The 64,957-nt window shown below is 38.4% G+C and overlaps 4 protein-coding genes across 5 annotated transcripts; 1 reads left to right on the top strand and 3 right to left on the bottom strand.

The window, feature by feature from the left end:
- Window positions 1-19,118: 19,118 nt before the first annotated feature.
- Window positions 19,119-24,800, bottom strand: LOC143883928 (G-type lectin S-receptor-like serine/threonine-protein kinase B120). The gene is made up of 7 exons (XM_077387252.1): window positions 23,485-24,800; window positions 23,034-23,144; window positions 22,502-22,707; window positions 22,203-22,413; window positions 21,719-21,956; window positions 19,851-20,001; window positions 19,119-19,737 (listed from the first exon to the last, which is right to left on the bottom strand). Exons 1-7 carry the CDS (start codon window positions 24,773-24,775, stop codon window positions 19,432-19,434), a joined length of 2,514 nt encoding a protein of 837 aa, XP_077243367.1. The 5' UTR covers window positions 24,776-24,800; the 3' UTR covers window positions 19,119-19,431.
- A 3,320-nt stretch (window positions 24,801-28,120) lies between these two features.
- LOC143883927 (G-type lectin S-receptor-like serine/threonine-protein kinase B120) lies at window positions 28,121-32,736 on the bottom strand. Its single transcript, XM_077387251.1, has 7 exons — window positions 31,334-32,736; window positions 30,121-30,231; window positions 29,702-29,925; window positions 29,378-29,588; window positions 29,015-29,252; window positions 28,599-28,749; window positions 28,121-28,506 (listed from the first exon to the last, which is right to left on the bottom strand). Exons 1-7 carry the CDS (start codon window positions 32,607-32,609, stop codon window positions 28,195-28,197), a joined length of 2,523 nt encoding a protein of 840 aa, XP_077243366.1. The 5' UTR covers window positions 32,610-32,736; the 3' UTR covers window positions 28,121-28,194.
- A 4,504-nt stretch (window positions 32,737-37,240) lies between these two features.
- TSK (tetratricopeptide repeat (TPR)-containing protein) lies at window positions 37,241-49,317 on the top strand. The gene is made up of 20 exons (XM_077386022.1): window positions 37,241-37,647; window positions 38,272-39,072; window positions 39,384-39,560; window positions 39,982-40,073; window positions 40,240-40,338; window positions 40,415-40,878; window positions 40,996-41,039; window positions 41,205-41,474; window positions 42,294-42,441; window positions 42,868-42,987; window positions 44,002-44,102; window positions 45,378-45,501; window positions 45,698-45,810; window positions 46,163-46,274; window positions 46,483-46,587; window positions 46,688-46,754; window positions 46,883-47,003; window positions 47,095-47,268; window positions 48,404-48,521; window positions 48,603-49,317. The coding sequence occupies exons 1-20, from the start codon at window positions 37,375-37,377 to the stop codon at window positions 49,115-49,117; spliced, it is 4,038 nt and encodes a 1,345-aa protein (XP_077242137.1). The 5' UTR covers window positions 37,241-37,374; the 3' UTR covers window positions 49,118-49,317.
- Window positions 49,318-49,761: 444 nt separating this feature from the next.
- LOC143883924 (G-type lectin S-receptor-like serine/threonine-protein kinase At1g11300) lies at window positions 49,762-53,610 on the bottom strand. Of its 2 annotated transcripts, XM_077387242.1 has the most exons (7): window positions 52,261-53,609; window positions 52,000-52,113; window positions 51,697-51,908; window positions 51,404-51,614; window positions 50,976-51,213; window positions 50,561-50,711; window positions 49,762-50,451 (listed from the first exon to the last, which is right to left on the bottom strand). In XM_077387242.1, the coding sequence occupies exons 1-7, from the start codon at window positions 53,606-53,608 to the stop codon at window positions 50,146-50,148; spliced, it is 2,580 nt and encodes an 859-aa protein (XP_077243357.1). In that variant the 5' UTR covers window position 53,609; the 3' UTR covers window positions 49,762-50,145. The 2 variants fall into 2 exon arrangements, with proteins under 2 accessions (XP_077243357.1, XP_077243358.1); XM_077387243.1 differs by lacking the exon at window positions 52,000-52,113 and having other exon boundaries at window positions 52,261-53,610.
- Window positions 53,611-64,957: the final 11,347 nt, after the last annotated feature.

The following is a 64,957-nucleotide window of genomic DNA, read 5'->3' as shown; positions in this document are numbered from 1 at the left end:
CTCTCTCGCTCTCTCTCTCTCTTCCAGTGGTGCGCAATGCACTACTTGGGTTCAACGGGCCGAGCCCACAGGCTATTGGTTTAAGCCAGGTAGAACGGACCGGGTTAGATCGATTTCACTTTTTAGCTAAAGCTGTAATTTAATCTGACTTTTGAGAATTACTAATGGCTGTGCAACCTTGGCTCAAAAACTCGGAAACTCGACTCCATTCATAAGTTGGTCGATGTGAGTCAACTCGAGCGCATTTCCTCTTAATATATTATGATTTTACGGTCCTATCTGTACTTCCTCCATTTGAATACATGAGAGAGGCAATACGCTGATTTGGTTCGTAGATTGAAAATTTAGGCAGAGATTTTTTGGGTTCTTGACAAGTCAACTCGTTTTACTAGTGAGTCGAGTCAACTCTTTCAAGTTTTTAGTCACGACGAGTTTAGCAGTCTGAGTTCAACAAGTGGATGTTATAGTAAGAAAAGACCCATTATCGATAAAAATAGGGAAATGATTTATGCGCTCAAGTGATTTGATAAACATGCGCTCCACTTGTTTGCCGTGTAGTATTTAAAAGGATGTCAGAGGGTATTACGGTTATCAAAAAGCTCTTAAAACCCTTTAAATACTACCCGGCAAACAAGTAAGCGCATGTTTATCAAAACATTGGAGCACTGAAATCATTTCCCAAAAAATATTTGATTCGTAGTTTTTCCAAGGTTTAGTAACCAAAGGGAGAGATATGAATATATAGTTAGTGAAGGGCGACACTTTAAATGTGATAAAATTCTTAGAGGGTAGTTCATCACCTCCTTGGCATTTTGCTCAACGGATTGATGAAATATCTGGAGTGTAGTGGGGTACTCTATATCTTATATATCATGTAAGAGGTCGGCAAAATCTATGGCCAATAGGTTGGCGAGGGTAGGTTGCACTAGGTCGGATTTGGAAGACTTCGATTTCCTCCCCCGTTGACGTGTAATTTTGTTTTGGTTTTAATCTTGGCCTTGGTATTGCTAAGATCATCTCGATTGCCAGGGTTTTCCCATATTTTTTCTGTTTTTTCACCAATATAATTCTTTGCCATTAAAAAATGAGTCGGTAGTGGATGATGTATAAAATTAGGGATTTGGTAGGCAATTTCATGGAAAGTCATTTTGGGGCTGACTTTTGCACGAGAGAGCAGCCACCTCAGATGAATGAAACGAATGAGACAAAATCTGCTGTTCTCTCGTGCAAAAGTCAGCCTTGAAATGGCTTTCCTCGAAATTCCCTAGCAAATCAAATAAAATTAACAAGCTAATAACTAAAAGATTGACCTTGTTATGTTAATTAAAACACCTTGGTCACCGTTGGTCACGCATGAATATTAGGTCACAGTCATCCAAACCTTGGATTTTTCTCCCTGTATTCATGTGCGTATGGAATCTCTCTCTCTCTCTCTCTCTCTCTCTCTCTCTCTCTCCATCAACTAATTAAAGGAGGGGTAGATGTGGTCATTTATCAAGTGTAATGCAATATTATAAATGTAGAACACAAGTTTAAATATTTCATAATATTTCTTGAATGGCATGGGGTCGTATTTCACAACCATGGATCTCATAATTGCAATGCCCTACCCGGAGCAAAGCTAAAAAGGAACTCTCTCATTATCCAGCATTAGTTCTACAACAATATGTAACTATTCTATAAACATTTATTCATACTAATGCATGTTTTGAAAGTGTGAAACTTGACTAGATACTCCAATGGGTGGACTTCAAACTTGGTCGAGTACTTAGTTAGAAAGCTTGGGGACACTCCAATTTCCCAAGTTTCATGACTATTGAAATGATGTTTGTTGAGTTATGAAGAATTAAGTCGCATTACTAATCAAGCTTAGTCAACTCAGCAGACATTTCAAGTATTAGGTCACATACAAATACTTAAATATATATATACAGAGTCACACACAGACACATATGTACAGACACACAAATATCTCTAGTAGGTTTTGAGTCCTTGGGTTGATCACAACCATCCATTTCAAATGCATTGGTTTCAATCATATCATGGCCTAAAAATCAGGCCAGTTATCCAATACTAATGTCCAGTAATGGGTATTTTTGTCTTTGAAAATGGACGGTGAAAAACTAACTATAGCATATCCAATGCTAATAAAAAACACAGTATTGAACTTTAGGATTACATGAATGGCATAGTTTTTGGGTCGTGCCTAAAAAATGAAGGGTTCAAATCAATCTAGGTAGGGCCCACTATGTTGCAGTGAGGGTGCCTCAGAGGGTGATGTCATTGAAACGTAGGGTTGAAGTGGGAGAAGAGGACAAATTACAATAGAGGACGCGTACTTTGAGATTGAGAGGGCGGGACAGGGATTATGGTAGCCCCCCTAAAGAAGTAGGAGAGGTTCACATGGGAGGGGAATAGAGTGATAGACCCACAAAAAAGGCAAGACACGAGGGAATGGCACTGAGTTGACCATGTGAGTGAAAAATGGCACTCCATACATTTCCTGTGGTCCATTTATATTGTCAATCCCACGTGCCAATTCCTTAGTCAAACAAATCTCACACTCAGTGCCGCCCATTATATTCACTTTACAGTATAAATAAAACCATTGGTGAAATAGAAGAATTAAATAAATAACAACAATCACATCTGGCCTAGCTTTCCAGTCATCGGCACTACCAATTCAGGTGCTTCTCACCAGTTTACATAAATTAAATAAATAACAACAATCACATCTGGCCTAGCTTTCCAGTCATCGGCACTACCAATTCAGGTGCTTCTCACCAGTTTACATGGCAACTAATCTTCAGTGTTTAAGTATAAATGATTAAATAACACCAACTATTACAGCTTAAGCTTTTGAAGTCATTGGTTGTTTCACATGGTGCCGTGATGCCTCACGGCAGGTCTTGAATTCAAAACCCAACAACGGGCAAGCCCAAAAGAGAGGTCGTGCCACATGTATGGCGAAACTAAAAAAGAGGGGCCACATGTGAGGGGAACTGTTGAAGTATACTTGATTAAATAACACCAACCTCAACAGCTTAAGCTTTTGGACTAATTGGTTGTTTCACAATTAGGCAGCGCTTTGGATTAGTCAGTCTCCCAAAGATCTTGTTGATCGCAATAATATCCGTACACTAAATGAATTTAAACAGATTTTGTGATGGAACAATAATGATGTTTAATTTTCCATCGCTATAAGAGGTTTTTCTTGTAGTGTGCCAATGTAATATTGGTAGAGTGAGAAATTATATGGTGCCCGAGCGCTAAGTGAATTTAAACATGCCAATGTAATATTGGTAGAGTGAGTAATTATACGGTGCCCGAGCGTGAAGTCCAGTACTGCAGTGGGCGCCACCCTTGATATTTGATCCAACAACAGCCCACTTTTTAAGAGATTGCCGTTGGATCAAATATCAAGGGCGGTATTTCTATTTTACCATCTACAGTACCGGACTTCAGGCTTGGGCACCATATAAAAACTCAAGTAACATATCAGTGCTCGGCCCCACCACGATAACTGATTAGTATAATCATGCATATCCCACATGTACGTTGGAGATTAGCGTGGATAATCCATTTCACGTGGTTAGAGGACTACTGGGTAAAGTAATGTGAATTAGATTAGATAGAGAGACAACCGTCGTTGATAGTGACCTTCTAAGAGGTCAAGCACCTCCATTGATTTTAACAAAAATCTAAACGGGTATGGAAATCTAAACACCGACCCATACCGCCTTATTTTACTGGCTTGAGAAGCCTTCGCTTTATATAGCAAATGAATGGAAGATTATGGTTGTGTGGTTTGGTCAATTAAGAACAGCGTTTCTGCAATATTATAAAATGAAGATAGACCTATGTGGATTGCTATTTTAAGAAGTTGGACAAATCGTGTTGTAACAGCACATGACATCAAGTCTCTGATTTTGTACTTTGGATATAGTCATAGTGAATGTGGGCTGACGATAAAAAGAAAGAAAGAGTCTACACATGATTTTTCACAAGAGATCAATTCATTCCTGGCTCTTTTTTCCACCGTTCGCCTACTCTTTCTAATTTCCCTTGCTCCAAGTTACAACCCTTCATATTTGATTATGTAAAAGAAAGATTTTCATTAATTTTAGATGATTACATAAGAGGTTAATCAGTGCTTATATAGAACACTTTAGGCCATGTTTGGAAGTTTAAAGGAAAAATATTTTTAAATTTTCTTACTTTCTTACACAATAAAGATTGACTTGAACCAACCCTATTCAATTTCTTCTCGAGGGAACTTCAATTTATGAACCATAATCATTTCATTTTCCTCTAAATTGTAGAAAGAAAAATTTTCCCGAGAATTTTTTTTTTCTATGTGAAATGTTCTTACTGCAATTGAAATAGGACATTAAGGATAAACTAAGAAAGACATTAAGATAAGAGTAGTCTAATATAACTTACCTACCTCATCTTGCATCTAATCCAAGGGTGAGATCTCACATATTCTAACAATTTATTAGGGTTTGCTTTTTTTGTGATCCTCCTCTTTAGATTGAATCAATTGAAGTCATTGCAGTTGAAACTTGTGTTACATTTTCCACCATAAAGAAGCCTTTGTCCATTTATTAGAATGACAAGCCTATAATCATTGGATTTTAGTAGGCTTCAAACTTGCTCTCCATGAGTGGGTTTGACATGGAAAATTGACCCATGTTGACACAACATTCATTTAGGTCATGAGGTGGACCTCACATATATATTTTCATCCCCTCTAAAATCTTACAACCTTTGAGGACACGGATTGAAAGATATGTCACTCCTTGTCTTCTTATGGTTTCACCAATCCCCTTTATTATTTCTCCATTCTCTGTTAATTTTCTTCTTACTGTAGATGTCAAAGGAAAGATCTCACCTGGTTTTGACACGTGGGTCATGATTTCGTTAGGTTTCGACATGTGTATCGCCGATTACATTGCATGACGTCTGTGTTGCATCATAAATAAAGAATTCTAAGATGGGTGCAATTTCTTTTCTTTTTTTTTATTGTCTAAAGGGCTTAGAAAAAAACATTGACTCCTTGAATAATGTTGTTGGTTTCATGATGGTAAGATAGAGACGAGATGCGTTGGACCTACTCCGTGCAATTCCTTTCTCTTCAGTCATCATTGCTATTGTAAGAAGAAAATCTTATTCAAAACTGTTTGTCCACACGCAATTCTAACTCATTTGGGCCCCCAAAGCAAAGCTAGGATTTTTTTTCTCCCCAAAGCTTACACTGATGAAAATGAACTTTGTATGTATCTTTCATTAATAGAGCACATTTAGAACTCTCTAAGGTTGCCCGCTTTTGCTTAAATGACATAAGAAATTATTAAATCAAGGGGTGGGTACATCCCAAGAAATCATAAGAACAGTTTGCTGCTATCAATTGATTCTGAAGGCTAGTTTTTTTTAGTTGTAAGTTTAGCCGAGATAAAGCCCGTAGGACCCCTTGCATGCCTACTTAGCTATAGGAAAATGATATTTCTGCCTCCTCTTCTTCCCTGGGCCACCATGTTGTAATTGAAAACGAGTCATAAATAGGCTGCACACGGTTCGGTCCGGTTTGGTTTAGGGAGGTTTTTTGAACAGAACCGATCACAACGTTTTGGAGAAAATCCAAATCATAACCGAACCGATGGGGGCCATAACTGAACCGAACTGAATAGATTTTGACCGGTTTGGTTTGGTTCGGTTCACGGTTTATCCAGTTTTTGGTTCAACTGAGGCTTTTTATGTTGCATTTATATCTAGGGTTGATACTAAGGGTGGCAAAATCAATCGAACCGAACCGAACCGAAACCGAACCAAAAATTTGGTTTTCGTTTGGTTAAACCAGACCTATTCAAATTTCAGTTCGGTTTCGGTTCAGTAGAACCAAACCGTTGATTGATTCTGTTCGGTCGGTTTCGGTTCTGTTTGGTCCAGTTTGGACAATGATAAATGCGCCCATTTTCATAGGAAAATGATAAATGTGCCCCTTTTCATCGGTTCGGTTTGGTGTGTTTCGGTTTCAATTTCGATTTCGGTTCAGTTCAGTTTCGGTTTGGAGGTAAGCATGTTCCGGTTTGGTTTCGGTTTGGGGGTCAAACCGAACCGAAACCGAACAGTTGCTACCCCTAGTTGATACCCTTAGGGTGACTACAATGACAGAATTACCTCTAGGCCATACTCAGCAAAACTCCATCCTTTTGAAGAAAAAAAATGTGTTTTATTAGTGTGCTGCTTAACACTCCGTTTAAAAGTTTTTGCAACGAATAAAACTCTGTTTTTTTAGGCAAACATTTTTTTTGGCCAACTTTCCAATTTTACCCCCACCATATTTTGTAAATAACAAAATTCTAAACTCATTTTGTCATGTTTCCGTTTTTTTTTACTACGTTTTTTTTTAACCAGTACCGTATTAAACTTGAATTTTTGCCGTCACGTTTTTTTGCCGAATCATGTTTTGCTAACTATGCTCTAGACTACCCAAAATGGCAAAAATGCCCTCTAATAAGAAGACAAAAGAAAGGAGGTGCAAGTTTGAGTTAAGGGGGGCGGGCAAAAATGGGTGTCTACAAGAGGTGGCCAAAATGGGATGTCTATAGTTTCCCATTGGTTCTGCTAGGTTCATTTTCGGATTAAAACTCAAAATCCGTCATATCGGTTAGGTACAAGTCTTAACTGTGACCGAACCAATGCCTTCAAAAAACCAAACTGAACCAAACCGTTTGGTTCGGTCCGGTTTATCGGTTTGGCCTGTTTTCTGTGCAGCCCTAGTCATAATAAATACACTAGAGTGGTGACTCGGGAAAGACAAGGGGGTGAATATATTACTTCGCTAGATAAATCAAGGGTTTAATGGGCCCTTGTAAAATGATGTATTGGGTTTTATCAGCCGAGAAAATCTCTCTCTTTCTCTCAGCAGAGAAAATCTTTTTTTTTTAATAAAAAATGTATTATAAAATTTTGTCAAAGAAACTAGGCTAATTAAGTAACTTGCCATATATATTAAGGCAGAGGAAAGCATGATATAAATCATATTAACAACCGTATCTTGACTATCTTCTATAAATAATGTGACCTAAGAATGTTTGGGTATTAGAGTACACCTGAATTTTTTTTTTGATATGTTATCAATTTAAGAAAGAACAAACATGACCAAACTCCCATCAGACCCTTTGTGAGTCAATATTAGCTTACCTCCAAGAACCAGAACCCAATAAAAAAATCCTTAGGTTCCAACCGCTCTAGCTAACATACTATCACAATTTAAGAAAGATCCCACCTGCTTTTGCAAACTTATAGGCATAGCAGTTTATAAACACAAAATACACAATCCCTACAGTACATGAGGCACATGTACGTGTAATTGAGATTGATCTGGTGACAGTACATGAGGCACATGTGCGTGTAATTGAGATTTTTTTTCTTTTTTTGAAATAGCGATTTGTATTGATTTGCATTAAATGACAAGAGAGCACCCGAGAAGGGGCAACATAGAGAACAAAAACAAAGAAAGAAGAAACAGGGAAGAAGAAGAAAAGATACAACAAAAATAACAAAATTATATTACGGGAGAAGATGATCGAACCAGAGAATACTCTCCCTCCTAACTGCCTGCTTGGCTAACACATCCGCCTTTTCGTTTGCCGACCTCCAAACGTGATTAAAGACAATAGCCAACCTACAACAAAATCCTCAATTTCATCAAATAATGCCAAAAATCTCCAAAAAGGAGCTACACCACCCTTCAATCACCGAATGACATTCAATTAACCCCCTTCAACAATAATATGGTCTAAAACTTCCATACTCAACTTCTTGATCCCAAAATAGGCTGCTTTGAATTCCGCCTCAGAAGAATCACACACACCAATAGGACCAGAAAAAGCCCAAAGTATCTCACCAAACTCATCACGACAAAGACCCCCCCACCCCCGCTGGACCCGGGTTTTCAAAACAAGCACCATCAAAGTTGAGAATGATCTGATGTGTCACCACATTGATGGTTTCAGCCAAAAAAAATCATGGATATCAAACGGTTGTAGTCGTCCAATCGATGGCCCAACAGATGGATATGGTTAAGGCAGAGGGAAAATTAAATGATGTATGGTCCTATTTACCACCATAAAAGAGGTGTCCATTGGTTTGGTGGTCCATTCAACTTCTAATTCCGATAGCGGATGGACCATAGACCAAATATATCCAACGTCAGATAATTCTAAATCATTTGAGATTTAATTCTAAACCATTAAGTTTACCTAGAAATTTCTTCGTTTTTGGGTTATTTCATATGAAAATCCAAGTGATGCCAAGTCATGACCAGACATGCAATTATTACACTTGCATGCAATTATTACACTTGTTTCTTTTTTTTTTGAAAAGGGCAACAGAATATATATATATATATATATATATATATATATATATATATATATATGTAAAAACAGAACCGAGGTGGTCCTGAAGGAACAAAGATAATACAAAGATAGCAGTACAATAATTCAAGGAGGTAGATAGTCAAAGCACTCAAACGCGGCCCGAAAGACTCCTTTCTTGGCAAGGGTGTCTGCTTCCGCATTGGCTGATCTTCTGACATGGCGAAAAACTATTGAGGAGCCCTTAGCTCTGTCCTCTATTTCCTCTAAAAGAGGCAAAAATCGCCAAGGGGGAGAAGCGTTATCCGAAAGCCAGCGAATAACATTTAAGAAATCCCCTTCGATGATAATTTTGTCGCACTCTAGACGAGGCATCGAGAGAAGCCCGCTATGAACGGCTCGGACCTCTGCCTCATTTGAGTCTGCCACTCCGATAGGCCCCGAGTAGGCTCAGAGGACTTCCCCTTTGTGGTTTCTACATAACCCCCCTACTCCTGCCATTCCTGGATTGCCGATAGACGATCCGTCAAAGTTAAGTTTCAGGGACCCCGGAGGAGGAGGAATCCAGGAGGGGAGGATTTTCACTTTGGTAGCCGATTCCAAGCATATGATTGACCATCCTTCCCAGAGGTCGAAAGCTGAAACAAAACGAAACAGAGGAAGGCTTCGAGCCCAGGATATGACCGCAGCTATCAACTGAATATAAATCCAATAGGGAGATCTAGCCTTCCCTTCAAAGATACGAGCATTCCTCTCTTTCCACAAGAACCACCATGAGGCCAGGAGACACATCTTCCACAGCGTTCTGCCTTTCCTTTTCCAAGGAGTCCAGGCCCAACTCTGAATGAATTCAGCCATAGAGTTGGAGGGGACCCAACTGATTCCAAAACGAGAAAAAAAAAGACCCCAAATATGGCGAGCAACCTTACAGTGTATGAAAAGGTGGTCAATGGATTCCCCAGCGGATAAACATAGAGGACAGTGATCTACCAACCACATTCCTCGTTTCCTCAAAAAATCCATAGTTTGAATGCGGCCCCAGCTAACCGACCACCCAAAGAAAGCAACTCTCGGAGGGCAAGATTGTCTCCAAACCGAGGAGGACACATGCTCCACTGAAGAAGGGATCAGATGGTTATAAAAAGATTTGACTGAAAATATCCTCGAAGGATTCCAAATCCAAATCCGACGATCTACGCCCGAAGACTTGATGAAGCAAGAATCCAATAAGGAGAGGAGGGAGCTGTAAGAGTTTAACTCCCTAACAAAGAAGTCTCTGCGAAACTTAGGAGACCAAGCCACCTTCCCATGTTCCCTTACAAAACATTCCGATACCCAGGCCTCTTTCTGAGATGAAACGATGAATAAGTCAGGAAACATCACTTGAAGAGGATCGTCCGAACACCAAGGATCCTGCCAGAACCGAATCCGATCCCCCCTATATACTCTGAATCGGACGCCATGAGCAAATAACGACTTCAACTTCAAGATGTTCCTCCAAGCCGTGAGACCTTTGAGTTTAAAATTATCAACAGAGTCCCAATGCCCATGATCTGAACCATACTTACTTCCAATGACCCGGACCCACAAAGAGGATTGTTCTTCGCCAAATCTCCACAGCCACTTGCCCATAAGGGCCTGGTTAAAACTCTGAACCCTCCTGATACCCAAACCTCCATTTTTAGTAGGCAAGCAGACCATACTCCATTTAATCAGGGAGACCCCCTTGGAAGACCCTGATCCGCCCCACAGGAAGCGTCTCTGAATTTGTTCGATGCGTTTAGCAACCGAGGCGGGACATTGAAAAAGAGATAGAAAATATATCGGCATATTGGATAGAACGGCCTTTATAAGCACTAATCTACCTCCTTTGGAAACCAACCGGCGCTTCCAGGTGGCCAAACGTCGCTCAATCCTTTGAATAATAGGAGCCCATAGGTTGTGTTTCGGTCGACCCACACCAAGAGGAAGACCCAGATAGGTTGCTGGAAAGACATCTAAACCACACCCCATAATTCCGGCGAAAAAGGATGCATCGCTCTCAGAAACGTTAATCGCGAACAACCGAGATTTTGCGAAATTAGATCTTTGACCCGAAACCATCTCATAACAACGAAGCATAGCTTTAAGGTTAAGAATCTGGGATATGACCGGAGAACAGAACAGAAGAGTGTCATCCGCAAACTGAAGAAGCGATACTTCCACCTTACTCTCGCCAATAAGGAACCCTTGATATAGCCCCAACTCACTTCCTTTTTTCAGCAGTCTGCACAGTGATTCGGCCACAATCAGGAAAAGAAAAGGAGAGAGAGGATCGCCCTGCCGCAATCCTCTAGAAGATTTGAAGAATCCTTTTGCTGATCCTCTAGAATTATTACACTTGTTTCTTGTCTGGTAATCTCTAGAGATTTTGATGCTACATTGGCAACCGAGCAACCAAGCACCATAAAGGTGCATTTTTTGCTTAGGGGGTGCTTGAGGATGCCTTGCATGTGCCATCCAAACATAGCAGTGAATGGTTTGGATTACTACAACAAATGTAGTCCCTGCCTGTACTTTTAGAATCATCCTCAACAAAATCAAGGGTTAGAATCATCTGATGAGGTAGATATTGCTACATGGCCCATCCGAAGCAAATCTTATACAATTAATGGTTTGGATATTGAGCAAGGAGCCCCCATTTGCACTTTTGCCTGCTCATGTTCCCCCCTTCATCCTGCACGCACTCCATGTATACTGTGGACATTGCGGGCCACGATATAATCGATCTTGTCTGAGCCATAGTATTGTTTCATGTGGGGAATTTCAATTCCTCATTCTTAATTTTTCTGCCGTATCGTTTGCAGCATAATTCCATTAGATTAAGACATGTTTGTTAAAATATGGAAATGCTAATTTTAATATATGATTTGGTCCGCTTAATACGCATTAAAATCCAAAATTTTGTTTTAGGTTAGTTGGAAATTTTGTCCCCTTGGCTTAACTAACCATCAATAGAAGTTGAAGTTTCATTGACGTATAGGTTTTTGCAGATTAAGTTGAAGTCAAAGATGATAGCTTTCTCTGAAGTAATAGTCACCTAACCTTGTAAGTACTCTCCATCTTAGACTTTAATATGAAAGGTCAATGGATGAGTTCAAGCCCTTATTACTGTAATTCATCTACTTTCAACAAGCGTGACATGTATCGACTGTGACATATTCCCGAAATGAAGGGGCTTATATATTTTTAGAGGCCTCAAAACCGGGAATAGCAGGACAAAGGTCTTTTTTTCTTGCAGGAAATCTTCTAGGGGCGGTGCCAGGAATTGACACTTTGGGGGGGGGGTGGACTAATTTACACTTTGCCTGCATTGGTCATAGGGGGGCCGTGGCCACAAAATTCCTTTACCTGCATTGGTCATTGGGATATGGACTAGGGAGTAGGGATGACAAAGGGATTTTGCAAGTCATTGGGGGCCGTGGCCACCCCCACGCTATATGTGCCTCTGCCCTGGTCTCACACCTTAATTTGTAGGATTATTAGAAGTCTGTTTGCTTGAAATTATGAAACTAAACTCCCATCTATGTTTCTAATTAAAAAACCATAGTACTGAAATCAGATAATTCGACTGGAAACTGAGCCGAATCAACTCGTCTTGACTAACAATCGAGTTGAATTGATGATGGGTAATTTTCTAATGAAAATACGAAGTAAATACTGTAAGTGCAATTAAATAGTGCAATTCAACCTGAAAAACCACTAGTACTTCTATAGAAAGACTACAATCTAGTATTTTTAACAGCCTTTCTACGTAGTTCTTATTCTCTTTATTTTTTTCCACAAACAGAAACCAATGTCTTCAGAGACTTACAAAATCTGAAGGTGTTTGGATTTGTTTCCATTTGTGCATAAAGCCAACAAACATTACTACACATACTGGACTTTCACTGTACCTTGGAGGCATATTCACGGAAACATTGTTCACGGCAATTCATCAATTGATGGGGCGAATATTGTCTTAAGGAAAGTGACTGGTATTGAAACTTTGGTCAAGGTAGCTTTTAGTAGTTTTCCAAGTAGTCTTAAGGAAAGTGACTGTATAGATAGTGGCATGGTTTTTAACCAACTCCAACAATCTTATGTTCAAATGCTCTAATGGCATGTTGAACCTGGTTTTTACCTTGTGACCAACAAAAAAATGTATTTTCTTTCTTTCTCACAGGATCTACAACTTGTCAATAGATCTAGATGTATGCAATACAATGAAGTTTGAATTGAATCTTCTTCCATAGCCCTCCTAGAAGGGGAAAGTGGAATCTGTCCACACTCATAACTTTCCTAATTCAGTTCTATGGTCTAAGACGACAAGCGTCCTTGTCATGAAAATCAAAAGCATAATATAGAAGCTAAGAGCACGCCTCCTTCAGATGTTACTTTCTACAAGGAATATAGTTTGGTGTTCCTTTTCCACCCTTGTGTGTTTTGATTCTCAAGTTTATTTTTTTAGTCTAAACTTTTGAAGACGATTCTCAACCGTTACTCTTAGTCCATGCCATCTTATGAAAGTGTGATTTTAAGGGGGCTGCTTAATATGGAGAATGAAGGGCTCCTCACGCCTGATTGCATCAGAGTACAAAACAAAATAAAACTCAAATTGGTAAATGGGCAAGAACAAAGCTATTATAATTTAGGAAATTTTCTATGCAGTGTGACCGTGAAGTCCAGTATTTTTCAAAAAGTACAGTGGGGCCTACTTCATAGAATTATCGAAACCATCCATTTGTTGGGCCACAACGTAAACAGGATATATGTACCCCATAAATCATCTCCATAGGATGATCCCAACCCTCCAATGTAGAGTGGTTTCTTTAATGTGCAATCCCTATACGGATAGGAGGGTAAGGATCGTCCTATGAGAAAATGATTCTGGGGAATTCGTCAGTGGAAAGACCTTTCAAATGCCCTTTTTAGACGAATAGGAACAGAATCCACTGCACATGAGTAGGTTGTTCAAGAAGGGCTTCACTTTCAACCCGATTCACCGCCTACGTGCCCTTTACGCCCAGTCATTCCCAAGAACACTTGCCCCCGTCTTACCGCGGCTGCTGGCACGGAGTTAGCTGGGGCTCACACACCATATAAAATCTCTATGATTTCGTAGTAATGACAACTTTATTCTTTCAATTTGTTTTGCTCGCTTATCTAGACAAAAAAAACACATTAAATTATTGCATTAGATTTTGACTAGGGCGTGGGGCTGGGGGTGCAAGAATTGGTGGCTTTAGTTAATGGGGTTCTTGCAAAAGAAGGCTTCTGCTATGCTTTATTTGCAAAAACAGTATTCTAGTTTGACAATTTGCAAATAGATACATCCAAGTCTGAGTGAATTTTGCAAATCAGGTCATGCCATCAATTTGTAACCAAAAAACCCTTGTCTGACTCATTGAAAAGACCAAAGTGTCCTTATTAGTGCAAAGAGAAAGATTACCTTCTAAAAAGACCAAAATACTCATGAGATTCAATGATAAGTTTTGAATCAAGGGTGTGGGAATATCATTTCTATATTTATAATAGCATTCTTACCCATAGGGGTGTGGGAATATCATTTCTATATGCATACTAGCATTCATTCTTATGCATAGGCGTAAAAAAAGGGGCCCACCCCATCAAAACAAAACATGACGTGTACAACTGTGTGCCCCACATATACATGAGCTCAGGTGGAGATTGTATGATCCTGCCCCATCAAAAAATGCGGCAAAATGGAAGGCCCCACCTGATGCATAGGTTGAATTTGTGGGACCCACCTTATCAAAACATGCTACTAAACATTACGGGTATTTCAGTCTTTTTTACCAGCTAGTTTTCATCTTATCACATATAAGGACATTTTGGTAAAAAAAACAAAAAAAAAGGTCACAAATTGATGGCATGATCTGATTTGCAAAATTCACTCAAAGGTGACTACTCGATTTAAAGCTATCAAGTATTAATAATCAATTTAAGAAGGGAGATGATATTTTCACCCCTCTTCAGTACGCATTCGCCCCCTTATAACGTGAACAGTGGGAAACTTTAACACTTTTTGACGTCAAATCAGTTTTAACAGGGGGTGATATCTGTTTCTCTTTTTTTATATTAGTTGGGTTTAATTGTAAACTCAATAAGCTATGCATCATTGCACAATTTTTTCTGAAAGAATTCTGATATCTGAATGCAAAATGGAATAGTAGTATTGTTATATCTGTTTCTCTTTTCCTTTTTTTTTAATTAGTTGGGTTTAATTGTAAACCCAATAAGCTATGAATCATTGCACAATTTTTTCTGAAAGAATTCTGATATCTGAATCCAAAATGGAATAGTTTGTTCATTTCATTTCTTAATGGGTCTACAATAATTATTCATTTAATCATCCTCACTTTCATGCTCGTTTAACCCTCAATTTGTATCTTTCACAATCATTTCTGATTTGGGGATCAATTTGGAAGTGTAACTCACTTGTATATTGGGTGCAATTTGTGTGTAAGCTTCAATTTTAAGAAGCTTTTTTTGTATTGCAATTTAAACACAAACTGTACCAGAGATGATGTTGGGTTACACACCCAAACTGACCCTTTCAACGGGATTTTCTCATCTCACTGCAATGCTTCATCGCTTCTTGGGCCATTGTATGCTTTTTTATAGATTTGCTTCATCAAAATGATTTTGCCAATGATAAGCTCATTTTCCTTTAGGATGATCCATACACGCCAAATATTTACTAAGAAAAAAATAAATCCATTTCACACACCAACTACTTACAAAGGAAAAAAAAAGATCCATATTACTCCATAAATCTAAATAGGATCTTCAAGTGGTTTGAAATGGCAGCAGGATTAAAATTCTATTTCTCCAAAAGCCTTCTAGCATGAATCAATATGAAGGATGAAGAGGTGTTGGATCATGCCCGATACTTAGTTGCAAGAGATTGGCCCATCACTTATTTGGGATTACTGTTGTGTTATAGGCTTGTACTTTAACAGGATCTGCTCTATAGGCTCGTACTTCTGTATCCTTAAGCTCCAAGGAGACAGGCATATAGACCCCAACTAGTTTGGGACAAAAGCTTAGTTGAGTTGAGTACTGCTGGGTTATTGTATTCCCAAAGCAGCACTGTGGGATCCTATGATTGAGTATGCGGAAAGAAAGTTGGCTGCTTGGAAGAAGAACTATCTATCCTCTGTCTGTGTGTGTAACTTTTTTTTTGGCTGGCGGGCGGAGGGGATCACCCTCATCAAGGCAGGCATTGGAAATTTTACGATATATTATATCTCAGTGTACAAGATACCGGCCAAGGTGGTAAAGAGAATTGAAAGCTCCAAAGGGATTTCCTATGGGAAGGTGGAGAAACAGGGCGTAAGTTAAAACATCTGGAGGGGATCACCCTCATCAAGGCAGCCCTTGCAAATTTGCCAGTATATTATTTCCCATTGTACAAAATAGCGGCCAAGGTTGCAAAGAGAATTGAAAAGCTCCAAAGTGATTTCTTATGGGAAGGTGGAGAAACAAGGCGTAAGTTAAAGCCTCTTATGAGTTTGTAGAAGGTATGCAGATCAAAAGAAGCGGGGAGGAAATCATTGAGGATAAGTATGAGCAGGGTTGGGGACATTGGGAATATAAGAACCTGATTTTAGGCAGAGGTTCGAATACATGGAAGTCTATATGGGTGACCTAACCCTTGTCTGTTTTAATGGCAAGTATACTTTATTAGAGAACCAAATGAGAATATACAAAGAACAAGACCGAAATGATCCTGAAGTAACAACCAAACAAAAAAGCAAAGGGTGTTTTCTTTCCTACATTCCAAAACAGCTAGGTACGTGCGAGTAAAATTCTAAGTAGATTCAGCATACCATAGGTATTCCCATCCAAGCCATCAGAGCTCATAGAAGGATGGTCCTCGGTCTCATGGCGCGATAAAGAAAAAATCTTATGGAAGGTGATCCTCTTAACTGCAATATGAGTGCTATGGAAAGAAAGGAATGCAAGAGTGTTTCAAAGTGTAAGTAAAGACCCCTCACATCCTTTTCATAAAGATATTAGCGCTAACCATTGCGTGGGTTAGAGCTCTGCCTAGCTTCTAGTTTGTATTAGCTAATGATTTATGGCATGGATGATCAGCAATATCTAATAGCAGGGAGATAAGGCCAGTCTTTATGCAGGATTGGGAACCTCCTAGGGGTGGATATCTGGAGTTGAACTTTGATGGTTCAAGCTTGGGTAATCCTGGGCCGGCAGGAGTAGGCGGTCTCCTAAGAGACTAGAGCGGGGCTACGTTATGGGCATATTCGAGACCCATTGGGTTTGTCGATTCCAATGATGTGGCGATTAGAGCGGTGCACCAAGGAATCAAGTTGATAGACCCAAGCTTGTTAGACAAGGTCATAGTGGAGGGCGACTCATTGAATGTGCTAAAGTGGTTGAAGGGAAGTGAATCCCATCCTTGGCGGTTTGCTCCTTGGATTGATGAAATCCTAGATCGAGTGGCAGGAACCTCCATATCATTTCATCATGTAAGAAGATCGGCTAATAGGAGACTGATAGTCTAGCTAGGGAAGGTTGCTCAAGGGCAGCATTGGAAGTATTTGATTTTCTTCCCCCTCGAGGAGTGTTGGCACGGATTGTCATGTTTTCTCTCTTGTTTTTTGTATTCCTTTGATCATCTCGATTGCCGGGGTTCTCCCTGTGTTTCTTTCTTTGCTTAATATAATTCTTTGCCATTTAAAAAATCAACAAAAAGCCACAAAGATGATAAACCCAGCCTAAGTACAACTATAAAAAAGAAAACTCAGCTTTAGGAAGGAAATCAAAAAGCCCCAAACACAGCCTAGACACTCTTGAACAGGCTAGCCGATCAACATTCCTATTGGCCGATCTCCACACATGCTGACATTGCACCATGTGACGTGCATTTCAGAGCTTCCTGTATTAGATTTAGAGTGGGAAGGGGGGGGGGGGGGGGGGGGGGGGGGGGGGGGACTCATTTTTAAGTAGATCTTTGGTTAAGTGAGTCCATATTTTGGTTTTTCCTCTGTATCAACCATCTCCCAACCATCTCCGTCCTCTTTGTTTGCAATAAAATTGGCTATCATTAAAAAATAGTGAATCCATATTATGCCACAGTTTTCTGGACCTATACTTATTACTGTCCAATAGAGAGTTCAGAGTGTCTGATAACATGGAGAGAAGGGGGGATGGTGACGTGGTATGGGATATTAGGCTTAGGGGGAAACTTAGGCTAGTGAGTTTGCCCGATTTTCGTCATTGTTAGGTCCCTTTTCATCCCATTATTATTTACCCTCTTGTTTATACCATAGAGTTTTGACCCCTGATGTTTCTGGTTGTTTTATGTTCTCTCTTTTTTTAACATGTTCTTTAGTGGCCGGCTAAGTTATGAATTCTGTTTCGTTCGTCATTTCGTTTTGGCCACTGAAACATAACGGTTTAGTATTTTTGGTGTTTCATTTTGGTGTGCTACAACGACTGATTTTTTTATTAGTTAAAAGTATGAAAAATCCAAAAAAAATTTAGAAAGTATCAAAAATTGGAATAACAGGGTCATCCTTTATAACCCAATCCATCATAACATGAAGGTTGTAAAGACTAAAGATCCAACCTTTACTTAAAGGAAAAGTACTATCGGCTGAAATGCCTGTGTTGACCAGTCCCTGGCTAGATAAAAAAAATTTAGAGACCAAATTATGATATTTTTTACTTGTTTTTTGGGATTTAATAATGTTCGGAAATAATAGAATTTATGAATTTTTAAAATTGGAAAAATACGAGGGTCTTCAAAGGTGATATGGAAGGAGAGGAATGTGAGGGTCTTCAAAGGTTACTCAAAGAGGCCCTGTTTTCTTTATAACAAAGTGATAGCTATCATAATATCTTGGTTGAAGACCCTTCCTTGTTTTAATTTTGTGTCGGCTTATGACTTAGGGTCTACGAATAAGGTATTTCCTTATTTACCTGTAAATCTTACATGTAAATAAGGTCACATTTAAATCTAAAGTAAATGGACATTGACTTTAATGACTTTACATGTAAATACTAAGAAGGGGAGACAAGAATAGGAGAGAAGTAAGAAGAGACAAGAAGAAAAGAAGAAAAACAACTCATTTCTTATGCAAGAAAAAATACCCCCTCCCCTCGCCCACCCCCAATTATACGGGAGAAATTTTGAGGAATTGGAGGATAGTGGACTTTTAAAAAGTAACCGAAAAGATAATAGCTCCAAGGTGGAACCCTCCTTCAATAAAAAAAGGGTGGCCCAGTGCACGAGGCTCCTGCCATTGCGGGGTATAGGGAGGGCTAGATGCACGCAACCTTACCCCTGCTTTGCATTGAGGCTGTTTCCGTGACTCGAACCCATGACCACTAGGTCACAATGGAGCAACCTTACCGTTGTGCCAAGGTTCGAGGGCTGAGCAAGAATTAGAGGCCTTTTAAGAGGTCACAATGGTGTCTTCGTTCAATCCTTTTCTAGTCCAGTTGGAGTTAGTGTCTCCAACGAAGCAGAGGCGCGAGCTTTATTGTGGGGTTTGAGATAGTATGCACACTCCCGGGCGAGTCTTCTAATCGTGGAAGGTGATTCTTTTAATGCTCTAGTGTGTGCCATGGACAAATCTCCAGGGCCTTGGAAGTTAGCCGATGTCGAATCTCCGATTCGTGATTAGTGTGCGATTATCCACTCATCTTTTAATCATATGAAAATATCATTGAATTTTTATTTTTTTTCAAAAAAAAAAATCATATGAAAAGATCAGAAAACACTTCTGTTGACAGATTGGCAAAAGAGTAGTTGAAAAGGAGAATGCCACTTTTTCAGGTCCAATAGCAGACTTGGATTGTAGTGTGGCAGGTTGGAGTAGCCCCTGTTTTTTAGGCTTGGAATATAGCCGTTGTTTACATCTGGTGGTATATCTTGCCCCCTTGCTGTAATCTGGTTGCTGCAATTAATAAAAAGATTATCTTTCAGAAAGTATTATTAAGCAAAAAGTTATATTGATTTGGGATACCAAAGCTTCTATCGACCTACAACCGTAGTAACTGTTACATCATTTGTGCAAAAGCTTTCAGTACCATGCAGACTAACTGTTTCTCTAGGAGTTCTCCCACTAGAGAATGAGGGTTGTTTGGGCGTAGGATTAGTTGCATTTTCACTTTGCAACATTAAAACAACAGAGTCCATGGTTGGTCTATCCAATGCGCAGTCTTGTACACACAAGAGCCCCACGTGTATGCATCTCAACACTTCACATGTTGAACAAGAGTCTCCTAGGGATGGATCCATCAACTCCATCGCCTTCCCCTCATCCCATAGTTTCCATGCCTGAAACAAGTCCAAGTTAAACTCATTTTATGGTTAGAATGTCCTATTTCTATCCATGCAGAATATGAAAAGCTCAATATCATTGAAAGAAAAAAGAGATTTTATATACTAACATATCCTAGAAGGCTCAGAGAATGTTCTGTGTCATGAAAACTGTTGTTTTTCTTGCAACTCACGATCTCTATAAGTAGCACCCCAAAGCTGTAGACATCGGACTTCACAGAAAAAAGCCCTTCCATGGCATATTCAGGAGACATATATCCACTGTATTTCATCATTTAGAAAAAGTCAATGTGAGAAGTAGAGTGCATTTGTACTTGTGCATTTGACAATTATTTATATGTATGTCCTTTATTAATAGAGCCCAAGCATTTCAATATATATATATATATATATATATATAGAGAGAGAGAGAGAGAGAGAGAGAGAACATTTCCTACACACTTGTGTAGGTAAGTTACCTACACACTACCTTAAAATACAATGGGGGCCCACATTGTTTGGGTGATCCAAACAATTCATTTGAATGGTCCTCACATAGATAGGGTGTCCACAAAAAATCAGATCCATAGGATCATCCTAACCATTCAAACTATGGAGGCAAAAAATGGACTAATTTGTGAAGGTTTATACACGTCCATTTTACCTCCACAAATCGTAGGGTTGGGATGATCCTATGGATCTGATTTTTTGTGGACACCTTATCTATGTGAGGACCATTCAAATGAATTGTTTGGATCACCCAAACAATGTGGGCCCCCACTATATTTTAAGGTAGTGTGTAGGTAACTTACCTACACAAGTGTGTAGGAAATGTTCTCTCATATATATATATATATATATATATATATATATATATATACACTAGTAAAAAACCCCGTTGGATGCACAGGCCGACAAAGAACTGTACGAACCACATCATAGGTTGATACAAACCGTCCATGTGATGGAACACAACATCAATACGTTGTGCCCATAAAATCATTTCCATAGGCTGATCCTAGCCCTCCAATCTATAGAGGTTTCCATAATATGTTGTTCCTCTTAAATCGGATGGTTAAGATCAGCCTATGGAAATGATTTTATGTGCACAACGTATTGATGTTGTGTTCCATCACATGGACGGTTTGGATCAACCTATGATGTGGTCCGTACAGTTCTTTGTTGGCCTGTGCATCCAACGGGGTTTTTTACTAGTATATATATATATGAGAGAACATTTCCTACACACTTGTGTAGGTAAATTACCTACACACTACCTTAAAATATAGTGGGGGCCCACATTGTTTGGGTGATCCAAACAATTCATTTGAATGGTCCTCACATAGATAGGGTGTCCACAAAAAATCAGATCCATAGGATCATCCTAACCATTTAAACTATGGAGGCAAAAAATGGACTAATTTGTGAAGGTTTATACACGTCCATTTTACCTCCACAAATATATATATATATATATATATATATATGAGAGAGAGAACATTTCCTACACACTTGTGTAGGTAAGTTACCTACACACTACCTTAAAATACAGTGGGGGCCCACATTGTTTGGGTGATCCAAACAATTCATTTGAATGATCCTTACATACATAGGGTGTCCACAAAAAATCAGATCCATAGGATCATCCTAACCATTCAAACTATGGAGGCAAAAAATGGACTAATTTGTGAAGGTTTATACACATCCATTTTACCTCCACAAATCGTAGGGTTGGGATGATCCTATGGATCTGATTTTTTGTACACACCCTATCTATGTGAGGACCATTCAAATGAATTATTTGGATCACCCAAACAATGTGGGCCCCCACTGTATTTTAAGGTAGTGTGTAGGTAACTTACCTACACAAGTGTGTAGGAAATGCTCTCTCTCTCTCTCTCTCTCTCTCTCTCTCTCTCTCTCTATATATATATATATATATATATATGTATATATATATATATATATGGGTTTGTGCTTGTCCACATGTAATACTTACTATGTTCCAACCACTCGCTTTGTATTTTCTTGATTCTGATCCCCTCCAAAGATCCTTGCCATGCCAAAGTCTGAAATTTTGGGGTTCATATCTTCATCCAACAAAATGTTACTAGCTTTCAGATCTCGATGAATTATTCTTAACCTTGAATCTCGGTGAAGATAAAGCAGCCCTCGAGCAATCCCTTCAATAATGTTGAAGCGTTTTGTCCAATCTAGTAGTGCTTGCTTTGTTGGATCTGCCAAGGATGTCCATTATATAATGCAAACAGTATGTTTTTTTTTTATTCAAGTTCTTGGACGATAGGTAATAATGCTTATTAAAATGAGAAATAAAGTTTACCATTCAAAAAAATGAGAAATAAAAATTACTGCATGCTTTCTAGTGCAAGTTCTTGATTCAGAATTAAAAGAATATTAGGACTGTAAATAGGATAATGAAACAATCATTTCAAAAAAAAAAAAAAGAGGATAATGAAACAAACCAAAAAGAAAGGCATCTAAGCTCCGGTTGGGCATGTGTTCATAGAGCAATATCTTTTCTTCCCCCTGTATGCAACAACCCAAAAGCCTGACAAGGTTCCTATGTTGCAATTTCGCAATTAGTATAACCTCATTCTTAAATTCCTCTAAGCCTTGTCCAGAACTCCTTGACAGTCTTTTGACTGCTATTTCTTGTCCCCCTGGTAGTATGCCCTACAGAAATAGTTTAGTTTTAGTAACTTTCTAGAGCACTTCTCTGTTCAAATTTCTTGATTCTATTTATACCCAAAATGTACCTTACCTTGTAGACAGGACCAAAGCCTCCTTCCCCAAGCCTATTTGCATCAGAGAAGTTATTTGTAGCAGCTGCTACACTACTGAAACTAAACAGTTGCAACTCCGACTTTGCTTGCTGTCCTCCTCCAAGCTCTTTAATACTTGAACCTTCTCCACTGTTGCTCAAATCAAATGTTAATAGTTCATTTTCTTTTTCTTTCTTCCACGAACCTGAGTAACACAGGATAATAAACTTAGTTACAAATAATATGAAAAGTAAATGTGAGAGAACTGGTCCAGTGCAACTCGTCTCCACATCAAATCTATAGTGATATCTCAGGTTCCAGGTCCACCATTGACTGGTCTAAATCACTCCAAATTAACAGACAAGGCTGTGTTTTAACCTTCCATTAATCAAGCCATAGTTTGAATGGTTAGGGCTGTTTTATTGTTGTGGATTTGGTGTGGTACCCAACCTGAAGGAGGGTTGATACGTGGGAGTTCCATCATAATATGGTGTGCTTGCACCCTGACATACTTCTACATGTTACATTTACCTTTTAGTTTTCTCATGCACCTCCGCAAGAAGTAGGCTCCTATGCTCAAGAAGACTGTCCCAAAAAGTACTATTACTATCATTATAATCTTCGATATCTTCCTCTGATCACCTGCATATATGGGATTCAATCAGTATGTATAGTGTGAAATTGCTAAAATAATAACATGAATGGTATTGGCAGTGATTTTGAGGACTGAAAATATCATTCCTCGAAAAGAAAAGAAAAGAAAATGCGAAAAGTGAGCCTTATGCTGCGAAAAGTGAGCCCTAGGCTGTAGTTGTGTGTGTGTGTGTGTGTGTGTGTGTGTGTGTGTGTGTGTGTTTTCCATTGATTGGAGTGATGTTGCCAAATTAACATGAAATGGGGCACCACTTGTATTGTTACAGGATCCACCCTTGCCATGGATGGGAACCAGAAGAGGACCCGGATTGAAGAGCCATACTTATACCTAGTTCAGAACCTGCAAGGCGGATGTACAACGTGTTCCCTCCTTCCGGAAATCGGTGGATATCGACCAAATCCCTGCCCCATATCAAGCACCCAATCCCATTAACATATGCATGTGCCCTACAAGAGCAGTTCATGGAGCACTTCCCTTCACATTCCTTCTCATCCTGAACGGCCAACCAATCTGCCAAATCAGGTAATTTCAGCCTATCCAACTTCAGAAACCCATCTCTGTTCCCCTCACTGCTACTATTGATCTCACACTCGAGCTGGTTTCTCCTCACACACCCACTGCTCCAATTACCCTTACTCCATTCCTCAACAGCCTTGGGTTTGAATCCTCTCAAACAGCTACATATCGGCGAATCAAGCTCATTACAACTCCCAAAATTCCCACACTTCCCATAAATCTGGCATCTGGTAATGGGTTCAGACCAAGGAGTAATCCATTGTTGCTTCCCCTCTTCACAACGTTGCGGCTCTTCTCTTCCATCCCATTTCGTCACAATCCTCAAAATCAGAGAGCTGTTTAACATGGAGTATGTGAAAAACATCCTACCATCTTGATTATCATTGGCAAGACGAAAGCCATAAAGATAGAGAGGCAACATGTTGGCAACACCCGTAAACGTCTGCCCGTTCCAGTACCCGCTCCTCCAATGCTTAGTCAAATTCTCCCATATGACCAGCTGAGCAACTCCATGGGGGTCGACACCGAGAGTGTAATTCCCTGGTGAGGGATCAACGGGACTTTTCCACGATGTGTAGAACCATTTTTGGCCAGTTCTTAGATCCAAGCCTACTTTCATACTGGGTAAGAGTGAGTCAGTCGGATGATCAAAGCTCTGCCAGAGGACTCTTTCATAATCGCCGCTTGTTCGGAGAATTAGATTTCCCGAATCCAAGAGCTGTGCAATTGAAGTGTTTGATATAAATGAAGCCTTTGTAGACCAGAGAGTGTTCTGTTTTCCATCTAATATTATCAAATTTCCACCATTTCCGATAGTAAGAACTCCAGAGGAATCTGTAACTGGGTTCTCTCTGTTGGCGATCCATACGACTGTTTGTATTGAGATCTTGTAGTACCATATTCCGACGTAGTGATTCTTCGAATTATTAGGACTGAAGAATCCCAATACAAAATTCTTGCCAGCAGAAATCAAAGTTTGCCCATCTCTGATTGTGTGGTTACCTGTTATGGTGTCTGCTGCATGAGAAAATAGACAGAGAAAGTAGGGGAAGAGATAGAATGAAAGAAGAAAAACACCTATATTTCTGCAGCTACTTCCCATGCCCAGACCCAGAAGAGTTGTTGTGCAATGCTCAAAAAAACTGGACTCCATTAGAGAAACTGAGTATCATATTTTATGTCGGGTGTTATACTTTTTTCTACTATTTTTTTTTTCTGGGGACGATTTGAAAAGTGCATCCAGACAAAAGAGCTTTGAAGAAAGCGTTCCATTTCTTCAAGAGGCTGTAGAATTCAACTATCTGTAACAACCCATACTGTGGGTGCGTTACATAAAAATTACGGCAATCCTAACTGTTGAATTGATGAACTTGTTATGGGACCCATTTTGCTTTTAACCAACCATAGGTCACTAATCAGATAGTTAATATTGTTGGATTAGTCTTGAATTTTGTATTAGATGAATTGGTGATTGGGTGCTGTATGATGCAAGTGGTAGCCAGGCTTGATAGCTTTTCACATGTTGGTATTGGTCTCAAATGCTTTATAGTTTATACATGTTCAAAACTTAGTTAAAATAATAATTTCGAATCAATTAATGATTATTTTATTATAGCCTTCAACCTTTTCCAACCTGCCCTGTTATTCTATTCTTCTTGTTCACGTGGATGGACGGTGATGGAAACTGGTCATGAGGTGGATCCAATCATGGCATGGGGAATATCCAAGCTTGTTACAGTCAGGTGATTTCAACCGTTAGATTGGGGCTCGAAAGTTGAGATTTTGAGAAATAGGTGGAGCAGGCTGAGTTTCGGAATGCTATTCTTCTTCTTTTTCTAATTCTCAGTTAATGGGCAATCAACCAAACAATTAGGACTAAATTGATTTTTGGTTGGTGGGGGGACAATATATGAACGGGCCCACCTCAGGACTAATTATGTTTCTATGTCAAATCGTTGAGTGATTTGAATGATGAAATATCGATAGATTAGCTTGCCGAATTAAGTAATGAGATGTTTTGCAACTGCCCAAAGCTAGCGATGATCTCCGCTATTGATCTTTTTATCATCTGGCAGTGGATCCCACACATTATCTCTATATAATCAGAGATCAATGGCTATGGAAGTGTCACTGTAATACGGTGAAGAGGTAGTATTGATCTGAACTAAGATAGAGTAACAATTTCAAAGCAGCTTAAGGATTATTCTAGTCATAAGGTTCTCCTTTTCCTCTGATTTGTGCTTTGCTGTGTCTGCAAGTGCTTTAGGGCGGCAACCTTTTGTAGTATTATCCTAAGCTATATTAAATCTCCTAATCTTGTCTGGCGAGTTAAATAGTAAATTGGATTACCTCAGCCTTTCGCCATATGTGGCACTATTGAGTCTATTCTATTACGCACATATGACTTGTGGCACCATTCTAAAGACTTTCTAAGATAAGAATAAGTCTGCAACACAGCGTCCTTGAAGACTCTGGCTGCTATATTTCATTGATGAAATATTTGTGAGACTTACCAATTACTTCAAAAGCTTAAGCTATTGGAGAAGGCAGTTTTTAATCTTTTATACTTTAACACTTTCCCTCACGTGTGGCCCCTCTTTCTTTGGGTTGGCCTACACGTGGCACATGTGGCCCCACTTTTGGGTTTTGCCATTCCGTGTGGATTTTGCTGTCAAGGAGGTTTGAACCCAGGCATTTGCTTTGATACCATGTTAACAAAATCATCATTTAATGGAAGGGAGACCTCGTAGGGCTTGCATAACAAGATCATCATCATTTAATGGGTGTCCTATTGCTGTTAGGGAATCAGAAATGTTTTTAATTTCTTGAAGAAATATATCCATGGTTTTGGTTTCCTTTTTGAGGTCACCAAAATCAATTTTTAATTGCAGATATCGGGCATTGGCTTGATCATGGAATAATTTTTCAATTGCTATCCAGGTTTAACGTGCAGTGAGAGATTGGTAGGGAATCAAGATGTGTTTCAGGACATCTGTTGAAAGTGTTGCATTTAACCAAGAAACAATACGATCATCAATTCTTTTCCAAGTAAGAAATTTTGGGTTTACAATAGGATCACCAAATTCATTTAGAATTGTGGAGGGAGGAAGTAAAGTGGATCCATCAACATGATGTAAAGCATCATGGCTATTCAAAATGGGAATGAAAATAGTCTGCCAAAGAATAAAATTTTCTTGATCTAAGTTATATTAACCAAGGATTTAATGTTAGTAATTTCAAACACTGGATGGTTAGGATTTTGCGGGGAAGAATTAGTAGAAACTATATTTTGATCAGGAATAGAAGGATTTTCACTAATATTAGAAGCCATAATAAATTTAGAAAGTTGCGTTTACTGGAGAGAAAGTAGGCGTTAAAGTTAGAGAAAATAGGCCTTGATTTTGGAATCGAAAAAGAAACGTTAACCAGAGGAGAGATTAGACGATTTGAGAGTGAAAGTAGGGAGACAAGATTTGAAGGATCCTCACCATAAAGACTTTCTAAGATAAGAATAATTCTGCAACATAGCGTCCTTGAAGACTCTGGCTGCTATGTATATTGATGAAATATTTTACATGACAGAAATGCCCTTGTGAGAGGGCCATAGACCTGAAAGTGAATCCCCCATCCGCATTGCTATAAACATATAGAATACAGTGTACTACACAACTATTAAAGTAAAAGAAAAAAGTGTGATAGATTGACTAGACATCCCATTATGTTTAGGTTGAATTGGGCTTATTGTGTTTTATATTGAATTATTCAAGGCGTGGGTCCTTAGTATTTTACTCTATCTTGTAGCTAAGGCCCAATAGAATTCCATTAAATTCTTTCTGTGTTTCCTTGGGATGGAAAGTGAAGTGAAATCCATGAAAAATGGACTTTCTATGAAGGTATTTGATTGTCAAAAGTGTATTGAAAGTGTAGTGCATAGAAAATGGCTACCGATATCAGAAGTGTAAGGTTATTAGAGAACAAGCTTGTTTTTTGAGTGAAACTTATACTTTCTGCTTGTTTGAGATTGAAAGTGCACCGGTCCTTGATAGGAAAAAATACCAAAAATTAAGGAATCTCAAGAATTGCAACAAAACAACTACAAAAAGTAGCTGAAGTAGAACCCAACTTCCCTTCCACTATCCATGAAAGTGACTCAACCAGACAGAGACTTAAAGTAGGAACCATTATGTATTGTCTTTTCTATCTTTTGCAAAAAATTGCTAGTGGGTTTTTTTTATATATTTTGTAAAGGCTCTCATTCTGGTGAATTCTTTTGTATATTGGTTATTTTGTGGGGATGCTCCATGAAGGAGTTGTAGCTGTTGCCATTGAAGAATAGAGAAATTTTCACACCCTCTGGGTGTTGGTTTATATATATATAACAGCAGCCTTTAGAAATCTGCTATTAGATGCATGAAAATGAAGGCTACATACAGTCAACATTGGGAGTAGAGTCTAAACTAAATTCAGAACACATACCATGGAAAGTTACATGAAAGAGTAAGTTCTCTACGAGGAAACTATCTATCGCCCCTCCTCTATTATAGAAACAGTTACATCATTTACAGAACAAATTTCAGAGGAAATTGGATACAAGTCTGTCTCCCTGGGAGTCCTCCCTACAGAAAAGGCAGGCTTTTTAGGTGTGGGGGGAGTTGTAGCTTCACTACCCAACATGACAACAACAGAATCCATTGTTGGTCTATCTCCTGGGGAATCTTGAACACAGAGCAACCCCACTTGTATGCATCTCAAAACTTCACTGGTTGAACATGAGTCACGCAATGATGGGTCCACCAGCTCCACCATCTTGTCTTCCTTCCATAGATTCCATGCCTGAAATATTTTCCAATATATCTTCAAAATGATTTAGTAATTCATAACAAAGACATAATTTTTATAATTTTTCAGGAGATTTTTGTACTTACATGTCCTAAAAGGTTCATGGGTTGATCTGGTTGGCAAAAACTAGTGTTCCTCTTACTACTTACGACCTCGAGTAGTAAAACACCAAAGCTGAATACATCTGACTTCACGGAGAAAAGCCCTTCCATGGCATACTCTGGAGCCATATAGCCACTGCATTTTATGAGTCACAAAAGTTTCTTAGAAGAAATGAACTTCTCACTCTAACAATTCAAAGTCGTTATGTACAAAAAAAATAAAAATTGCTCATTCACTATGAGAAAGGCTAGACCATTTGAGCATCACAGAGAAAAATAAGCTAGAACATGTGGTAGAAGAAAAGGTTACAAGAATAAGTAGGTTAGATAAAAAAATATTTGAATTCCCATTGTTCTCAAAGGGATATTTCGAGGAAAAGGATATTGCGTTAGTTTCTTACTATGTCCCGACCACCCTGAGAGTATTTGCTTGATTCTGATTTCCACCAAAAATTCTTGCCATGCCAAAGTCTGAGATTTTAGGATTCATCTCTTCATCCAATAGAATGTTGCTAGCTTTCAAATCACGGTGAACAATTCTCAGGCGAGAATCTCGATGAAGATAAAGAAGTCCTCGTGCAATCCCTTCGATGACGTTGAAGCGTTTTTTCCAATCCAATAGTGCTCCTTGGATTGGGTCTGCCCATAATTTCCAAACATACAGTCAAAGAATTTTATCCATATTATGGACTATGGAGTTTATGAAAACTTGCATTTGTGACGTCATATATAAATGAATATGAAGAGTTTGAAATGGTTCTAACCAAAGATAAATGAATCCAAGCTTCTGTTGGGCATGTATTCATAGATCAACATCTTTTCTTCTCCTTGCATACAGAAGCCCAGAAGCCTAACAAGATTCCTGTGTTGGAGTTTGGCAATCAGAATAACTTCATTCTCGAACTCCACCAGTCCTTGTCCGGAACCTTTTGAAAGTCTTTTGACTGCTATTTCTTGTCCATTTGGCAACTTACCCTGAAACAATCATCTACATTGCTAATAACAACTTACAAAAAAAAAATCTCCTTTGAACTTTTATTTGTTTTGTAAAATTGCTATGGTTTGAGTCATGGAAATTGGATTATTACCTTGTAAACAGGTCCAAATCCTCCTTCTCCAAGCTTATTCACTCTAGAGAATTCGTTTGTAGCCATTCTCACAGTATCCAAATCAAATAGTGGTAAGTCACGGCTTTTTTTCTGTTTCACAGATCCTTCAAGTTCATCTGCTTCTTGAAAACGCCTATTAGAGTTATTCCTAATACTCAAGTCCAACAAATGCATTTCTTGGCTGTGTTCCTTCTTCTTAGTTTCTGATTACAACAATTTTAAATTTCTCAGAGAAACAAAATTTTTGTAGAAGAAATATATGTTAGGGACAATCATGTCTGAGCATCCGACCAAGATCGGATTGCTGATATCAAAACACATGGCCAACTCAAACTAATTCTCCAATATATAAGGACAGCAAATACTTCCTCTGTAAAGTTAGTGATCGTATTTGTTACCTCTTTCTCTTCTAATCCACTTCCACAGAAAGAAAGAATAGGCAAGCAAAAACATCGCTCCCAATGCGGTCACTAGGATTAAAATTGGTGATTGTCTTTTCTTCTTCCGACCTGAAAAGAAATGCTCATCTATTAATCAATCTATTCTCCAGAAATACATAAAACACCATTGGAGTTTGTCAAACAACCAATTACTCCAAAAGATTAAGCTGTTGGATAGAGCGTTATTTAATCTTTTATACTTTAGCACTCCCCCTCACGTGTGGCCCCTCTTTTTAAGGTTGCCCTACACGTGGCACATGTGGCCCCTCTTTTGGGTTTGGCCATTGCATGTGGATTTTTGCTATCAAGGAGGTTTGAAATCAGGAACTTTGGCTCTGATACCATGTCAAACAACCAATTACTCCAAAAGCTTAAGCTGTTGGGCTTTATTTAATCTTTTATACTTTAACAGTTCTCTATGCTACCCCTAATCTTCTATACTTTAACAGAGTTCTCTGTACTTTTAACACACACACACACACACACACACAAGAGAGAGAGAGAGAGAGAGAGAGAGAGAGAGAGAGAGAGAGAGAGAGACGAGAGATTGATTACCAGTTCTAAAATTCACCCCAAATTTCATACCAGGTAGAAATGTATCAGAAGGAAAGTTGAAGCACTCCCACAAGATCTTATTATCCAAATCTCTTAGTACGAGATCACCCGAATCTAGAAGTTCTGCTACAGAATTATTTGAGAAAGACGAAACATTCGATGACCAAATGATGTTTTGTTTGCCATCCAAAATCACTAAATTCCCATCATTGCTAATCTGAAGAACTCCGGATGAATCATTAAGTGGGGTTTTTCGATTAAGCTGTTGGATTTTTGCTATCAAGGAAGTTTGAAATCAGTACCTTTGGCTCTGATACCATGTCAAACAAACAGTTACTCCAAAAGCTTAAGTTGTTGGATATGGCGTTATTTAATCTTTTATACTTTAACAGAGTTCTCTATGCTACCCCTCTTATTTTTCCTTTCTTAAGTGTGTGTGTTAGTGTGTGTGTAGGTTTTAACATAAAGTTTTGGTCAGAGTTATTGGTTTATTTCTGTACAAATTTTTCGAATGCAGCACCATAGGTATATAAAACATAAATCTCCTAAAACACATGCAGAGGCCAATACTCTGCTCTGGAAAAGAAAAATCAAGTAAAGGTTAGAACCTTCTTACCTAATTCCGCAGCTGCTAGACGTATATAAAGGTTCTGCCCTCCATCAGGAAATTTCTGAATATCCGACAAATCCCCAAACCACGTCAAACACCCTAACCCCGTCTCGTGTGCAAAAGCAGCACAAGAACAGTTACTCGTACACATAGCTTCACAGTTTGCTATCATTTCAATTGCCTGCCAGTGAGAATCATCAGGCAATTTCATTCCTGAAAGCTTCAAGAACCCATCTGTACTATAATTCTTCTCACACTTCAAAGGTGTTCTCCTAACACACCCACCCCTCCACTTCCCCGAATTCCAATCCCCAGGTAAAGCTGGTTCGAACCCAGTCAGACAATTACACATGGGTCTAGTATTCCTATCACAACTTCCATAAATACCACATGTCCCATATTTTTCACATTCGTTATTGGGTTGAGACCAAACGATATCCCAAGCTTGAGCGGCCGGGTTCCAATATGATCGCTCTAACTTCCCCGCCGAACTGAGAATAAACCGCGAGAAGATCGATGCGTTATTGTTCGAATAGATGCAATAAACTCTTCCCTCCTCCTTGTCATTGATGATGTTAAATCCATAGAGGGAGAAAGATGTCATTTCTGGCACACCAGTTAGTAACTGCCCATTCCACTGTCCACTTCTCCAGTACCTATTGCCTGAAAAATCCCATGTGATGATCTGCGCAACTCCACGTGGGTCGAAGCCTAATGTGTAATTTCCTAGTGATGGATCACCAATGGTCCTCCATGAAGTGAGAAGAGATTGATCCCCAGTTCTAAAATTCACCCCAAACTTCATACCAGGGAGAAATGTATCAGAAGGAAGATTGAAGCACTCCCACAAGATCTTATTATCCAAATCTCTTAACACGAGATCACCCGAATCTAAAAGTTCTGCTACAGAATTATTTGATGAAAACGAAACATTCGATGACCAGATGATATTTTGTTTCCCATCCAAAATCACTAAATTCCCATCATTGCCCATCTTAAGAACTCCGGATGAATCATTGAGTGGGGTTTTTCGATTGGCGACCCATATGACTGTTTTGACTGATACTTTGACAAACCATATTCCGACAAAGCGATTTTGCAAATCGTCTGAACTGAAGAAGCCTAGCTCCACTGTTCCATTTTGGGAAATTATCGTTTGGCCATCTCTAATGTATTGGGTAGAGGTTATGAGTGCATTACCAAATGCAACTGAAATTTTTGATAGAAAGGAGAGGAGAAAGAGAAGAGAAAGAAGAGAAATGCAAGTTTTTCTGATACCCATTAGTCCTGGAAAGGAAAGAAGAAAATCTGTAGCTGGGTTTTGTGTTGATAAGGTGGGTGTTTTGTGCCTGAATTTTTGGTAATAGATGCTCCATGGGAGGCAACTTTGTCTTTGATTATTGGAACATTCGGAGTTGTTGGACACTTGAATGGTCTTATGAAGGTTAGTATAAACATGAAGTGCCTGTCGTGTAGTTTTATTTTGGCTCTTTTCATTAGGAACGGCCGTCCTCGCCAGTAATTGGTAGCTTTGAAGTAAGAACGAGGCAACATGGCCGTGCAATCGGCAATATTCCTTTATAAATAGAATGCCACCACGACTCATTCAACGCAAGAGAAGCTTCAGGAAGTGTTTTTTAAGTTGTTGGAGTACATGCAACGTTTACTGGGAAATGGTCATGAAGATAAGGACATCTCTGTTATTAGACTAATTGAATCTCTTGTTTGGAAGAATGGTCGAATGTTCGATCATTCCAAAATCTTGTTATTGGTCCCCCGGCTAACAACGGTGCTGTTCATTTAGTGGGGTCCACTCTAGATGGATTTGCCTAAAAACTGGGACCCGTTGCTTTTGGTTTGTTTGAAAATATACCATCAATGGTCAGAATTCAGCGAGAATAGTTCAATTGAAGAGAGAGAGAGAAGAGGGCGTTGGGGGGAGTTATTGTGCGGACAAACTGTCCATGACTCTCTGGAGAGTTGGACTTTAATGTGCGGATACTCAAGACTCTAGGACTCTAGCAGCAACTTTTTAGAGTCGCGCGTATTGAAATCACATGTTAGTTATTAAGAAATACAAGACTTTGAAGTCTAGAGTTTTAATAATCAATTTTTTACTATGATTCCATGGATTTGTGGACCCTACTAATGGATCTAAGGTGTCACTATTGCATCTAGGGTGTTTTGTGTGTAGCAATAGCAGTCCAATTTTATTTTTTTTGGTGATTCTTCATTAGGAGATACAGAACAATTAGTGTCTTATTCAGTACAAGCTTATCTCATATTTAAGTATGTTTTCAGTTGGACTTTTAAATCTGTTAGTATTGTATGGTGTAAACCCGTATAGTCCAGTATTTCTCAAAAAAGTACTGTACAGGGCCACACCATAGGATTAACCGAAACTGTCCATTTGATGGGCCACAACGTTAGTAGGTTGTGCCCCAAAAATCATTTCCTTAGGATGATCCTAGCCCTCCTTTCTAGAGAGAAACTGCATAGTATGGAAACCTCTAGAGATCAGATGGTTGGGATCATACTACGGAAATGATTTTTGGGGCACAACCTACTAATGTTGTGGCCCATCAAATGGGCTGGCCTGGACGGTACTTTTTGAAAAATACCGGACTATCAGGCTTACACCATATAAAATCTCTCTTTTTTAATCTTTGGTTTTATTCTTCGAAAATGATATGGAGACCGAGAGTACCACCTAGCAGGGGACCTGCAATGATAATATGTCATGTGTTAAAAAAAATTTACTTTTTTATGATTTTCCGGATGGCTCACGCTACTTGTGATGTTGTGGAGTGAAATTATTTGTTTGGTTCCCTTTTAGGTCCGACTCTCGGTTTCCCTAGCATTACTCTTCTTTCTTTTACCTACAGCGCTAAACCTTTCCATAAGAGTCCTCTTCTTATTGCCCTTGTTAAGTGCAATGTTTTAAATTTCAGTTTTAGTCATTAGTGAAATAGAAACATGTCGGTTTCTGTATAAAAATTCAGTCAAAATATTGTAAAGGGAAATGTTATCAGCACTACTGTATTTTGATGAGGGCACTCCTCACTTTATTAAAAGTACGGTATGGCCCGCACCATAAGATGATCCAAACCGTCCATTCGATGGGCTACAGCCGAAATAGGTTGTGCCCAAAAAATCATTTCCATAGCCCTTAGATCGGAGGGTTAGGATCAACCTATGGAAATGATTTTTGAGGCATAACCTATTTAGGCTGTGGCCCATCTAATGGACGGTTTGGATCATCCGATGGTGCGGGCCATATCGTACTTTTAATAAAGTGAGGAGTGCCGCCATAAAAGAAATATTTCAGTACTAAATCGAGGCCAAAATTCAGTTGAGTTTCTATATCACCAATTTTCCTTTTCATTGTTTGCCATTTTTTAGAAATGTCTTAAATGGGTTTCATTGTTTTTCTCTTTTATCTGAGTTGAGTGGATTTTTGTCAAGGTTTGTGTCAAAATGTCGAAAAAACTATTTTGTATTCAAAAAGTCACATGTGTCCGCATATTTCGATTGAATTTTGGGCGAAATCTAGTATTTTTCCAAAACTAAGTGGATTTAGTTTTGGTAGCAGCCGGAATTGAAATATTTCGACAAAAACAAAATGCTTTGGCCGAGATTTAAACTCTGGTTAAGGGTCCGTTTGTATACATCTAACACAGAAATTGAAGGAAATAAATATGTTCTCATTTATTTAGATTTCCTTTTCTCTTGATTTTAGAGGAAAGTTAAAAGGTGCAAAACGACTTGCATTTGGAAATTTGTTGCCATGTGAATGATAAATGGAGCCAAATGATGCTAGGAAATGAAAAATGTTTACTTTTACTTTCCCACATTTTGCTGCATCCTAGAAAAGCTAAAGAGTTGATATTTTTAGTGCTTTATTTTAATGGACGGAAAGCATCAAGACTCAAGAGCCCTAGATTCCATGTGAGAAGTGGTCATGGTGATTAGGATTGTCCAGATCACACATGAGCCATCCAGATCACACATGAGCCACCAATAACCATCAACATGAATCAGCCTGGTTAGTTTGAGATTGTGACAAACGGTTGTAAGCGCCCGCTCCCTCCCCACCCACCCCCCCCTGTTGATTATTGGACTCAAAATTAATGTAATTTTGACTCCAGTAAGTAATCGGTTGGGGGCTCACAATCTGTAGTCATAATCTCAAAGGAACAGGGCCTTAATGTCACATCAAATCCAGAAGTGTCCTACATTAGGAACTAGAAATATCAACAATCAATTTTATTTTTTTTGTATAATGCCTAACAAAGCCCATTTCTCATAGAAGGATTGGGATCAATGGTCAATAACCCCTAATGAATGGTTTAGATCATCTAAAGAGGTGGGCCCGGGTGTATTTTTTCCACCCTGTATAATGCTAAGCTCAAGGGTGCCCTTGCATAAATAAGATGAAAGGGCGCCCCATTGGTTGAAAGTCACTCCTGTTAGTTTTACGGAAATAATCCAAATAAATGATGTAGGGACATTGTAGTCATTTCATACATTTTCCGCCGTTCACTTGTTTTCTTGGGAAAGCGGATTTACACACGTGGAAAATATAAATAATTACTTGGAAAACCAACTTTCTTGCACTTTCCCTCTAAATTTTCTCACCAAGGTTCTGTTCACTTGTCGTCTCAAGAAAAGAAATGATGGGAAAATAACCCAAATTTTCTTGGGAAACCACTTTTTCGTACGTTCGCCTGCTTTCTCGATAAAGTTGGTAGGATGACGTGGAAAATGTAATTAACGTAAAAAAAATGACGTGGAAAGTCAAATTTTCTCGCCAACTCCTTTACAATTTTCCCACGAAATAGATGGGAAAAACGGAGGGATAAACTCTCGGGAAAATCCGTCGGGCTCCCCTCCTCGAAACATTCGTTCTCGTTACAAACCCTCCGACGAAACCCACTGGCTCCGTCATCATCTCCGGCGAGGCAAAAAAAGGTTAGATCTTCTCTCCCTCTCTCTCATTTACTCATTTTTTTCCTCTTTCTTCTTCAAATGTGGAATGCCTTCTTGTTTTTTTCATTTATGTGGGGTTTGTGCATAATTTTTTTTAGGTTTTATAAGCTTTTAGGGTTGTTAGGGCTCCGATCTGTAAGCTTTTAGGGTTTATTCCGCTTTGAGGGTTCGGTTTTGGGTATTTTTTTTTCATTAGGATTTTGGTTTTAACGGGTTTAAATCGATGGTGGTTTAAACCATACTCATTTTTACATTGATTCTGGTTTAAACCGGACTCGGTTTTAGATTGATGTTGGTTTCAATTGTTGCTTGTTTAATCCATACTCATTTTTACATTGTGGCTGGTTTAAAGCGTACTCATTTTTACATTGATGCTGCTTTAAATCGATGGTGGTTTAAACCATACTTGTTTTTTCAGGGGGAAATAGGGCTTGGATCTGTATGTTCCAGCTCCTCTTTTACATTGATGCTGGTTTAAACCATAGTCGTTTAAACCTTACCAGTACAAAGTATCCTGCATATTTTCTCCCGCTTTCTGGGCAAGTGAACAACGAGAAAGCACGGGAAAATCACAGTTTCTTTTCCTTTCCTTTCCATTCTGCCACGTCAGATTCCTTTTCTTTCTTTTCCTTTGCTGTAGCGGGAAAACAAGTGAACAGAGCCCAAAAGAATGAGAAAATTCATTTTTCTGAGAAAACCACTTTGCCTGCATACTTTCTTTTCCTTTCTCAGCCAAGTGAAAAACGAGAAATTTTTTTTTTCACAGTTTATTTTCCAGTTTTCCTCGTCAGATTCTTTTTCTTTCTTTTCTTTTCCTCCAGCTAGAAAACAAGTGAACGGAGCCTAAGGGCATTAAGCTGATCCGCGTTTTCCCTCTTATACGTGTGATGTGTCGCTCTCTCCCGCTCAAATTTCCCCCAAATTCCAAAACTTCCCTCGAAATTGATCTCCGAAACTCACATTTCTCATTCTGCAAAGCCTTCCAAAACCCTATTCTTCACTGTACAAAACCGAGACCTTCAACCCCAAATAATCAGTGAAAAGGGAAAAAGAAAGAAATGGGGAGAGATGATCTGAAACTGAAGGGGGCAAAGCAGGCTTACAAACAGGCGTCGATTAATGGAAATCGTCAGGAGGAAGCTCGGTGGGCAAATGTCATCGGAGACATCCTTAAGAGCAGAGGAGAATATGTCGAAGCCCTCCGTTGGCTCCGTATCGATTTCGAAGTCTCCACCAAGTACTTGCCTGAGAAACAGTTGCTCCCAACTTGCCAATCCATTGGTGAGCTCTATCTCCGTCTCAATCAATTCAAAGAAGCCCTATCATATCAGGTACTCCCCTTCTATTTTCATCCCTGCACCACTTTCTTGACGAAATAAAATTTCTGGGTTTTATGCAGATTTATTGTTTTTCTTTACATGTTTTATCTTTGTTTGGAATTCTGTCAATGGAATGTTTGATTGATTGAATGTAAGAGATGATTTGGGTGCTCTCAACAGAAATGGGTTACTGTGAAAATCCTTAATTCAAGGTTTTAGAGTCGTTTTATGCTGAGTGAATCACTATGTTATCGGGAACTTGAGTTGTAATGGTGAATGCTCTGTTTCCTGGATTATAAACTTGTGAGTTTAGAAAAGAAAATTCTAATTATCAATTCAGTGTTTCAAAATGTGGACGAGCGTCAAAATGGCCAAAGTAAATCCTAGTTGACTCGGCAAGTACTCGCTTGATGCGGCTGAGAACGCAAGAGTTTTTCCGGTTTCATATTGTTTGGTGACTAAAATATGGCCTTATTATCGGCAATTTAAACCTTTATTTTTTTTGCCTCTGTTAAATATGTTGGGTCAATCTGATTTCTATTAATTCTTTTCCTGCTTCCATATGGTTCAATTGTGTGATGGTCTGCTTCTGGTAAGGTCATCTCATTCTCAATATGTTGGCTTCTTGTAATTCAGAAAAAGCATTTAGCGCTTGCCAAGGACACCGATGACCTTATTGAGCAGCAAAGAGCCAGTACACAGCTTGGTCGAACATACCATGAACTTTTCTCTAAATCTGAAAATGATCATTATGCTTTAAGGAATGCCAAGAAGTATTTCAAGTTGGCTATGGAACTTGCTCAGACTCTCAAGGAGAACCCTCCATCTCACAGAACTTCTTTCTTTGTTAAGGAATTCATTGATGCCCATAATAACTTAGGAATGCTTGAAATGGATCTTGATAATTTGGATGAAGCCCAGAAAGTTCTTCTCGAAGGCTTAAAAATCTGTGATGACGAAGAGGTTAACGAAGATGATGATGCACGGAGCAGGCTTCATAATAACCTTGGAAGTCTTTATATAGAGTTGCGGGCATGGGATAAAGCCAGAGAACACATTGAGAAGGACATTCTAATCTGTAAGAGAATTGGTCATTTGCAAGGGGAGGCAAAGGGGTATATCAATCTTGGTGAGTTGCATTATCGTGTACAAAAGTATGATGAAGCAATTCTTTGCTATCAAAAGGCCCATCATATCGCAAAATCCATGGAAGATGAGGATGCATTAGTTGATCAGATTAAACAGAACATCGAAACTGTGAAAGAAGCAATGAAAGTGTTGGGAGATTTAAAGGCAGAGGAGCAGAAATTTAAAAAGCTGACAAGAACTGCGGTCATTGCTAAAGGGAAACCAAGTGAGAGAAGATGTTTGCTTGATCTGCATGCATCATTAAATCGTCTGATTGAAAAGTCCACCATCATCTTTGCATGGACAAAAGTAAGTTTTTCAAATTATTTTATATTGTCATTTATTTTTTTGTTATTTCTTAATAAATTCCACATACCAGGGTCACAATCTACCAATTTGAACCACATGCACAAACCACATCATGGTGATATAGAAGGTTTATAAATTCTGCGAAACTTGCATCTGTAAAACTGAACCACACTTTCTGTTTCTACTGTAAAGTTGTGCACTTTCTGAGGTTAGAGTACATGAATGTTCAGGGACTGATTACAAGTATTTCATCATAAATTTATTCTTATTATTTTTAAGTACTTTCTTATGTAAGATATCTGGTATTTTAGCATCGGGAATTCGCAAAAAGGAAGAAAAAAGTGGCAAGTGAGCTCTGTGACAAAGAGAAGCTGAGCGATTCCTTTTTGGCTATTGGAGAATCGTACCAAAAACTCAGAAACTTTAGCAAGGCTCGGAAATGGTACATGAAAAGTTGGAATATATACCGATTGATTGGAAATTTGGAGGTAAGTAGGGCATATTCTCAATGTCTGCTTGAAACCTTAACTTTCTTTGTTTGAACACCTGTGTTTGGCATCGACATGGTGGGCTGGTGGCTGATCAGCCATCTTTCTGCTGTTTCGGCATTACTAATTTCCATCATATGAGATAAAACTGATATATAGCACTTATTGGAATCTTGGCTGAAAAAAATTTAAACTTGCTAAGTCGTCACTGGTGATCATTACGGAAATTACAGCCGATGTTGGAAATTGCTGATTTATCCGATTATCAAATTTTTCGAGCTGTGTTGTACCCAAAATAATAATCAATAACAAAATTAAAATTGATATCGGATATGACTGAGAAATTGGCCCTCCAAAACATTAGTTACAACACCACAAGATGTCTCTTTCATTAACAATTTTTGAATGGTAATGATTTCAGGGGCAAGCACTAGCCAAGATTAATATTGGGGAGGTTTTGGATTCTGCTGGTGACTGGACTGGTGCACTACAGGCATTTGAGGAGGGCTACAGGCAATTCTTTCCATTTTCTAAGATCTTATATTCAATTTCATTGTATAGGATATTGCATACTGGAGAGTAGATTTTTCTATTCATGGCTAGTATTCCTACTGCTTTACACTCAAATGCAAAACCATTATTAGCCTGGTATTAAGCTTAACACTTGTATTCTATGCAGAATTGCAATTCAAGGCAACCTCCCTTCTGTACAGATATCTGCACTTGAAAACATGCATTATAGCTACATGATACGATTTGACAATGTTGGAAAGGCCAGGTAATTTTACATTTATGCATATGTGGAATGGATTATATATTCAGCCTTTTTTCTTGCTTAAGCACATTCATTACAGGAAGTTGCAACACGACATTGAAAATCTGAAGAGTTCGCCAAATAAAGAATTTGAGGTGAGAAATCGGGCTAAAGAGTGCTGCTCGGAAACAGAAACAGAAGGGGATGTCTTTTCTGATGATGGTTCAGAGGCGTTCAATTCTCCAATTGCCTCTACAAGGTTGAATCCAACCCTCAGTGTCGAAGAATTTAGCAATGATATTCCTCTGGCTTCACTTATCCAGCCAAGGAAGACATTATCCAAGAATAAAAAGAAGCAACTAGATTGTTGTGGGGGCAAGGCCGGGATTTCTAGTAAAGCAACTAAAGCTTTATCCAGAGATACTGATGATCAAGAGCCAGTTGGCCGTAAACGTATCCGTGTAGTCCTTTCCGATGATGAAATTGACGAGTGTGTTGCAATGGATATTTCAAGAACAAGGCTTAATAAGCACCTCGAAGAAGATGTGGGGACTTCCGATGAAAGTGGGTTTAACATGGTTTGAGTTTTATTTTCCATTATTAAACATTTCTACACTTGTTGTATCTTGTTCTTTAGCTATTTTATGAAATTGAGAATATCTTTTATCCTGGCTGTTACAGTTAAGAGGGCTGATGAACAGAGTGGTCATTCTAGTGAATTTCAGGTAACTTCAATTACTTAAAGCAATGCGTATAATCTCCCAAATGTGGCTCTTTTGTAGTTATGATCTGTACTCAATTGTTTCTGAACCCGCAGTGCGTGCTCTTATATATAATTTTTGCTGAGAATTTGTTAAGAACTTAATTGTTTTGAACTTTTGGATTGGCAGGATGTGTCACATAACATTGCTCCCAAAGATGTACTCAGTGCCTGCACACCCATCCATCGTGAAGAAAGTACTTGTTCTTTCAAATCAAAGAGTCCTAAATTCACAGCTGAAAATTGCATGGAGTTCAAATCTTCGCATTGTGGAGGAACTGCAAATTCCTCCAGTTTTGCTGCAAGTGGATCTAAAATGGATGGAGGACATGTCATTGATAATCTACTCCAAAGCCAAAATGGTGCAAGCTTCCATTTGCATACATCTGAAGACTATGGGGTAAGATTTGTGTAGTGTTCACATGCTTGATCTTGATAATTTGAAATATTTCACACACTGACATATTATAATAATAGTTATGTTTTAAAGCCTTTTAGTAATCAGTATAAAGTCATGAACAATATATAATGGTCATGCCCATCAATCTGTACAAAATCACATAAAGATGTCCTGGATTGGGTTCTGAGCTCTATTTTTCCATTTCTACTGCTTTGTTTTCTTTCTTTCTTTCTTTTTAAATATTTGGAAATGTGCGATTGAATATCAATAATATATGAAGTGATTTGTTCTGTACCATAAAGCAATATGAAAATGTAGGAAAAAGATAGCCCCTTTTCTGCTTACTCAATTTCTCTCAAACACTACTGTATGACCCAACTATTCTCTACAGGCAATCTGATTTTACAATAGCACTTTAAATGACTTAATCATCTCACCCGGACACGTGTCAGTGGAAATGCCCAAATATTCTCAGGATTTGTTACTGTGTAGTCACGGCATATGGACAGGGTGGAGGCACATATAGCATGAGGGGGGCCATGCCCCCCCCAATGACTTAAAAAATCTCTATTATGATTTTTGGCTGTACATGCATTCTTAGCAAGTTTAGTGGCAATGGCCCCCCCAATGACCAATGCAGGCAAGTGTAAATTAGTCCGGCCTCGCAAGTGAAAATTCCTGCTCCGCCCCTGTATATGGATGTAATTAAAGTTTAGTTTCGTGTTTCATTTTCATGTATATTGCTTTACAAGTGTTCATTACTTCATGTGTTCTTTATCCATTGCCATCTAAATTCTAAACACTTTGTGGTATTTGCAGCATAACATCAAATTCAAAATTGGTGATGACATGATACATGTGGACACACGCTCTTGCATGGATGGCGATAATGTGAGTTTCGAGTGTTTGAAGGTTGAAGTGGCATGCTTGTACTTTGTCCAACTTTCTGAAGAGAAGAGATCAAAGGGTACTCACTTGACATCTGATTTATCATGTCTCCAAGTTTCAAATTAGTAGCCATCAAAGATCAAAAACTCGTTATCGAGTTGGAAAATGGCATAAATGTTGGGCAAGCGAAGTTCAGAAATCAACCAAGTTAAACATGTCAATGTAATCTAATTACAAATGCTAGATAGTTAGAAATTAATTGAAAATTGTACAAATTTGATCATGAACATGGCGATTTTTGCAATTTTCTATCAACTGACAGACTTTTCATGGCCATATATTTGGTCTTGGCTAAAATGAAGACAAAGTCAAGTACTCAAGTTATAAGTGTGACTAACAATTTCAAAAGTTACTATTTAATATTTATGTTTTTGGTGCAACTCTCAAATGAACTTTTTCTAAAACACATTTATTTTGTAGTAATTTATGTGGTGTGTGCTGTTAGGTGTGTTGCCTATTATTCGAGAGTTGAAGTGTGGCGATAAAGCTTTTAGATCCTCGGAGCTAGTGATGGATTTTAAGGATTATGGTTGTGGAGAAGGTTGGATTGAAGTAGTTATTGACGGTATGAGCTATGCTGCTTTTCCTTTGCTTCCGTTCCATACCATGCCCATACTTACAGATTGGTGTATGACTATAAATATAAGAACACCTATCAGTTGTTATGTCATTCACATGGGCTTTTTGCGTAGTAGACTTTTCTTGATGTAATGGCAGATTCCTTTTCTTAGCATTGCTAAATCATATTTGAGCTTTCCTGAATGTTTTAGTTGCCGTCATTTGCCTGCCTAGTCTGGCCAAGATTGACGGAACCTTGGAAATACTGAGGCCTGATTTTTAATCTGTAGGCCCTGTTGAAGTAGGGTTTTTTGGCATTTTTAAAGGCCAAATGTTGTTTGTGCATGTATTTTATTGTTTGTTGGAGAAAATAGTGCCCATTCCTTTTTTGTTTTCTCCTTTCCTTTACTTGCTTGTAAAATTTTCCTCAAATTTAGATTTTGGAGATATTAGTCCATTAAGTTTGTAAGCTACTTTGTTACTGTGCTTCTTTTACCAATCAGTATCACTGTTTAAGAACTCCCAAGTTAATCAATGACTTGCCCGTGCTACCGTAGCCAACTTCTATTTTTTCTGCTATGCTAATCAAAACATCCAATAATTGACTAACTCAAGTTGACTCTTTTTTACCTTGACAGAGTTCTTGTTCTAGCAAGTTTTTAAGCCCGGATTATAATTCCTTTACATAAATTTTCCCTTCAATATAATTTTGATCAGGCACATCTAAGGTTTCTTTTTCTTTTCTATTTATTTTCAATCTTCTGGCTTCTTCAATTTTAGCATGGTGATTTGTAGTTTTTTATAATTTATATGGATAGCTGCAACAGTACCTATACTTGCAGAGCAGCCCCAGGACATTTTGCCCATCCTTGTTTTTGAATGTTCCACAACAATTGTTGTCTTCTCCAACAGTTTTATGCATTTCCAGTGTGCTTTTGTAAGAAATTATTGTTATAATCGTAATACTCTACATTAAAAAAAAATCCTAATACTCTACTTTGCTGATTTGTTAACCTTACAGGATGGGTTCATAACCGCCTAATGAAGTTGTACATTGATTATTGCATGAAGCTGTCTGAGGCACCCAATATGAAGTTACTGAAGAAATTATACAACTTGGAGGTAGTTATCACAAGTAGATGACTACTAATTAGTCTCATTTGTGTTACACACACACACACATACACACACACACACACACACACACACTCATGTGGCCCACATTTTTGGGGTGATCCAAAGCATTCATTTGAAAGGTCCTTCCATGGATAGGGTGTGTACCAAAAATCAGCCCTATAGGATCATCCTAACCCAATTAAAGGTGGAGGGGAAAATGGACAGACACTGTTTATGACCATTTTTTTCATCCACAAATGGCAGGGTTGGGATGATCCTAAAGGGCTTATTTTTGGTACACACCATATCCATGGAAGGGCCTTCCAAATGAATGCTTTGGATCATCTCAAAAATGTGCGGCCACATGAGTTTTTGAAGCAATCTGAGCAGCTGCGCAGGAACACTTATATAGAAATGAGGAAAGTGTTGGTGAGCTTAAGCTCACCAAACTTATGGTGAGCTTAAGCGCCCCAATCACATGGGTCCCACATTTTCTGTGGTGATCCAAACCATTCATTTGCAAGGCTCTATCATAGATAGGGTGTGTACCAAAAATCAGCTCCATAGGATCATCCTAACACCTCCATTTGTGGAGGGCAAAAATGGGCAGATTTGTGGACAAATACTGTCTGTCCATTTTGACCTCCACAAATGGATGGGTTAGGATGATCCTATGGAGCTGATTTTTGGTACACACCCCATCTATGTAAGGGCCTTTCAAATGAATGCTTTGGATCATCCTAACAAAGTAGGCCCCAATGTGATTGGGCGCTTTCCTCTCTCTCTCTCTCTCTCTATATATATATATATATATATATATATATATATATATATATATATATATATATATGTGAGCAGCTCCTCAGATAAGCTTATCTGAGCAGAGCTCACAAACCATAGGGGTGGCCACATTTTTTTGGGGATCCAAAGCATTCATTTGGAAGGCCCTTCCATGGATAGGGTGTGTACCAAAAATCAAATCAATAGGATCATCCTAACCCAATCAAAGGTCGAGGGGGAAATGGACAAACACTGTGTGTCCATGTTTCTGCTCATTTTTCACCTCCACAAATGGCAGGGTTAGGATGATCCTATAGGGCTGATTTTTGGTACACACCCTATCCATGGAAGGGCCTTCCAAATGAATGCTTTGGATCCCCCAAAAAATGTGCCCCCCCCCCCCCCCCCCCCCCCAATGGTTTTTGAGCTATGCTCAGATAACAATTGGAATTAAACTGTTTTTTGGCTCTGGAATCTTTATGTGATTGTTTTATGTACTAGGTTTCGGAGGATGAAGTCATCATATCTGATTGTGAATTGCAAGATATGTCAATATCACCTTTCTTAAATGCACTGCAGGAGCACAAGACAATTTCCGTATTAGACATTTCTCATAATTTGTTAGGTACAAATGCTCTATAAGTTATCATTATCTTCAGTTGATTTTTTGTTTGTTGATTCAGTTAAGGCATGCATTGACCATTTCTTTTACATGTTCTTTGAACAATATCTCTCTTTAATTTGGTTTTATTTCACTTGTATGGCTATTAGTCCTGTAAATTTTAATTTTTTTCACTGCCCATCCATTTTTCTGCTATCAGGAAATGGAACAATGGAGACACTTCAACAAATATTTGCGTCATCAAACCAAAGATATGGTGGCTTGACGTTGGATTTGCACTGTAATCGATTTGGGCCAGCTGCTTTATTCCAGGTTCTCAACATATTCTCTGTGATACTAGTTGTTTCAAGGCTGCATCTTTTATCATTTGTATTTTCTGTTTTTTGAAGCAAAGATGAACTATTTTGAGTAATTTTAAAGAAATCAACTAATATGACATTTTCAATTAAAGGTGAAATTTGGAGAATCATAAATTATTTTTGATGAATATTCTAAAAAATTAGTGTGTTGGTGATAAATGGTAATCCAGAAAAAAATTACGTCTTTTTTTATTACTTAAATGTTGTACAATTTTTAGATTAAAGTGTCAAACATTTATCTTGCTTCCATGGAAAATTCTTTCCTAGCAACATTATAATCGGATTTCTTTGTTTCATGTCAACAGATTTGCGAATGTCCTGTTCTATTTTCTCGGTTGGAAGTGCTGAATCTGTCCGAGAATCGCCTCACAGATGCCTGTGGTTCTTACCTTTCAACTGTCTTGGAAAATTGCAAAGGTCTAGTTCTTTTTCAGCAACTTTTCGATTCGGTTTAATTTATTTCATTTGAGTTAGTCACATTTACAAATACAGGTCATAAACATATAATAATATGAAATTCAAGCACTGGGTTAATATTATCAGTTGTACTGTTCTGTTTGATTTCAATGTTCGATTTTCCAGAGATCTCCGTGTTTTTTCTCCTGATAATATTTTTCTTCTGTAGCACTTTATAGCTTGAACATAGAGCAATGTTCCATCACGTCTAGAACAATTCAGAAGGTCGCTGATGCATTGGATGTTGGATCAGTACTTGCAGAACTTTGTTTAGGTACTCATTAGAATCTTTGTTCAATAATTCAGCTTAATTATTCAATTAGTTTTCAATCCTCTGTTTGTTCTGATAATTGTCTTGAACAATTTGTGCACAGGAAGAAACAATCCCATCTCTGGAAATGCCATGATTAATTTATTGATCAAACTTGCTACTTTGAAGAGGTGTAATTTTGAATGATTTCCATTAAGTTTTCTGTAGCGCACCATCTTTGATTATATTCATATATGTCATATTATAATGAAGAGGTGTAATTTTGAATGATTTTCCATTAAGTTTTCAATGTTTGCAGATTTTCCGAACTAAATCTGAATGGTGTAAAACTAGGCAAGCCTATAGTTGATAGTCTTTGCCAGCTTGCCAAATCCACAGGTCTAACAGCATTGATGCTTAAGGGGACTAACATCGGGGCTGTGAGTAAACTCATATCTTTTCCTCTCTTGGTTGATTTCACTTCAAAGCAACAAATGAAACCTTTAACTGTAACTGCTTATTTTGTGGTAGGATGGAGCGGTGCGGTTAACTGAAGCATTGTCTAGTGGGTCTCAAGAGCTGGTGAAGCTCGATATATCATCTTGTGGGCTGACTTCTTATAGTTTGATGAATGTTTGCACCAACATTGCTTTAATGGGCAGTCTTCTTGAACTTAACCTGGGAGGAAATTTCATCGGTCAAGAGGTTTGTTTTTTCATTTCCCAGAGTTTGCATAATTCTTCTTACGTCTCAATAGACTAATGCTTGTTCTGTGTTTCCTTTTTCCATTTTTTTTCGTGTGTTTCCTTTTTCAATTTCTTCTGGGGATTGATTTTATACGCTGGAAAGTTGTAGCAGCAAGTAGAATGAACCTACCTTTTGGTGAGGGACGAATCCATCTACTGTTGGTCATTCAAATATAGGCAGCTCATGCTACCTCTGATGTACTAGCAAGTTTATGCGCTCTCCATTTCTGGCTATAGTTTGTACCCGCCCATCTTATGAGAGGACTTGTTTAAGACATAAGACATGCTCCTACATATCAAGGAAGAGCCTGAGATCACATGACAAAGTAATCAAAGTGGGAGTAAGACCCTTTTAACGCGTATGGGAATAACAGTACGAAATATCCCAAAATCCAATACTCAATCATAATATATGTCCAAACTCACGTGTCTCAGACAAGGCTCTCTCTCTCTCTCCCTCCACCTCCACCACCGCCACCCCCCCCCCCCCCCCCCACCCCCCGCGCCCAGCCTTTTTTCTATTGGTTGACAGTATATGTATTGGCGGATCATAGATCTTGTGTCACACGATACTTTAAACCATGCTTTGACATGAATATAAAAGCGTCAGCTGGAATAAACCTCACTTAGTACAGAACTACAGCATCCCTGAAGAGTGTTAGGTTTAGATTCAATATGTTCTAGTTTTGGACCACAAATTCATAAAACTCAACTTTTACATATATGGCTTTAAGGGTGATGGCATGGTTGTAGAGGTTTAATCTTATAATTGGCCTAACATGTGATCAGAGAAGTAGAGGTGCCACCTGTTTAGCCTAGCAATTTAGTACCAAGCAATGGCCCTTTTCTATATTGAGAAGGCTCACATAATTTAGTGGTTCCGACCGTCTTTAGTCTCTAGTTAGGCCCTGCTTATTCTCTATTCATTTTTTTATAGTTTTATCGGTAAATGGAAAAACAGAGAAAAAATATGCCAAAAAGTCTTCCATTATGTTTATCCATATCAGAGTGCTTTATGAAGTCCATTTCTTAGTTTTGTGTTTTCTGCTCTTGTTCACTATCATGTTAGAGCCTGACTAGTGCATTCAAAGCAGGGATGCAATACATTGGCTTCTCTCCTCATGAATCCTCAATGTTGTCTGAAAGTTCTTGTCCTTAGCAAATGCGATATTGGGCTTATGGGTGTTCTCAAAATAATTCAGGCAGTGACAGGTTAGAAACCCTTAACCAAGTTTCAACTTAATTATGATAATTAAATCTCTTACTAATGCACACTTCTCTCATGATTTGCAGAAAACGGCTCGCTGGAAGAGCTCAATCTTGCTGAAAATGCTAATGCTGACAAGGAAAACACTTCACATTATCATTTAACGGTGCAAGGGAGCCCAAAACCTTCACAGATATGTGCACCCAAGGAAATTGAAACTGCCCAGGATGGCTTATGTGTGGGAAATTCTGACTGTCATAGCCTGGAAGTTGCTGATAGTGAAGATAATCAAATCACGGAGGAACCCCCCGAATCTATTTGCAATGATGATTGCACAAGTTTAAGCTTAAAGAATCGTTTTGTAGATCATCAATTATTTCAAGAGCTTTCAACAGCCATTGGTTTGGCAAAGCAGTTACAATTGCTTGATCTCAGTAGTAATGGCTTCTCAAAGGAAGTTGTGAATGCATTTTATTCTGCTTGGGCATCAAGTTCAAGGTTTAGTGGTTCCGTTCAGAAGCATGTTGAGGAGAAGATAGTCCATTTTTCAGTGGAGGGAAACAAGTGCTGTGGCGTTAAGGTCTGCTGTAAGAGAAACTGATGTCTACAGGAAAGATTTTCCTCTGCCAACAGGTTTTCATAATCTCCCTCTACCCTATCTGCATTTTTTCATGGATGTGGCTCTGTAACAAATTAGTTGAAATGATAATGATTATTAAAGAGGGAAATTTGGAAATGTTTATCAATGCATGTAATCTACCTTAAAGAAAATGATATGGCATTTCCGTGATGTTTGTTTGATGGTTTTTTACTCTAAAATTCTCCAGATAATAAAAAATTTCTTGAAAAAGTTGCAAAATTTTCATGCTCTGTTTTAAACTTAAAAAATCCCTAATAATTCAAACATTTCTTTAAGGGCCCGTTTGGATGGCGAGAAGATTTTGATTTGGATTTCTCACATTTGCAGCCCTTTTTGCATTGTAATTTGGATCTAATCAAATTCTTGGATTTCTAATTCAGCAGCTAACAGTGAAAAAAATCAGATTTCTAAATATGCTGTGGAAATAAGATATTGGAAATCCACAGAGCTGGCAGTTTCCTTCACCCTCTTTGCTCCTCAACCTCTCCCCTCCACTAGGAAGTACCCCCTTCACTCCCTGTCTCCCTCTACATGAGCTGCCGGATCTATTCAATTTGTATCCAAAACTCAATTCCAAATCCAAATACAAAATGGGAGTTATCATAGATTCCAAATAATCATTTTGTCTTTTCTCATATATTTATTATAATACTTACAAATCTCGTGAAAAATTCAATAATTATTGAGATAGTCATTGTAAGTGAAAGCTGAACTCACAACATAATCTCAGTCCTGCCAAACCCTATCAATAAACAATAATTTACCAAATTCTTAACTTAGAAGTATATTGTTTATACTGGAAAAGGTCACCCATCTTAATACTACTCTTTCTCAAGCAAACCTAACTTTGGAGTTTTGATGGAATCCAGTGCATTTGTGCTAGTATGATCGTACAATTCGTGCTACTAGCTAATCAAAGATGATAGATTAAAAAAAATATAGGCGAACAAGGAAGCCAGATTCACCAAGTGCCAATGGGACCTACACCTCTACCGGCCTCCAATCATTGTAACGGTAACATTATTCACTGAGCATGTTTTATCGTTGCTCGAAGATGTGGATGACTCAATCGGATTTCTACGTAAACTAAATGCAGGCTGTTTTGGCATTGGAAGAGGTGCAACTCCACCCAACATCAAAACAACAGAAGACATGGTTGGGCGGTCTATTTCACATTCCTGTACACAAAGTAACCCCACATGGATGCATCGCAATACTTGTGTGATGGAAAATGGATCCTCCATGGATGGTTCCATTAGCTCTAAGAGAGCATCTTCGTTCCACAATTTCCATACCTGAAATAATCCTCAGAATCATCTAGTTACCCATTGGAAACCCCAATCAATGTTAATGAAGATAAATGGTCTTTCAAATCGCAGGAAAGAAAATGAATTGTGTACTTACGTATCCTAGAAGGTTCAAATATTGTTCATGATGATAAACACTGGTGTTCTTCTTGCTGCTCACAATCTCTAAGAGCAAGACCCCGAAGCTAAAAACATCGGATTTCTCTGAAAATCGCCCCTCCATTGCGTACTCGGGTGCCATATAGCCGCTGCATTTCATCATTTGTAGATAATAAAAGATATTCAATTGATTACTTGAATAATAGATTCACCAAGTAATTGCAAAATGAGACAAAGATCAAATTGCTGCAAATATTCAACCATTTAGTATAACTTATTGTTCTACTGGTAGTAAATAAAAAAATGTCAACTAACATTTGAACCTATTACCAAAAATCCTACAAAATGATAGGTGCATTTCTATCTTCATAATCAAAATAAACCCTACTGATACTGAAGCAACTTGCACTTACTATGTTCCGACTACTCTGTTGGTGTTTGCAAGAGTTTGATTTCCTCCAAAAATCTTAGCCATACCAAAGTCTGAAATTTTGGGGTTCATTTCTGCATCTAATAGAATGTTACTGGCCTTGAGATCTCGATGAATTATCTTTAATCTAGAATCACGATGAAGATAAAGAAGCCCTCGAGCAATTCCTTCAACAATATAGATGCGCTTTCCCCAATCTAGTAGTGCATTTCTCATTGGATCTGAATCATGAAATAAATTTGATTATGGACACTGTGGGGAAATGAACCTAATTAAAAGCACAATCACAATTTATAGTTCTTAGATGCTATTAGCAAACAGTTATAGTTCAGTTTTTTCTAAAACTAAATTTTATGTCCCTGAGCGAAGGAAAAAGAAGGAAAAAAAAGAGAGGTACTAGTGTGAACAAACCAAAGAGGAAGAAATCCAAGCTTTTGTTGGGCATGTACTCATAGACCAGCATCTTTTCATCTCCTTCAATGCAACAACCGAGAAGCCTAACGAGATTCCTGTGTTGTAGTTTGGATATCAATGCGACCTCATTCTTAAATTCCTCTAAGCCTTGACTAGAGCTTCGAGAAAGTCGTTTCACTGCTATTTCTTGTTCATCTGCTAGTTGGCCCTGAAGACAACAAAATCAGCAGTTACAAATTATATTTCCCTCCTGCTGGGATAATCTAGTGTAAGCAATAGAGCACTACTACCTTATAAACAGGGCCAAATCCCCCTTCCCCCAGCTTATTTTCATCGCAGAAATTTCTTGTAGCTCGTGCTACACTATAAAAATCAAGTAACAGTAATTCGCACTGCTTTCCTTCCTTCACCGCATCTCCAAGCAGACACTTGTCTGGGTAGTCTCTTGGAGTATGTTGACTGCTACCCAATTTCGAGAGTTCTTGGATTTTCTTCTTCTTTCCTGGTTCCAAGAGTAGAAAAAAATATAGAAAATATCAGCTAGCAGAAAGCAAATGTTCTTTGAATATGCAAATATAATAGGCATCTTTAACCTCTTTGCTTTGCCATGTGCCTCCAGAAAATGCCTGCAGAGGCAACTACCAAGATGATAATAGCTAGACTGATAATCACTATGATGATCACTTTCCAGTTTTTAACTTTATCATCTGCAGCCGGAAGGAAACCGTTTATAAATTTTGAGCACAAAACAAAATTGGGTCTTGAAAGCAGCTTATAAAAGATGTCGTGGTTTGATAGACATGTTTTTTGCACCACACTTCCATTGTGTATAGAGATTGTGAAAGAACACATACCAAATTCTGAATGGGCCAGACGAATGTAAAGCTCTTCCCCAAGCCCATCACTACTAGATAATTCCTGAGTATCCAACAAGCTCCTACCCCAAACCATGCACCAAATTCCACTAACATACGCATAAGCAACACAAGAACAATTCTTCAAGCATTCATCTCTGCATATTGTTGCATTATCAGCTGGCACCCAATCATTCAAGTCTGGCACTTTCACACCCACTAATTTGGAAAACCCATCTCTTTTCTTCTCCTCAATGTACTTCCCACCATTTCTCTCACAATCCAACTCCTTCAATCTCACACACCCACTAGACCAATTCCCCTCCCTCCATTCGTCCACAGATTTCACTCCAAACCCTTTCATACACCTACAAATTGGCAACCCCATGTCGTTACAAACCCCAAATGGTCCACACGTACCATAGACATGACACGTGGAAGAGGGTTCTGAACTAATAACCTGCCATTCCTTAATCCTTTTTATCCAAACGGATATCTTAAACTTGCCAGACCAATCTACTGCCAACCTTGGAATATAGCTGTCATTATTAATACGTGAGAACGAAATATACATTCTCCCTTCTACAATATCATTAATAAGGTTTAAACCAAGGTTTACAGATGTGTGTTCATTTACTCCGAGGTACGTTCTACCATTCCATTGCCCAGTTCTCCATATTGGACGAGACCCATTGTATAAAAAAACTTGGGGCTGTCCCTTTGGTTCGAGCAATAGAGAAAAATTCCCAGGCGCGGGATCATTTTCGCTCTTCCAACAAGTTAGACGCTGTTTTTCCCCCGTTTTAAGGTTAACGCCATACCTTGACTTAATTAAGTACGTATCTGTTAGGTGATCGAAGCTTTGCCATATGAGCCTTGCATCATCTGAATTTCCTTCTCTTAGAACGAGATTGCTCGAATCTAAAAGCTTTGCAGTTGTGTTTTTTGACGCAACTGTAATGTCAGAAGACCAGAGAGTGTTTTGTTCTCTGTCCAAAAGCACTAGATTTCCATCGCCATTGATTGTTAACAGTCCTGAGGAATCCGTGACTGGGTTTTCTCTGTTGAGAACCCATATTACTGTTTGTACTGTAACATTTTTGTACCATATTCCGACATAGCGATTTTTAGACTGAGAAGGGCTGAAGAAACCCAGTTCATAACTCCCGCCCGCTGGGATCAGAGTTTGGCCATCTCTGAGAGGTTGGTCGGAGTTTATAAAGTCGATTGCAGTGCTAATTTGGAAGACGAATATGAAAGGAAGAAAGAGATAAGAAAGGGTTGGTTTTTCATTACTCATATTGGAAAGAAATTTGCAGAGGAATGAAAATAATTGAGTGCTGCACATTATAAGCACCACAAGTGAGGCCCAAATAAAGAACAACACTACCTTCCTAATGCGCAATCATTTTCTCAAGAAATGGAAGCCAAAAAGCAAGGTGCACTGTCTATGGTAGCCAAAAAGCAAGGTGCACTATCTTCAAGTTATTGTCATGCCTAGATACTGTGGATCTATAGAAAGATACTTGGAATGCTATGGTTGTCTACTTATCTTGGGATGATCGCAATCTGTTTCTGCTGCAAGAGGTGGTATTCTGATTCCTGTCACAATGGAACTTGGGAAATGATAAATTCAAATTTGAAAAATGATAAATTCACCTCTTTTCTTTACATGGGACAGCCAACTCCAGTGTAGGTGGCAATCAGGGCCGTTGAATCCTTCTGATGTGAAGTAAATCAGCCCCTCTGCAGTCATAAATACAGAGGTGGCTGTCCCAGTTAAAAAAAGGGATGGATGTATCACTTTTAATGAATTGTTTTGAATTAAATTTTTTATTTCAATTTTTATCCATTCCTTTTATGTTACAGGAGAATTGGAATAGGAATCGGAATATAACGATGATTTTGATTCCAGATTCTAGCAACCAAAACAGAGCCTGCTATTTCTCCGGGAATTTTTCAAAGTGACTACTATTGATAAAACAAGCTCTCCTTGCTTTACATGCTTTAATTTTCATCCAGTCGTTTTATGTCACAGGAGAATCGGAATAGGAATCAGAATATGATGACAATTCCGATTCCTGACTCTGGCATTCCAAACAGAGCCTGCTATTTCACCGGGTATTTTTCAAAGGGACTACTATTGTAACACAAACTCTCCTTGTTTCATATGCTTTGACCAACCGTCAAAAGTTATTGCAATTCAACACTAAGCACTGTCTAACTAACAAGATTAAGAATGTGAATGCGTGGGGAATAATGAAGAAAGGATGAAAAGTAAGTAGGTAAAGTTCCAAAACCCAAATAAAAAGCTAACAAGATTTCATGTATTGAAATCATGCACTTGTATCTTTTAATTTTCAAAATGAAATGTTCAGCCAATAGAAAAAGAGAGGGCGCTGAAATCCCCCCCCCCCCCCCCCCCCCACCCCACCCGGCTGGCTAACGTTAAACGTTAGGATTCAAGTATATGTCACTTTCCCACCATTTGACAGGTCTCTCTCTCCACACACACAACAGGAACAGTTGGTGGGCCCAATAGAAACCGTTGGTGGAATGGTGGGCCCATCTTTGAACAACGTAGGCCCTGCGCATCCACACCATAGGATAATCCAAACCGTCCATTTGATGGGCCATAAACGTAAATAGGTTGCGTCCCAAAATATCATTTCCATAGGCTGATCCTAGCCCTCCGATCTAAATAGAAACTACATCTTATGCAACCTCTATAGATTGTAGGGTTGTGATCATCCTATGGAAATGATTTTTGGGGCACAGCCTATTTACATTATGGCCCATCAAATGAATGGTTTGGATCATTCTACGGAGTTGGTCGTAAAGTAACATTAAGGCCCGTCCACAACATAGGACGATCCAAGCCGTCCATGGTTTGGATCATCCTATGGTGTGGTTCGTACCAATTAAGGCCCCACCCATATTTTTGAAAATGAAGTGTACGGTCCAGACCATAGGATGATTCGAGCCGTCCATTTGATGGGCCGTAACGTAAATGGGTTGTGCCTCCCAGAAGGGTTGGCCCATCAAATGAATGGTTTGGATCACCCTGTGGTCATAAAGTAACATTAAGGCCCGTCCACAACATAGGATGATCCAAGCCGTCCATGGTTTGGATAATCCTATGGAGTTGGTCGTACACACCGATATTTTTCAAATTGAAGCGTACCGTCTACAACATAGGATGATCCAAGCCGTCCATGGTTTGGATCATCCTATGGTGTGGTTCGTACCAATTTAGGCCCCACCCATATTTTTGAAAATGAAGTGTACCGTCCAGACCATAGGATGATCCGAGCCGTCCATTTGATGGGCCACAATATAAATAGGTTGTGCCCCAAAAATCATTTCCGTAGGATGATCACAACCCTACAATCTATAGAGGTTGCATAAGATGTAGTTTCTATTTAGATCGGAGGGCTAGGATCAGCCTATGGAAATGATATTTTGGGACGCAACCTATTTACGTTTATGGCCCATCAAATGGACGGTTTGGATTATCCTATGGTGTGGTATGGGCGGGGCCTACGTTGTTCAAAGATGGGCCCACCATTCCACCAACGGTTTCTGTTGGGCCCACCAACTGTTCCTGTTGTGTGTGTGTGGAGAGAGAGAGAGAGAGAGAGAGAGAGAGAGAGAGAGAGAGAGACCGGTCAAATGGTAGGAAAACGTTAGCCAGCCCGCGCGGGGGAGTGGCGCAATATCAGCGCCCAAAAGAGAAATCATATTATGACATGGCAATTTATGAAAAATCTACTCGGAGTCACTTCTGAAGATTCTCATTATACCATTTCCATCTTTTGTTTTCCACAAGTGAAACTTGTCTAAGGAAGTCTTTTGAATTAGTGTCTTGCTTTATGAAGAATGCCAGTGTGGCACGACCTCATGGTATTACAGTGAGGCCCGCTGTGGGTCCTACCTTTGGTTGGTCATTCCCTAAACCCTAAAAGCAAGTCAAAAATGGGACCCAAAGCAAGGCCTATCGGATGGATGGCTAAGATTAGTCAAAGCCAGGACCCACTATGCCAAAAGGAACGTGCCTCATTCTACTACCATGAGGTCGTGATGCACCAAAATCAATCCACCTTGCTGTATAATTCTCATTATAAACATTTTAAAAATTTAAGAGAGAAGACTAGAACGAAAATTATGAATTATACAATAGAGGAAAGTGTTCCTGTGCAGTTGCGCAGGTAGCTTATAAAGCCTCCCATTAGTCACTTTTTGTTGACCCGCTATACGAACCAATGGGAGGCTTTTTAAGCTACTTAAGCGCAGGGAAGCTCCCTACGCAGCTGTGCAGGAACGCTTTTCTCAATATTAAGTTAATTATACATTAAAATGAAAAAAATAAATTATTGTTGAGGAGAAATCAACAGAAGTGTTCGGTTCTAAAATAATTGGAAACCGAAAAGTGGATCGAGAAGGGACAAATATGGAATGAGGGATACTTGTGATTTTATTTCGTTCTTCTTCAAGCATGACAAAAATATTATTCTAATATTTGTTTAAGGTGGAGAGAGTCTTCTACAAAAGTAGTGAATTGTTGGGCAAATATTTTTTGAGTCGTGGGTTAGTGGGAGCTTCGTCCCATACCAGGTGAATCATGGGTTGTTGGTCCTCGGCAAACAAAGTTACTTCGCACTATCAAGGCCGGCATAAACAAATGCTCAAAACACTTGATTTTTAAGTTTTATTAATCCTAAAGCTAATGGTAGATTAAGTAGAGGTTGAAATTTGGGTGATTTGAAGTCTATTAGTCACATTTTCAATACTTTTTCAAGGGATTAGATTAGTGTAAAGGATGGGAACATGGTGAGGGTTTCTTGATACGTGGTTAAGTGAATGTAGATACCCCATTTGGCCAATGTGTCAAGCTTTATTTTGTAGAACTTTGCTAAAAGGAAGATTCATGTAGACACATCGTGATAGAGCCAATAAACACAAAATTTGATGGAAAATGAGGAATTGAGGGTACACAGTTAATAGTTGATGAGACCCAAGAGCTAAGAAGTGGCTCCAAAACCTCAATGAGACCCATTACCGACAATCAAGAGTCCTAAACCTTCATTTGCATCCATTGCTTCCCAACATCTCACACAGTGAGAGGTGAATCTTAGGAGTCTAGCGGCTCAGGATAGGGCCATGCCCTAATTAACGCAATCATGTAAAGCTTTCAATGTAATTAATAGCATCATCACATGTACAATCCAAATACAGTACTATATATGGCCCTTGAGCAGATTAGTTGTTCGGTATTTTGATTCCCCCGAGGACACTGCAAACTGTACGTCAACTTCATTCTGGGAAGTCCAACGGATTGTAACTCTGGAAAACGAAGTCTCCAGCCTCACTTCAAAGTGACCGGATCTTGAAGTTCCATATACACTAGCCGTGAAGAAATGACGGATAAGGAATTTGAATTGACTTCATGAGATAAGGGTATTTTAGTCATTTTAGGAAATTTTCTTTTTTCAATTTTTTTTATATTTTCTCATTTTTTTCCATGAGGTTAGGCTGCTATTTTAGTCATTTTTATGATAGTGCTCTTTTAGATTTTTTTAAATTTTTTTTTCTACTTTCTAATTTTTTCATGAGATAAGGTTATTTTGGTCATTTTCTCTGAGATACTAGGCATTTTGATTATTTTCCATGACATTTACGTATTTTAGAATTTTCCTATTTTAAATGTTTTTCCATTTCTATTTTTTCATCTTTCCATCATATAAGTGTATTTTTTGGACTTTTTCCATGATACCAGGGGCATTTGGTCATTTTCATGACATGGGGTTGTTCAAAGATTTTTCCTTTTTTGGTTTTTTAGAAAATTTCCTTTTTTATTCTAGTTAGGTCATATTCCAAGTGATAAGGATATTTTGGCTATTTCCCATTAGGTAAGAGCAGTTTTGTCATTTTATGACTTTACGCCCGTTTGGATACCTCATGCATTTGTATTTTGATATGGATTTGAATTTTGGATACAAAACGCATCAATCATCTTCATAATTTTGTTTTGAGAGAGAGAGAGAGAGAGAGAGAGAGAGAGAGAGAGAGAGAGAGAGAGAGAGAGAGAGAGAGAGAGAGAGAGAGAGATGTCTGGCTGCTGCCGGAGCAACGTCGAGGAGCAGCGATGGTGATGGAAGTTGCCACAAACGTTGATTTCCAAATAATGTCTCGCAGAAAAGACTTGAAAATCGGAATTTTTTGCATTGTTGTAATTGATTTGAAAATTCTAAGGATCTGATCTAGTTCAAAATATCAACTAAATCCAAATCTAAATCTTGCTGGTATCCAAATGTGGCCTTAGGGTATTTTAGGAATTTTCTACAATAGTATAAATAACATCGCATAGGCCTGTTCTTTTAAGATTATGGCAACCGATTGTGTAACCAAACCTATTATTTGATTCAAATTTAAACTTAATTCTGATTCTAATATTAGGTTTGGCACTCAAAATCAATTGCCATAATCATAAACAAACATGGCCTAAGCCTCCAATCCTAAATAGAATCCCAGATGTATAAAACCAGTTGACTTGTCAAAATACATGAATGGTGTCTTTCAAATCAATTTTCTCGAATCTTATTATGATGAACGTTCCGATACTATTGACTTAGTGAACTAAACTTAAGTAGATTCAATAGATTATAATTGGCCTAACATGTGATCAGAGAAGTAGAGGTGCCACCTGTTTAGCCTAGCAATTTAGTACCAAGCAATGGTCCTTTTCTACATTGAGAAGGCTCACATAATTTAGTGGTTCCGACCGTCTTTAGTCTCTAGTTAGGCCCTGCTTATTCTCTATTCATTTCTATTTAGTTTTTATCGGTAAATGGAAAAATAGAGAGAAAATATGCCACAAAGTTTTCCATTATGTTTTTCCATATCAGAGTGCTTTATGAAGTTGATTTCTTAGTTTTGTGTTTTCTGCTCTTGCTCCCTATCTTGTTAGAGCCTGACTAGTACATTCAAAGCAGGGATGCAATACATTGGCTTCTCTCCTCATGAATCTTCAATGTTGTCTGAAAGTTCTTGTCCTTAACAAATGCGATCTTGGGCTTATGGGTGTTCTCAAAATAATTCAGGCTGTGGCAGGTTAGAAACCCATAACCAAGTTTCAACTTAATTATGATAATTAAATCTTACTAATGCACACTTCTCTCATGATTTGCAGAAAACGTCATGCTGGAAGAGCTCAATCTTGCCGAAAATGCTAATGCTGACAGGGAAAACACTTCACATTATCATTTAACAGTGCAAGGGAGCCCAAAACCTTCACAGATATGTGCACCAAAGGAAGTTGATGTTGGGTATATAGTATAACCCATGTATGTTCTAATATAAGCCCAATAAAATAATGGATCGGTGTGGTCGGAAGTATTTAATCACTTTTATAGACGATTTTTCTAGATATTGTCATAGTTATCTCATAAAATCGAAAGATGAAGCTTTTGATAACTTTAAAGTTTTTAAGAATCGAGTTGAATTGTATCTGAACTTGAAAATTAAGAGATTTAAGAGTGATAGCGGAGGAGAATACACAACGACAGGGTTCAAGGAATTATGTGTCTCTCAGAGCGTAATCCTTGAAACTACTGCTCCTTACTCGCCACACTCTATTGGTATAGCTGAACGTAAGAACATGACGTTAACAGAAATGTTAAACTCTATGTTATTGACAACTGGCATGCCTAGATGTTATTGGGGAGAAGCAGTTTTGATTGCAAATCACATTCTGAATAGAGTGCCAAACTCAAAATGCTCCTCTGCTCCTTATGTGTTATGGCATAAGCATCCTTATAGATATGAAACTCTTAAGACTTGGGGCTGTATTGCTTATGTTAGGATACCAGACCCTAGGAGACCTAAAGTGGGAATTAGAATAAACACTTGTGTTTATCTTGGAGGTGCAGAAGATAGTGCTGCTGATCGGTTTTTGGATCTATCAACCAATATGGTTATAGAATCTCGAGATGCAGTTTTCTTTGAGAATAAATTTCCCAGAGATAAGAGTTTGATCATACCAGGCAATACAGAATTGTTGGTTGAGTCTGAACCAGTTACTTCTGACACTAGTCCCAATCTGATTTCTGAATAATTTCCTGTAAGAGTTTCTACAAGAGATCGAGTACTCCAAAATTTTGGTGGAGACTTTGTGACCTACCATTTAGATAATGATCCATCATCCTATAAGGAAGTGATGAGATCTAGGGACTCTTTGTTGTGGGCAGAAGCCATTGATGATGAAATGAGCTCTCTGTTGCAAAATCTAACTTGGCAGCTAGTCGATTTACCAACAGGGGCTAGGACTGTGGGCTGTAGGTGGATATTGCAGAAGAAACTTAATCCTGACGGATCCATAGCTAGGTATAAAGCACGGTTAGTAGCTAAGGGCTATACTCAAGTGAGTGTGATAGATTATTTTGATGTCTACTCCCCGGTCTGTCATTTGCTCACGATAAGAATTCTTCTTGCTTTGGTATCTATGAGCATTTTATTGTGCATCAAATGGATGTAAAGACAACTTTTCTCAATGGAGAACTGTCAGAGGAAATCTACATGAATCAACCTGAAGGATTTATCATGAAAGGTTTTGAGAATAAAGTTTGTACATTAAACAAATCTTTATATGGTCTTAAACAAGCACCTAAATTGTGGCATTAAAACAAAAAAAATTGACAAAGTAGTAAAGAGCTTTGGGTTTCTGACGACTTACTTGGATAAATGCCTTTATTATCGTTCTATGTCGAATAAGGTCGCAATTATTTGCTTATATGTAGATGACATGTTGATTCTTGGTTCCGATCTCTCTGTAGTGAGTGACATGAAACTAACCTTGGATAAAGAATTCGACATGAAAGATTTGGGTGTTGTTGACACCATTCTTGGTATGAAAGTAAGTTTTGAACGGCAAGGGATTACTCTTAGCCAAGCTCATTATATTGAAAACTACTTTCTACATGGGGATACAGTGAGTGTTAACCAATTGAGACACCATTTGATTATACCAAGAAGCTGATCTCTAAAGAAGGAGACAGTGTGAATCGGTTAGATTATTCTAAACTGATTGGTAGTCTCATGTATGCTATGAGTTGCACTAGGCTAGACATAGCCTTTACGGTTGGCATGCTGAGTCGTTTCACTAGTAATTCTGGCTATGAGCACTGGGATGCCCTTATTAGGATGATGAGATACCTTAAAGGTACTCAAGGATATGCTCTATGTTATAATGGCCATTCTTCTATCCTAGAAGGATATTCTGATGCATTATGGGGCTCAGAATTATGAGACAGTAAATCTACCAGTGGTTATGTATTTTCACTGGGTGGAGTCGCTGTTGCATGGAAGTCAAAGAGACAGTCTTGTATTGCTCTGTCATCTATGGAATCAGAACTTTATACTCTAGCTTCTGCAGGAGATAAATCAGAGTGGATAAGTGATCTGATCCTGGACATTCCATTGACCAGTTTCAAGATTAACTCTTTAAGTTTGTTCTGTGATAATCAAGCTATAATTACGATTGTAAAGAACTCACTCTTTAATGGTAAGAGGAGACATGTGAGGCTGAAACATGCCACGCTGAATTATCTTATAGAACAAGGAATTATCACTTTGGTTGTTGTGCGATCGAAGGATAATATGGCCGATGTTCTCACAAAGGGACTGACCAAAGATCGAATATTCAAAACTGTGGGGAAGATGGGGTTAAAGTCTGTATAGACAGGACTTAACCTACATCCATGTTATTTTAAATCTTCGAATCTCCCTTATGGCCAAGATAGGCACTTGATATGGTTCGATGATGTTTACAGTTGTTGTGCCATTCCACATTTGATGACATGTCCTTTTTTGGGAAAGGTTGTACATTTCAAACTTGATGATACAGCTTAACTCAAATATGGATAAGATGACTGTAACATTCCAAAAAGAAACATGAAATTGTTCTTTGCAAAAGAAACTATTTGGTCTTGTTCTTTATTGAAACTTGACAATTAGGAATGGTTCTTTATAAAAGAAGCTATTTAGGTCTTGTTCTTTAGTGAAACTTGATAATGATGCTTATGGAGAGATATATTTTCAGCCATTATAGAATTGTACTCAATTCTTTTTCAGGTAGAACTAGATACTTTCATATTTTACACAAATGGTTGGATTCATGTTTCATGAAATGCATATTTGGTAATTTATAGGGATTGACGAAAATGGAGGAGCTTGCCTCGATATGGATTTTGATGAGGATGACTTACTTGATGAATGAATTCTTATAAAGCTGTGAGGGACTATTATATTCTTTTTAGTTGAATAAATAGTTCACTTACATGTTAAACCTCTTTGTTTGAATTTAGATTATTTTTAAAACTCTTGGTTATTCTTTAAAGTATTTTTGTTTTCAGTTGGATTACAGATCTTTATTGATATGGTCATATGGATGATTCAATAATTTTGTTTGGACATCACATTAACTATCTATTGGATTGTGCTATATGTAGAACATAGGAGGAGATTGTTGGGTATATAATATAACACATGTATGTTCTAATATAAGTCCAATAAGATAATGGACCGGTGTAGTGGGCCTATTTGGGCTAGAGCCCACTAACCTATTAAAACCCTAGTGTATCTAATATATATAGGGGCTGGAGGCAACAAACTTATAATTCCAAATTAGATACCTTGGGTGTAATGCTCGACCTAATTACTCTAACAGTTGAAACTGCCCAAGAAGGCTTATGTGTGGAAAATTCGGACTGTCATAGCCTGGAAGTTGCTGATAGTGAAGATAATAAAAAAGTGAAAATAATCAAATCACGGAGGAACCCCCCGAATCTATTTGCAATGATAATTGCACGAGTTTAGGCTTAAGGAATAGTTTTGTAGATCATCAATTATTTCAAGAGCTTTCGGCAGCCATTGGTTTGGCAAAGCAATTACAATTGCTTGATCTTAGTAGTAATGGCTTCTCAAAGGAAGTTGTGAACGCATTTTATTCTGCTTGGGCATCAACTTCAAGGTTTAGTGGTTCCGTTCAGAAGCATGTTAAGGAGAATATAGTCCATTTTTCAGTGGAGCGAAACAAGTGCGGTGGCGTTAAGGTCTGCTGTAAGAGAAACTGATGTCTACAGGAAAGATTTTCCTCTGCCAACAGGTTTTCGTATTCTCCCTCTACTCAATCTGCATTTTTTCATGGATGTGGCTCTGTAACAAATTAGTTGAAATGATAATGATTATTAAAGAGGGAAAAATTGGAAATGTTTATCAATGCAATGAATGCATTTTTTCATTCCAAACAGAGCCTGCTATTTTTCAAAGGCACTACTTTTGTAAGACAAACTCTCTTTGTTTCATATGCTTTGACCAACCTCAATAGTTATTGACTTATTGCAATTCAACACTAAGCACTGTCTAATTAACAAGATTAAGAATGTGAATGCGGGGGGAATAATGAAGAAAGGATGAAAAGTAAGTAGGTAAAGTTCCAAAACCCAAATAAAAAACTAACAAGATTTCATGTATTGAAATCATGCACTTGTATCTTTTAATTTTCAAAATGAAATCCTATCATGACATGACAATTTATGAAAAACCTACTCGGAGTCACTTCTGAAGATTCTCATTATCCCATTTCCAACTTGTTTTTTGGGAGGCCCTGCTTAAATCCCCCACAAGTGAAACTTGTCTAGGGAAGTCTTTTGAATTAGTGTCTTGCTTTATGAAGAATGCCTGTAGGGCACGACCTCATGGTAATACAGTGAGGCACGCTGTGGGTCCTACCTTTGGTTGATCATTCCCTAAACCCTAAAATCAAGTCAAAGATGGGACCCGAAGCAAGGCTTATCGGATGGATGGCTAAGATTAGTCAAAACCAGGACCCACTACGTCAAAAGAGACGTGCCTCATTGTATTACCATGAAGGTTGTGATGCACCAGAATCATTCAACCTTTCTGTACAATTCTAATAAAAAACACTTTAAAACTTTAATAGAGAAGACTAGAATAAAAAATTATGAATTATACAATAGTTGAGTATATATTAAAGGCAAATGATTTCAGCACAACTATGTTTTGATATGTGAGCTCATGTATCTTGTCTTTTAGCATCTAATTGTCACATGAGCGCTTTCTGGGAATTGTAAAAACCCTTTTAAAGCTCTTTAAATACTAAAAGACAGGAACCATGAGCGTCTTGTATTAAAACATGGTTGTGTTGAAATCATTTCCCATATTAAAATGAAAATAAATTATTGTTGAGGAGAAATCAACAAAAGTTTCTGTTCTAAAATATTGGGAAACCGAAAAGTGGATCGCGAAGCGACCAATATGGAATGAGGGATGCTTGTGATTCCATTTCGTTTTTCTTCAAGCATGTCAAAAACATTATTCTAATATTTGTTTAAGGTGGTGAGAGTCTTCTACAAAAGTAGTGAATAATTGTTGGGCAAATATTTTTTGAGTCGTGGGTTAATGGGAGCTTCGTCCCCTACCAGGAGAATCATGGGTTGTCGGTCGGCAAAATAAGTTACTTCGCACTATCAAGGCCGGCATAAACAAATGCTCAAAACACTTAATTTTTAAGTTTTATTAATCCTAAAGCTAATTGGAAAATGATGGGCACTTTGGAAAGGAAAGAGGGGGGGGGGGGGGGGGTTATGGCGGAGAGTGATAAAGGTAAGTATGGGGAGGG

The sequence above is a fragment of the Tasmannia lanceolata genome, unplaced genomic scaffold, assembly GCF_043159265.1.
Source record: "Tasmannia lanceolata isolate RefF3 unplaced genomic scaffold, GAP_Taslan_0.1 ptg000008l, whole genome shotgun sequence".
NCBI classification, from domain to species: Eukaryota; Viridiplantae; Streptophyta; class Magnoliopsida; order Canellales; family Winteraceae; genus Tasmannia; species Tasmannia lanceolata.
The sequence above is the reverse complement of the archived record's forward strand: the minus strand, read 5'-3'. Positions and strand labels throughout refer to the sequence as shown.

Excerpts from the sequence above, each read along its gene's own strand:
- LOC143883928 (XM_077387252.1), bottom strand. The coding sequence starts at position 24,775 with ATGGGAAGTAGCTGCAGAAATATAGGTGTTTTTCTTCTTTCATTCTAT. Across the intron at positions 23,145-23,484 it reads CCTTGCAGGTTCTGAACTAG|GTGATCAGAGGAAGATATCG; the intron begins GTATAAGTATGG and ends CCATATATGCAG. Across the intron at positions 22,414-22,501 it reads GCTTTGGTCCTGTCTACAAG|GGCATACTACCAGGGGGACA; the intron begins GTAAGGTACATT and ends CTATTTCTGTAG.
- LOC143883927 (XM_077387251.1), bottom strand. The coding sequence starts at position 32,609 with ATGGGTATCAGAAAAACTTGCATTTCTCTTCTTTCTCTTCTCTTTCTC. Across the intron at positions 30,232-31,333 it reads TCTAGCAGCTGCGGAATTAG|GTCGGAAGAAGAAAAGACAA; the intron begins GTAAGAAGGTTC and ends ATTTCTTTTCAG. Across the intron at positions 29,253-29,377 it reads CTTGGATTCATTTATCTTTG|ACCCAATCCAAGGAGCACTA; the intron begins GTTAGAACCATT and ends AATTATGGGCAG.
- TSK (XM_077386022.1), top strand. The coding sequence starts at position 37,375 with ATGGGGAGAGATGATCTGAAACTGAAGGGGGCAAAGCAGGCTTACAAA. Across the intron at positions 45,502-45,697 it reads CATTTCTCATAATTTGTTAG|GAAATGGAACAATGGAGACA; the intron begins GTACAAATGCTC and ends TTCTGCTATCAG. Across the intron at positions 45,811-46,162 it reads GGCCAGCTGCTTTATTCCAG|ATTTGCGAATGTCCTGTTCT; the intron begins GTTCTCAACATA and ends TCATGTCAACAG.
- LOC143883924 (XM_077387242.1), bottom strand. The coding sequence starts at position 53,608 with ATGTGCAGCACTCAATTATTTTCATTCCTCTGCAAATTTCTTTCCAAT. Across the intron at positions 51,214-51,403 it reads CTTGGATTTCTTCCTCTTTG|ATCCAATGAGAAATGCACTA; the intron begins GTTTGTTCACAC and ends TTCATGATTCAG. Across the intron at positions 50,712-50,975 it reads AACAGAGTAGTCGGAACATA|CGGCTATATGGCACCCGAGT; the intron begins GTAAGTGCAAGT and ends GATGAAATGCAG.